Here is a 61,170-nt window from a genome sequence, read left to right on the forward strand (position 1 = left end):
TCAGGCCTCCGGCAGGCAGCCACCCTCTGTGGTGCCAGCAGATGGCAGGCTGGTGCCCCCCAGCTCCCTGGCACTGGGACCATATTCCCAGCCGCCCACTCAGAGTGCCAGGAAGGGTCACATTGGAGCAGCGCCTGGATGGCAGGCACAGGTTTGCTGCAGGAACTCTGAGCTTCCTTCCAGGTCTCTCTTTGCACTGCCCTGGGGTGGCCCAGAATGTGTGCAACAGAGGCCATGTCCCTTGCTTCCCCACCCACTCCCTGAGAAGACACTGGAGTACTGAATGCCTGTAGCTCCCCCTCTGGGCTGTCCAAGCAAAGCCACCACAGGCCTGTCTCTCCAGGATAGAAACAGGCTTCTAGGGCGCCTGGGTGGCTCAGTCATTAAGTGTCTGCCTTCAGCTCAGGTCATGATCCCGGGGTCCTGGGATTGAGCCCCGCTTTGGGCTTTCTGCTCAGCAGGAAGCCTGCTTCTCCCTCTCCCACTCCCCTGCTGTGTTTCCTCTCTCACTGTCTCTCTGTCAAATGAATAAATAAATTTTTTTTAAAAAAGAAAGAAAGAAACAGGCTTCTGGGAGCCTGTGGAAGCAGCAGCCTTCTAAGGAGTTGAATTGTGTCCCTGTCAACACAGGACCAGCCACAGCCGAAGGGTCCCCTTGTCCAAGTTGGATTCTATGAGTAAACGTGGAGGTCTGAGTGAAAATCCCACACTGTCCATTAGGGCCCCGATCAACCCTCTCAAGGGATAGAAGTGGACAAAGGAGTGACAGCGACCAGCTGACCTAGCCCAGGAAGCATTAGCATCTGCCTTGCCTACAGACTGCACTGAGCCCAGAGAGGCCAAGGGGCTGGCCCAAGGTCACACAGCCAGGAGAACTTTCTCATGCCTGACATGCTGATGGCGAAGGCCAGTCCCCAGGATGGCGGTGGTGGTGAGGCCGCCCCACAACAGTACCAGGTCTCACTGGTGGAGTGTGGTGGGCTGGCAGAGCTAGCAGAAGGCCATAACCTACATGTGATATATCTGAGAGGAGCAATGGCAGACAGAAGCCCAGCTCAGATAGGAGTGACGGGTCTGTGTAGCCTAGAGAGCAGAGCTGTCTATAGTCCTCAGACCATGCCTATTCTTGGTCCCCAGGGCTATGTGTCCAGAAAGCCTAGGGAACTCAGATCACTGGGACCCAAGTGGCCTGTCATCTCTGCACCCCTGCTGGACCTTCCAGGAACTGATCAGTGTAGACTACATTAAAGGGGCAATGTGTGGCCAAGCTCTTCCCACAGGCTCTCTGGCTTCCCCCATGGGGGTTGCCCTCAGGGCTGGCTGCAGCCCCTGTCAGCCCTCCCTGCTGACTCCTCACCAACTGTCATGTGCCCTCTCTCTCTTGCCTTTGGGCCCTGGGTGATAATGGCTTCCCCACCTGCTCTCCTGGGAAATGTGCACTGTACCTCCTGCTGTCCCACACCTGCCCACGTCCTGATAATTGTGCCTCACCAAACCTTTCCCACATCTCCAGCCTGAGGAGTGAGCCTTATCTTGCTGGAGGCTGAATGACTGCCACCCAGCCCTGCTCAGCAACCTCTCTACCTGCCTTCAGCCCCCTCAGGACTGGCCATCACCTACCCACCCCAACAAACATCTGCAGCCAACACCCAGGAGTCATCCCACAGGTCCGGTTGACCACAAGGAAGGTGCTGGCCAAGGTACTGACTGGGAGCCCAGGAAACCTGTCCTATGCCCCACGGGGTGGGCTCTCACTGCACAGACCTGTGGGCAGGTGGGAGGCCCAGGTGTCAGCTCAAAGCAGCCAGAAACATCAGGGCTTGGCAGCTGGAGAGGCTCCTGGTGCCAGAATCCTCCATACGGCAACACTGGCTCCCCGTTCCCTCCTATGTGCACTTGTGCCCCAGAATGACTGTCCCCAACTGCCCTCAGGAGGGGACTTTGAAATTACAGGAAAATGGGGTCACAACCTTCAGCAGCGGTGGGCCAGCCTGGGGTCCTGGATCATTATAGCTACCAAGGAGCCTGAGATTCTGGTCCACACTAGCTCAGACCTCAGACCGATGGCCAGGGCCACATGACTCTTCATTTGGTCTAAGGTGGCTTTATGGAGAGAACTTTCCCTGATCTGCGAGCTGCTGCATGCAAGGACCCCAGAGGAAGGGTGCTAGCACAGGGACAAGTCTCAGCCCCTGGCTGGCTGTGTGAGTTTGGCCTCAGCTTCCCCACTTGTTCAATGGGGGACACACCTCCCGTGTGGCTGTGGCAAGGATTCACTGGTGGCAATCAGTACCCAGCACCCCCTGGAGAGGCGACTGTGGGTACATAGCTGGGGGCTGGAGCAATTGCACAGATACTGGAGTGGTCTGAGCTCCACCTCACCACCTGTTGTGTCTGGGAATTAAAGATACTCCACAATGACCTGGTAAACCAAGGCAGGGATGAGAGCAGCAGGGACAGAGCAGGCGAAGGTGTGGACTGGGCTGCAGTGTACCCTCAGGGATCTGGGCAGGGCAGCCTCTACTGGAGGCCAGCCCAGCATGGGCACCCCCATTGGTCTCCACCCCATGAGGTTGCCTGCAAGTCCATGCTCAGATGGGAGCACTGGGCTCAGGGTGTTATCTGCTTTCCCTTGGTGAGGCTGGCAGGCCACCAACCCAGCACTCTGCCGACTTCTCCTAATGCCACCTCTGTGGTCAGGAGGCTTGGTCTGGTGGGGAGGCAGAGTGCACTAGGATTTCTAGTGACCAGGTCTCTCGGATTCATGTCACCAGGTGACACTGGCTAGGACTTCCGGCAGGACCACCAAGTCCTTGGCCACCATGATACATTCACCAGGAAGGGTCCAGAGCCTGCCCTGGACACAGGGTCCTACGGATTGGAACCAACTTTGCCAGCCAGTCTCTTATCCACCTGGCTCAGAGAGGCCCAGGCCAGGCTGATCAGCTCCCAGCACTCCCGGCCTGGTAGCTGGCTGAAGGCTCCAGATGCACCCAGGAGCTTATCTGTGAGGCCAGATAGATCCCCTGAGGACAGGGACAGAGGGAAATCTGTGCAGGAGTGTGTGCAGAAGGGGCAGGGTCAGTGGTTTCTCTGGCCCTTGAGAGTGGGCTGGCTTTGTGGAGGGTGAGGGTACAAAGCAGGTGGACTGGACGGGAATCTCCTGGACTTCCCCACTCCAAAGAAGGGAACAGTTGGTGTGCACCTGTGGGTAAGGTCAGGACTGTGACTGCGTCCTCTCCTTGGGTTGGTGCAGAGAGGGCTACAAAGACGTCTGTTGGGAGCTTCAGAAGTCTGTTGAGCTTAGAGTCTCAGTTTTCTATCTGAAAAATGGAGCAATCCTACTCCAGCAAAAGGTTGTTCTGCCGTTGGGCGGGGAGGCTCCAGGATTTAGTGAAGCGAGGAAGCGAGTGCGCCAGGCAGAGGCGTGCCCCGGTCCCTAAGCCTCCGGACAAAGTCATTACCAGTGGCTGGACTTATCGGGGATCCCCACACGGGCCGCCACGCCCTCGGGCCCACGCCCTCGGGCCAGCGCCCCCAGCCGGCTACCGCTGGCGCCGCCATCCCGGCGGCCGCCTGCAGGGGCCGCCGCCTCTTCAGAAATGCGCCGCCTTTGTCTGGGGCCGCGCGGCGCGGGTGCACCGGGCGGGCTGAACCCCTCCTGCGGCCCGGCCCGCGCGCCTCGGGACCCCGCGCCGCCCACGCTCCCTCCCCGGTCCCCCGCCCCGCACCCCTTAACGCACCCCGCCCGGCCCGCGCCCAGGTGAGCGCCCCGCCCGCCTCGAGGCCCCGCCCCGCCCCGCCCCCGCCCCGCCCCGGCCCGGCCGGCGGGGGGACCGGGCGGATTCCTCGCGCGTCAAACCACATGATCCCATAAAACATTCATCCGCTCCCGGCCCGCGCCGCGAGCGCCCCGCCAGTCCGCGCCGCCGCCCTCGCCCTCCGCGCCCGCGGCCCCGCCAGCCCAGCCGACCCGGGGAGCGGAGCGCGCCCAGCCTCGTCCCGCGGCCGGGCCGGGGCCGGGCCGGAGCGGCGGCGCCTGGATGCGGACCCGGCCGCGGGGAGACGGGCGCCGGCCCCGAAGCGACTTTCGGTCCCCGTCGCGCCCCGCCCGACCCCTAAGATGAAGAGGGCGTCCGCCGGAGGTGAGTGCCGTTCCGCACCCGAGCCGGGCCGGCGGGGTGGGGACGGTGGGGACGGCCCCTCCCAGAGCCGCAGGGCCAGGCCGGGGCTGCCGAGGCAGGCAGAAGGGTCACCGGGCGGCCGTGAGGGCCACCGCAGTGCCGCGCCGGGCTGGGGCCGCGGGCGTCCCGGCCCCGGGAGGGCGGAGCCCGCGGCAGCAGGAAAAGTTGCCGCTTCCCGGGAAAGTTGGCCGCGGCGGCGGGGCCGTGTGGCCCCGGACTCCCGACCGGGGCAGGGGTGGGGTCTGCCGGCTGGAAGGGCGGGGTCCAGCGTCGGAGCGTCCCGGCCTCGAAAGGGTTAATGAGCAGGGTTGCAGAAACGTGGGTACCAAGCAGGGGTGGGGGTATCGGGTCGCTTCCATCCTTGCCCGGAGGACTCCGCTCAGGACCTCTGGTTTCTCTGGGGTCAGGCCGCAGCGGGATGAGTGGGGGCGTTGGCTACCGTAGAGGGCGTGGGGGGCGGAGCTGACCCAGAGCTGCCCCCCCAGGGGGCTGGCGAGGTGGAGAAGAGGCCGCCTTAGCAGCCTCCACCCGCAGCCTGAGGACCCTGGGGGTGGGGGGTCACAGATAAGAGGCTCCAGAAGTGATGGGGCTTGCAGCGTCCCCTCCCTGGCAGCCCTCTTGGGACGCCTTCCACTCCCTGCTGCGAAGCCCTGAAACAGGGGTCTGGGCGAGGGGGGCGGAGGGGGCACCTCCTGGGAGGGAACTTGGGCATGCCCTGCCTGGAGGGTGCTCCTTTGGTGCCCACCCAGACCGCCCTGCTGATGTCCACCGTGCCGCAGGCGGCACACACGTTTCCTTGCACGTGCACGTGTCTACAAGGGCTGCACACTTGTACACCGCGTGTGCACATGCATGCCAGGCTGCCCCAGTGTGCACACACACACACATGCGCGTGCGCGTGCTGTGGACGCACATCCATGTCCTCGCCCCCGCCTGCACGCCCACAGCCACACATGCGTGCACATAGCATGCCTGCTGTGGTCCCCACACTTGGCACATGCTGGGGCCCCTTAGCGGGACCCGCTCCCTTGCCTACATGCACATGTGTTGAGGGGGAGGCTCTGGGCAGCCAAAGCTCACAGATGGAGGGGCGAGAATCCGGCTACGGGAGCATGGCCCCCTCTGTCTGCCTTCTGCCCGTGTCCTGGGAGTCTCCCCTCCACAGCCCCTTGGGTCTTTGTGTGTGTGTGTGTGTGTGTGTGTGTGTGTATGTGTGTGACTTTATGCTTCTGCACGTGTGTGTCTCTGCACGCATGCCCGTATGTGCCTGTGGTCACATCCGTGTGTGGGTCTTTGCCTCCAGTGTGGGTGCCCTCGTAGACCCAGACAGACTGTGAGCAGGTTTTACCCAAATCCTTAGCAGCGGCACTAAGGGTGTGTGCCAGGGAGATAATTCAGGGCACCCAGCCTAAGTTGTGAGGCCAAAGGGCTCCCAGCCCCTCTTCCCCTGCCCCCTGGGCTGGAGCAATGGAGGCTGATGGGGGCAGGGACTCACCTGGGCAGGGAAGGCCCATTTCAAACCTGGAGGTCAACACAGTAACAAAGAGGCCAGACCCTTCCTCCATGCTCTGTAGTCACTGCCACTAAGCCCAAGGGGAGCAGGTGTGTGTCCACCCTGAGGTTGACCCAGGGTGACCTCAGGAAGGCCCTGCCCTCTGGCCTCAGTCTCTCCATGGTAGGAGCCTTATCAGTAAGGGGTTCTGTGTTAGGTCACCTGCCTCAGGTGTTGTATGGGGCTCAGGTGCTGTGTGGGGTACTGAGTAAGGGTGTGGGTGACCCACTCTCACTGCAGTGAGGAGGACATTGGGCCAGGGTCTTAGAGAGGTGGGGCCATCCTGACTGGTCCCCATCTGTGTCCTTGTCTAGAGAATGGAGACAAGTGGGTCATCCTTCTAGAATGTGTGGGGGTGAAACAGAGTGGGGGGCCGGAGGTTGGGCCCCATGGCCAGGTAAGCTAAGGGGCTGGCCGCTCCTCTCTTCTAAGCCAAACAAGGTGAGGGAGAAGCAAGCTCCAGGGGACAGACTGAGCCAGGTGGTGGTCAGCACACAACCACCTGGCAGAGGGCAGGGATCACAGAACTTCCTGGATTTGGGTCCTGGCACAGCCACCCGTTGGTAGTATGACCTTGGGTATGACAGTTCACCTCTGTGTGCCTCAGCCTTCTCACCCGTGACACAGGCCAGGAATCAGGTCCCCACAGGGTTCTGATGCCAGTGTTTTTGCCTTCAAAATACCCAAAATGTCACCACCACCACCCCACACCACCCAGGCAGTGGTTCCCACAAATGGAAGTCCTCCCAGAACTCTTGCACTGCCGACCAGACCTCTTTTCCACCTCTTTGCAGATGGGGAAACAAAGGCACATAGAGGTCACAGGGGAGTTGAAAGGTGTGATGGGCAGTTGGGGGGCAGGAAGTGAGAGCACTGCAAAAGGTGGGGGGTGGCCAGCCGCGTGCTTCCCAAGCGGCTCTGCCCCTCACCAGCAGGAAGCCTGCAGAACATCTGAGCCTCAGTTTCTCTATGTGAGGATTAACAGCCAGCTGCGTGTCCTGCAGTTGGGACTGGCCCTCTCCCTGTAGTCGCAGATGAAAGGTAGGGGAGAGGGCCCAGTGTGTCTCAGGAAGCAAGAGGGCTTATGGGGGTATCTGTAGAAGGGCCCCCACCCCAGGATATGCTAGGGCTCTGGAAGGCAGAAGAGGGAGTCTTGCTGTCTGAGGAACCCGAGGGCTGGCCCGAGACCCAGGTTTGTTTGCCGTTACTCATTGTGAGTGACAGACCACTGGGGGCCAGCCGTGTGCGGCCCTGGTTCCCCCATGCTCTCTGGACTCCAAGCTCCCCCTCCATCTGCTGCTTCCAGGCCAGGGGCCTCGGGCTCACTGTGCTCCCGGTGGCCAGTGTTGCCTCTTGGCTCCAGCCCCTCCTTGCTCCCTGCCCCAGGCCCAAATCCACCGCTTTGTGGCACGGACGCCCATGGCAGCTGGTGCAGCACCAGGAGGGTCCCGGCTGGTGGAGGCAGAAGGAACCCATCCCCCCGGGCTGCATTTCCTGCTCTCCTGGGCCTGTGGCCAGAGAGTCTCCACAGAGCCTCAGTCTGTGCAGCCGGAAAGGGGTTAGGAGAACAGGAGCACCAGGAAAGGAGTTCCACAGTGAATAAGTGAATGGCTTTGAATGAGTGAATGGGAGTGTGAGGGGAGTGTGTATGAGTGTGACACTCCTGCCCCTGGGCCCTGCTGTGGGGCTCCTCCAAGGGCTCTTGGCTGTGCCTGCCTAACGAGTTCCTGCCACCCCGCCCTCAGCCTGGTGGACCCTGACCTCTGACCCCCCGGGGAGGGCTGCCTGTCCCTTGGTGGCCACCCAGGGCTTGGGCCTCAAGGTCCATAGGAGCCGGCCTGGCTGCCCATACCCCCCTACCCCATCCCTTCAGCCGTACTGGAGCACTGGCCCCTCAGCCCTCCACTTACCCTCTCAAGATAACCCCTTGAAAACACCCCTTGGTTTCCCCCAACCCTGTGACCCAGCTGCCCCATTCCAGACGTCTAGACATCCGTTCATTTACTCGTTCATTTGTCCCCAGCCTATCAGACCCTATTTGGAGCCAGGCAAATAAAGGGATGTGATCCTTGCCCTCCTGAGTTTATAGGATCAAATGCTTTAAAGGACAGGTGGTCCCAGAGCCAAAAACAGAAGCCCAGCCAGAGGGTGGGCACGCCGTCCACACACCCTGCCTCTCCGCGAACCATCACCGGAGCGTGTGGGCCCGGCCGGGTGTTGTGTGCTGCAGTTTCTTCTTTTGTCGCTGTATTTTAAACACTTTGCACATCGGGAACTATTCTTGTGCAATCATGGGTTTACTGGTGTATGTGGAATCCCTTCCTGAGGATTCGCCATAATTTATTTATCCGAACTTGCCTCGGCTTCTCGCGTTGTCCATCGTCCAGTAGCCAGCCCCCCGGGGAGGGGCTCTCAGCCCATGCCCCCGGTGTCCTCACTGCAGGCCTGGCCACAGGCACCCTGTCCCCACTGCAAAGGCGGCAGGCCCTGATCCCCACCCCCTCCCAACATTTTATGGGTGGGCTCTGCAAGTCATAGAATCTGCTTCTGGGCTTTGATCAGGATTCTGACTCTGGGGATGGCCTTTGTGCATCTGGATTTCTGGCTGCCTCTCTTCTGCCCCCTTCACACACCTCTGCCTTCACCCTGCAGCGTCCTGACAGTCCTGTCTCCATGTGGGCCCGCTGCCTTGCTCTGCTCAGAGGGTGGAGGATGGGCCATGCGGCACCATCCTACAGCCTTGACCACTCCCTCCCCCAAGGACTGGGCAGCCAGGCCCAGGAGGTACAGCTGAAAGGCCGGACTATGGGCAGACCTCTTGGAGGAGCCATGGAAGGTGCTGTCTGGGCAAAGGCCAGGGGCTTGGGTTGGCTCAGGTGGGCTGGGCAGACTACGAGCCTTGTCGGGGCCCAGGCACATAGAGCTGGGCCAGCAGTGATGTGGGGAGCCTGAGTGGAGAGTCTGGGTTGTCAGGAGCTGACCCAGCTTTGTTCAAGCAGCCCACCCAGCTCCCTGGGTGTGCTCCTCTGCTCTCGGGTGCGCACCTAGGCGTTCCTAACCGACCAGCACAGGTCACACTTCGCATAATTGAAGTTCTACAGAATGTTGGTGGTGACTGAGCAAGGGTTTCGTGGTCAAGCAAATTTGGGACTGGCTGGGTTAAGTGGCACGGGTAGATCTCCTTTACCGCAGGGTGTCTGGGGGCCTCGGGTTTGCAAACAGATTGGGTAGGGCCTCTGAAAGACACCCCTGTGCGACACACTTTGGGGACTGGTGTGCCCAGAAACTGTTTTGGGTAACAGTGGCTGAGATTTCTCAGAGGGCCTGGGAGGGAGACCTCCGGGCCCCCAGTAAGGGCTCCAGGGATGGGCGGGCCATCCTACACAAACCCTGCAGCCACAGCACCTGGTGGGTGGAGGGACCACACTTCTCCTGGCAGTGTGAGGCAATGTGCAAATTTAACCTTTGGGTTTATGACTCTATTTCTTTGCAGCAAATGTCACGGGAAATGTCAGACTGAGGCTGAAGCTAGTGAAGGGCCCATCGAGGAAGGGGGTGGAGTGCCGAGGGGCTCAGGCCAAGGCAGGGTTCTGGGCCCCTCACCTCCTCCAGGGAGCCTTCTCGGATTGCCCCTCTCTTGCGTCAGCACAGCGCCGTGTCCTCCATCTGTCCCAACTATTGTGACCTTGTTGAGATGTTGCCTTTATTCACCTCCTGCCAGGGCCCAGATGGGGCGGGCTCAGAGACCTACCAGAAGTCTCCCCATCCCAAGTCTGGGCAGGCATTGCATTAGCCCGTGCAGTGCCGGTTCGCTGTGTGACCTTGGGCAGCACCCGCCCTTTCCTGGTCGCCAGAGGCTTCATCCGTAATCCACCACGGCTGTTGACCAGAGGTGGTGCTTCTGGCTCAGTGCCTTCGTGGGTGGGAAAACGCTTGAGCCTGAGGTGTGTAGGGTGCTGGACTCTGGGGGAGAGAGATGGGGGCTAGGTGGCTGGCTCCTGGTATCGTGTCACAGCCCCAAGCACACAGTAGGTACTGTGTAAAGAGCAAGGGACAGTGAGTCAACATGGAAGGTGAGGTGGTGATGGGGGGCACAAGACCAGCCGGGAATCCAGAGCAAAATCCCCCAGACTCTCTTGCCTCCTCGTCCACCCACCAAGGCCAGTTCTGAGGCCCCGTTTGGCCTGTCGCTGAGTTCTGCTGTGGCCCTCAGGTCCCAGTGATTGCTTAGCAAGCATTTACTGCCTCCCTGCTGTATGCCAGGCCCATGAAGCTGAGCAGGGGTCTCAGGCCCCTAGGCTGTCCCCCACCCAGCAGTTCCACATATATTTTCCCTGCATGTGTAGCTGTGCTCCAGTGGAGTCATAGGTCCCCCAGATCCAGTCTGTCTGGTGCTGATCACCCCTGTACCCCCTGCCCCTCCAGCCCCAATATCTACCCTCCAAGGCCCAGGGTCCTGGCTGCCTCCCATCTCCAAAGGCCTGTCCAGGATCAGGTTGTGTTCCAGGGAAATCCATCCCCTCATATGCCTCAGTGACGGCTTGCTGCGGGCCAGTCCCCTCCCAGGTCCATGGTCACAGACGCCCACAGCTGCCTGCCTGCCATCTTGTCCTCCCTTCATGCTCTGAGATGCTTTCCTAAAACATGTTGCCTGCCAGCCAGGCCCCCTCCTGCTTAAACTCTCCCATGTCTTACCCCTGGAGGAGCCCCCATTGTTTTCAGGGCCTGGGCCAAGGAGTCTCCTTTGGGAACCTCCTCTTCCACCCCTACGAGAGGAAGCCTCCAGCTCCCTGGTCTCAGCACCTGCCATGCACACCTGTGCCTGCCTTCCCGTCTCCACAGCCCTGAGGCCTGGCACTGGGACACAGGGAGTGAGCTCCCAGGAGACGCAGGAGCTGGCAGTCCTGGCCCCCGGGGACAGCTGCCGGTCATCAGGGGCAGGCCAGCTGTCCCAGGTGGCTGCAAGAAAGTGGCCCCTCTCCAGGACTCAGATGACCAAAGGCACAGCTCTAGAGAGAGACAGAAATGCCATCCTATGGGGGAAGCGCTCCAGGCAAAGCCTGAGCAGTCAGTGTCTGGCCTTGGGACCCTCCTGGCTTTAGCCTAGAGCCAGCTGAGCACCTGGGTATGTCAGTCACCTTCTGAGTCTTTCTGTCACACAGGAGACTCTGAAGGGGGAGTCAGTGTTGAATGCAGCCCACAAGGCCCAGCCCCTTATGGGAGCTTAATGGTCCCATTCAGATGGGACCCGCTGCCCTAGGCTGGAACTTCCTATGGAGACGGAGGTTGGTGATGGGACATCCAGGGTCCTCAGTGGGTCATGGGGTCCCCACCTTCCAGGGGCCCCCTTGGGTTATCAAGTCTTACAGCTGCCCTGCCCTGAGGGGGGTAGTCTCTGGTGGAACTTGGTCAGCAGGGTAAAGAAGCGTGTGTGGGCCACTGTGATTCCTGGAGCAGAAGACTTAGTTGAGCCATGGGAGCACAGAGGAGGAACCCCTTTCTGGGCCTGCCACTCCCCCATCAGTCCTCCTGCCATGAGGGTCTTTGCTGCCTGTCCCAAGGGGAGTCTGTGACGTATCCATTCATGCCATGGGGAGCCAAGTGAGGAGTGGGGTTGGGACGCCATGGTGGGCTGGGGATAGGATGTGCAAAAGTCCAGGCAGGGCCAGTGGCAGGGGAGTCCGGAGGGGCGTCTGGGACCCCCAGAAGGTGAGGAGTCTCCAAGTCCCACCCTGGGGCAGGTGGGCACTGGTCCTGGTCACCCCATACCGACCCAGAAGGAAATTCAAGGTCCCTTTGCCTTCACAATGTGGAGACTTCTGCCCCCACAGTTCACCTTGCAGCAGCTTCATTTTATGATGGAAAGGGCGCCCTGTGGTCTTTGGGCGGGATGGGGGCCCCTAGGTTTGGCTACCAGCCTGAAAGCACCTTCCATCCCCAGCAATGTAGCTGGAAGCAGAATTACAGAGAAAGGCTAGTCCTGGCCAGCCACCAGAATGGGCTGGGCACCACATCTTCGCAGTCTTGTGGGGGCCGTGGGCCCCACAGGATGCTCACACCCAGCTCTCCCACCTGCTTCCACAGGCCTTCACCTGCCACCACAGCACACCCCAGCCAGGAACTGGGAGTGGGCCCTGATGCTCTGCCCTGCCCTCACCCTTCCCAGAGCCCTGCCACATGCTTCCTACAGCTCTCTACTGTCCACTTCCCTCAGCCACCCTGCTCGAAGCCTCCATGGTCTCCCAGGACACACTCAGCCCCCTCCTTGTCCTTAGAGAGCACAGTGCTGCCTAGTCACACCCCTGCCCAGCCCTCACCTCCAGGATCCATGGGGCCTCCCAAGGAATGAGGCTGTGTGACGCAGTGGCCTATGAGCCTGGTGGGAATTGGGCTCTTAGGTTTCCTTGGGGGCTGAGGCCAAGACCCCCAGGGCCATCTGAGGAAGATGCAGGACTGTCACTCTCTCCCTGGCAGTGAGCACTCCTTAGCCCATGGCATGGGTGACAGGGAGGATGGAGGAGCTGAGGGGGACCCTGAGGTGTGGTTCTAGAGTATGGCCTGGCAGCTGGTCCCCCAGCATCCCCTGGGCAGAGCCCTCCCCACCCTCCAGGGGATTAGCCAGGTACCAAAATATACCCTAGGGGTGGGGGCTGGTCCTGGGCAGGTCCCAGAGGGTCACTTGTCTTTCCATTCTCTTGGTGAAGTGTTTTCTAGCCTTTAGTTTCAGGCCAGCCCTGTGTTAGGCAGCAGGGACCCCTAGATTCTTGTGATGCATTCTGCCCCCCAAGGCCCCTCAGGTCCCAGGGAGATACCACAAAGTCCATGAGGGTCGCAGGAGAACGAAGTGCTAGTGGGGATGCAGTGAGGACTCTGAAGGCTAGGCCTCCGCCCTGAGGTCACACTGGCCCTGGGTCTTAAAGAGACCTTAGAGCTATTGGTCTAGGTCGGGGGAGCTCCTAGGGGGAGCAGAAGACAGGAAACTCTGGGACAGCGGACTCCGGGCCGGGTGGCTGGGACTGCTGAGCTGGGCCTAGACTGTTTGGCAGGGGGAGGAGGAGATGGGAGTTAGGTAAGGAGCTTGCGGGGGCCAAGAGGGGAGCCGAGGGGGGATTTTGGGGGAGCTAAGGCTGGAAAGACAGGGTGGAGTGGGCAGTGGCCTGCCCCCCACCCGCCCAGCCCCAGTGGGAGGCCAGCCCCCGCTCTGTGTGCTCCCGGCCGTATGACACGTGGCCACTGCACACCGGTCATGTCCAGGCTGTCTTTCATCTCCCTGCCTCAGCCCCAATTTATGTCAGGCAGAGGCTGACACGGGGACAGGTGTGACAAGTGTCTGGCTTCCTGTTCGAAAATTGGCAAAAGAAAAACTCTCCCCATAAAGATATTCCATCTACATACCTCCTGGATGTCACCGAGAGGACCCATCACGGCTGAGACAGATGGTGGCCCTAATGGACTCCATTCTTTACCTGCTGCTGGAGCCACGGCCCAGTCCCCAGGGTGGCCCAGGGTGGGTGGTGGCAGTGTGTGTGTGTGTGTGTGTGTGTGTGTGTGTGTGTACATGCACGTCAGGGCCCCCATAGAGCCCTCCCTAGTGCCATGGCTGACTCTTTCTCCACTCCAGATCACAGGAAGCCTGAGAGAGGCATGACCCTCCTCATCAGAGATAAGGGGACCCCGGGGGATGGAGGGTTGCAGTATGCTCCTAGAGCAGGTGGTGGCAATTAGGGAGTAAGGGGGCTGAAGACCTTCCCCCTCAGGCCCGGCCAGGTGGCCAACACCAGCACCACTAAGTGCACTATCCCCACATTTCCTCGAGGCCCAGGAGGGGTCAAGACCAGCTTGGCATGTCACTCACTCAAGAACCCTCAGGCCTAGCTGATGCTTTCCCCCCGCCATGTACCCCTTAGTGAGAGCCCACGAGCTGTGACCCTGGCCAGGCTCCAGGGCTCACTCTGCTTATTCACCTGCTCCCTTCAGCGGTCCCATCGAAGCTGAGTCCAGCATTGGGGACAGGACTGAATGTGATTGTGGTGCTGGAGGAGAACATGTTGGGAAGGCCTCCAAGGGCTGGCATGGTGGGACTCTGAGAAGAGCCCTTCTAGGGGAATGTGTTGGGAATAGGGCAGGCATTCTGGAAAGGGGAACTGTCTGAGCAAAGGCACGACCGAGAGTGCCCTTTCTAGCTGTGACTTGGTCCCTTCTGTCAGGTGGGGACGGTGGCTCCCTGCCGGGGGTGACATGCAGCACTCCTGAAATGATCCCACAGGTAAGCCAGGCATTTCCAGTGTACCCGCTGTGCACCAGCCCTGTGTGGGCTGTGTGGTCTCTCCGTTCCCTGTGAGGTTATCCCCATTCTCCAGGTGATGGAACAGAGCCCAAGAGGTTGGAAGACCTACCTGAGTCCCCAGGGAGGGAGAGTGGGCACCAAAGCCCTGGCCTTCTCCAGCCATCCCACAGGGCCAGCTGTGGTTGGCAGGGACCCCATGGCATGGGGAGGTCTTGGAAGGGGGTCCCCCTGACAGAGGACTTCCTTACTCACCCTTCTCAGGGCAGGGCTGCCCCATCCAGCATTGGCACAGGAGACCAAACAAACCAAACTGAAAATGTTCTGATTTTACTGGTTCGTGTGTGTTGAAAAAAATCTGGGAAGATATATCAGAGATGTAAGAAAGAAGTTGTATTAGTCAGCTCAGGCTGTCATAACAAAATACCGCAGACTGGGTGGCTTAAACAACAGAAATTTATTTGCTCACAGTTCTGGAGGTGGGCAGTCTGAGATCGGGGAGCCAGCATAGTCCAGTTCTGGTGAGAGCTTTCATCCTGGCTTGCAGATGGCCACCTTCTCGCTATGTCCCCATGCGGAGACAGTGAAAACAAGCCCTCCACTATCTCTTCTTGTAAGGGCCCTCATTCTATCATGGGGGCCCCACCCACATGATCTCATCGGGGTTCCCTTCTCTCAAGGCCCCTCTTCCAAATGCCATCACACTGGGGGTTTGGGCTTCAACATAGGAATCTGGGGGAGACCAAAACTTTCCTTGTAATACAGGTGAAATTGGCATTGGCTTCCGGGTGCTACTGCCCTGCCCCCATGGGGATGTGGGTACCCCGTAGACTCTCCTGGGGACTCTCCAAACACATCCTTGGGGAACGCTGTCCCCACAGCCTCACAGAGTCTGTGACTTTCCTGTCTGTAGTGGTGGACATTTCTTACACTCCTGTGTGACAAACATTTATGGTGTGTGCTGGTCACCAGCTGTGGCTCCTGTCCCACAGCCCAGGCCACAGCTCGTTGAGGGGCTCAACGGAAGGAAGCAAGCACCTGCTAAGTTGACCAGCGAGGTGCGTGGTGAAGTGGGTGCGCCCCGGCAGTGGATGGAGGTGGGTGGGGGGTATCAGGGACCCTGGCTCCACCAAATGCCCCTAGCCCTGGGGATTTGTCAGGTTCTCAGACCCAAGCTCTCCAATTCACAGCTGACCAAGCCAGACCTGAGAGTCAAGATCCCTGGTGGTGTCTGGGCTGAGCTGGGCAACATGGCGGAGCTAGGAGGTGCCCCAGCCTCTCAGACCTGTAACTGCTGCACTGGGGGGGCAGGGAGGCAGCTGGGGAGAAACAGGAGCAGGGAGAGGTGGGCACAGCCTGGTTTCCTGCAGCCTGGCCTGGGAGGGAGCGTTGAGCCGGGGGAGGAGGGAGTGAGGATGGGGGCAGGGCTTGAGCTTTCAGGGGCTCCTCCCCCAGCCTGACCCTTCCTTGGTGTCAGGTGGGGTAGGCTGGGCCTCTTGGGAGCCTCAGGCAGGTGTTGGAGGTGGGGAGAAGCCCTGCTGGAACACCTGCCCGGACCCCTCCCAGGTCTCTGGGGCAGGTGCTGGGGAATAAGGCCGCCCTCCCTAGCCCCCGCCCCCAAGGCAGCCAACCCCCTTCCACACGCCAGCTCCTGGCGCATCAGCCTCAGGAAGTAGCCGAAATACACTGACCTGCTTTTCCAGGAGGCGGCGGCGCCTGGTCCTCCCACCCTCACTGGTGAGAAGCCGCCAACAATTTCCATCCCAAATTGATTTCAAATAAGGAAGAGTTATCACACACAATCATATAGGAATAATTTATCACTCGTTAATAAAAGAGCAATTACTTATTCACGTCGCCCCTGCCTGTGTGCCGGGGGTTCGGTGGCAGAAATGCAACTGGGGCTCTTGAAGCCGAGGAAAGCCTGTTTGCGCTCAGCCAAGGTCAGGGCAAGCCCTCCCCGGGGCCACAGACTCCCACTCCTGAGGCTCCATGTGCACACAGCCCCCTGCCAGGTTTATCTGCTGGGCTCCCTGCTCTTGGGGGGCCCTCAGTCTGAGGTAGGGGGGGTCTCATGTCTGTGAATTGGGCAGAGATGAGAAGGAGATGGGGTGGGCCTTTGTCCAGATGTGGGAGGCCTGAGCACTCAGCTGAATTTTCAGGCCAGAAGCTGTCCCATCAAGTGTACTTAAGAGATGGGGGATACACTTTATTTTCTCTTTTTTATTTCTATTTCTGAGATTTCAGCACCAAATACGCAGTCATTTTGAAAAGATAAAATGGTCAACCATATCTTGCTCAAAGTTAAAACCTGCACCCAGTCCTTTAGGGCTAGTCTGAGAATTGGCTTGCTCTGCCCTGGCCCCCGTTCCTCCTTGAAGGCAGCCACTGTTGCTCTGTTCCCTGTTTTTCCAAGTGGTTGCCTTCATAGTTCCATGGCTCCTACCCCAGCTCCCTCTTCCCTAGCATATTTCCCAGTGTGGTTGTCTCACCACCATCAGTCACAGTGTTTTCCAAACGAAGTCACATAAATGCGCTTCACACAGGTTGGAGGAGCAGGGGGTACTTTGGTGACCGTTCTGCTTCTTGTATGGCCTTTGGTTTCCCTGGAGTTTACAGATGACTTTGTCTTTTCTCCCTTGTCCCATCTACTACCCTCTTGTGCCTTCTCTTTCCACCTCAGGTGTTCTACTGGGTGTCTCATTTAACCCCAGGGAGTTCTGACCCCAGGCCTTTGTCTTGCTGTCCCCACATGGACCAGGCATGCTATGGTTTACTCATAACTGCCCAGGACTTCCATTATCACCCAACGTTTCCTGGGCCCCACATTTTCCTCTTTCTGGTTTATATCCTAGTTCTAGCTGAAGCACATCCCCAACTAACTCTCTAAGGAATTCACAGTGAAGAATCATTCTGTGAGTCCTCATATATTAGCAAACCTATTCCATGTTGAAAATAATGTCCCAGGGTACCTGGGTGGTTCAGTCGTTAAGCATCTGCCTTCGGCTCAGGTCATGATCCCAGGGTCCTAGGATCAAGTCCCACACTAGGTTCCCTGCTTGGCAGGAAGCCTGCTTCTCACTTTCCTTCTGCTTGTGTTCCTTCTCTCACTGTGTCTTTCTCTGTCAAATAAATAAATAAAATCTTTAAAAAAAAAAAAAAGAAAGAAAAAAGAAAAGAAAGTCCCTCAGAATTTTGAAACCATTGCCATTTTGTTATCTTCTTGGCATCCAGTGTTCTGTAGAGAGGTCTTATGCCACATTGCTTTTCCCTTGGGGGCTTCAGACCTCTTTTGACCCCCGGGGGACTGAAATCACACTGGGAATGTCATCTGTTATGCTAGACACTTGCCCAGTGGAGGGCTGGGTCTTCAGCTCTGGGAGATTTTCTGGTATTATTTCTTTGATAACTTTTTTCTCCTCTATTTTCTCTGTTTTCTCAGATATTTGACCTATATTTGTCTTCTGAATCTCATCAATTTTTTTTTTCCTTTCTTTCTCTTTCTGTTTTTCTTTCTGGAAGACTTCCTTGACCTTGTTTTCTAACCCTTCTATTGATTTTTTTTTTTTTTTAGTAATTTTAGTAATTCTATTTTTAACTTCCAGTTACTCTTCTTGTTTTCTGATGGCTCCTTTTTCATAGCACCCTGTTCTTGTTTTAAATCTCCTTCTATCCCTGAGAGGACATTGATTAGATTTTTCCTCTGATTTTTATCTATTCCCTGTACTGTCTCTGCTTCCTCTACAGTTGTTTTCCCTCTTGTCTGCCTTCAAGTCTTTTCCAGGTGCCTGATTTTCTGGTCATGTGTTCTCGGGAAGCACTGCCAAGAGCAGGGCTTATAAACTGGCAGGTTTGGGGTGATCGGGCAGGGGCTACCCTGAGCGCCCCCAGAAGCCCACAGTGGAGACCCTTTCTCTGGATGTTTCTCCAGGGGAGCAGCCCCATTTCCCTGGTCCTTGCCCTTCTTCACACATACTTCTTCATCATCATCTCGGCTCTTGAGGAGGGGGGATGACCACTTGTCTGTAACACAGGTGGTGGGTGGGCAAGGAGGAAAACCACCAAGGAAAACCACCAAGGAGGAAAATCTCAAGGAACCACCAGTGTTCCTTGAGAAGCAGCAAGAACTTGAGGCCACGCTGAGCAAGGCAGGGTTCTCTCATGACTCAAGTTGGGCTGCACAGGCCTGTCTGAGAGCCTCCTCACTCTACTGAAGCTGAGCCTGATGCTGGGGATGGGATGGTGGCTCTAGGCAAGCTTACAATGTGCAGCCTGGCTGCTGGGCCCACCACCCATACTCTTACTTGGATGCCACCTCTCCTGGACAAAGCAGGACCATCTGGCCAGGCTACCAATCAGGATGTCTCTGGGATGCCACCTCTGAACTATAGGCCTCATCACCATGGGTTCCTCACCTGAGATGGGACTTGACCGAAAGTCCTCTGGGGAGGCAGGACATCAGCCACAGAGCTGGAGGCATCTCAGGGTACCGGAAAGGCTGGTGCTAGCCTGTTGTCATCCCCAGATCTCACGGTGTTGAGACAGACCCAGAGCTGGCCAGCTGCTTCCCCAGCCACTGCACAAAGGGGTACAGAGTCCTCATTCTGAGCCTGGGACTACCAGACCCCAGGGCTCACTAGCTCAGGGAACAGCAGGCTTGGGGCTGAGGATGAGGTGTGTGGGGGCCAAGTTGCTCAGAGCGTGGGGGTGTGCTCAGCAGCTGGCCTGCCGTGGGGGGAAGAGCTGCCCCTCCGCTATTTGGGTCTCTAGGGCTCAGGGCCTGCTCTGGTCACCTGGGGCAGTGGCAGGGGTTCTAAGATCCTGTCCCCTGGCCTCAGCTGGTACACATGATCACCTCACCTCACTAGGCTTCAGTGCCCTTGTCTGGAAGTGGGGTCAATGGTCATCCCCTTTCTGTGCTGTGGGATGTCATGAGACCTCAGGGAGTCTATGCCTTGAGCAGTGTCAGGGAGACAGGGAAGCCAAGGGCTCTATCTCTCCCCTCTCCCTCCCTGTCACCTGGTACAGGCCCTGTGTGGACTGACTTGGCCAAGGCACTGATGCTGGAATGGGCATCCTTGGGCCACAACCCTCCTCAGGGGTGTCTGGTGTCCACCCCACACTGGCCCGCTGCTCACCCACTTCTGGGGCTCCCCACCCTGGTGCGAGGCTGGCTGCACTCCAGCCTGGCCTCAGGTTGGTCCCAGGCTGCTTCTGAACTGCCTGCGATCTGAGGGACATGCCCATGATTGGTGTGGTGACGATGATAGTGTTATTGGTGACAAGGATCATGGGCCTCCGGGCACCTGGGTGGCTCAGTTGGTTAGGTGACTGCCTTCGGCTCAGGTCATGATCCTGGAGTCCCAGGATCAAGTCCTGCATCCAGCTCCCTGCTCAGTGGGGAGTCTGCTTCTCCTCTGACCCTCTCCCTTCTTTCACACTCGCTCTCTCTCTCATTCTCTCTGAAATAAATAAAATCTTTAAAAAAAAAAAAAAAAAAGATCATGGACCTCCATGACCGACTTTCCATTCATGATTCTGGCCAGAGGTCCACAGAATGGTCTAGGGAAACCTGCTTGCAAGAAGGCCCCTACATTCTGTGCCTCTCTCCTTTTCTTGACAGAGTCATCCCACCTGTACTTTTTCTTTGTTCTCAGATGGGAAGATTCTGTCAGCTGAGGCCTGGACCTTGTCATCCTGGGAAGTGCCTCAAACCTGACCTGCCATGTCCCCTCCTCCCAGCCCAAGTGGACAGGCTGATGGTAGTGGGCCAGCGGGCTGCCCTCCATGTGACCTGGCCACAGAGCCCCTAGAGGAGGGCACAGGGATTGGCATGGAGGGGGTTGTAGCCCAGAGACTCCAAGACCATCTCCCAAGATTGTCATCCTGCAGTACAAGCAGGTGCCATGTGGATCAGTGCCTCCTCCCCACACCACCCCAGACCCTGAGGACATCCTCCTCTACAGCCAGCTTTGTCCGACAGTGTTGTAAGCATCCTCTTTAATTCGTGTTTGATCACCAGCCCCTCAACGGCCTCTTTAGCAAAATCATTGTGTTTCTTTTGACCTACACACCATTTGGGGGTCACCTTCCCTCCAGCCCCGTGAGAGGCCACTAGGCTCTGTCCATCCCAGCAGTGTGGTCTCAGCAAAACAGTGGCCTTCTCTGACCCTTGGTTTACTTTTCGTTAGGTGGGCAGTGGGGCAGGGTTTCAAGTGACCTCTGTAGGACCACCGTGAGGGTGAGAGTGGCAGTACCCACAGGTAGCAGGTACTCTGCGTACTCCAATCACAAGCCAGGTTGGCAGACTGTCTCTCTAAAGGGCCAGATCCCGAACAGTGTCATCTCTGTGGGCCACACCACGTGTGGGGACTACTCCACTAAGCTGTGGGGACGCTAGAGCAGCACAGTAAGCACCCAGGTGTGGCCATATGCTGATAACCTGTTATTTACAAAGACAGGTGGTGGCTGGTGGGCTGGTTTGCCAGATGCCGATGGAAGAGGAGGCATGAGGACCCATTGGCTCAGACAGGGGCTTCACTCTGGTCACCTGGACACAGTGCCCTGGCTGGTGGTGACCCAAATGGGAGCATCTCGTCATTGCTTCTGGAAACACTTGTCCGCTGGAAAGGGCCAGATCCTGTGGCCCTTCCCACTTGTCTCTGTCCAGAGGTCCTCGCCAGCCCCCACTGGGCCTCTCCATGGCCTCAGCAGGTGCTGCCCCCCACCTCACCACCCCAGTTTAGTTACAGAGCCCCTAAGCACCCTTGATTCTTTACCTCCCTTCCGAGGACTGACTGCCCTGGTCAGAGTGTTTGCAAGACCTCAGCTGTCCTGGGACATTTCAGGTAGGCAGCAATCCAGCTCCCCCGACCCCGGGACTAGGGCTGATCAGAGACAGACAGCCAAGGGGCGGGACTGGCGGATCCCAGGGGGCAAGGGGCTGCACGCCTCCCGAGATCTGCACTTGTCGCCTCATGGAAGAATGAACCCCAGTCATACAGAGGCCACCGGCCTGCCTTGCCCGTGATGTTTGACAAATGCCGAGGGCTCCTGAGCAGGTGGGGATGCACCCTCTGGTCTAGTCCCACTCTGGCCTCATCACAGCAGCCCTCTGCTATATGGCCAACTCACCCACTGTGCCCTGACCCACCCAGACCCTGGCAGCCAAAGGCCCAGAAGTGTACACCTGTTGTGTGTTCCTATAGTGTGCACCCCGAATGTGTGTTCCCGTAGCGTGTGCCCTCAGTGGGTGTTACTCTCGTACGCACCCCAGGTGTGCATTTTGACAAGTGCACCCAAGAGCGCACTCCTGCACCATGTCTGCCTGTTGGAGGCTCTGTCACTCCCCTCTCCCCTCTCTGGGCCTCACAGGGACGGTGAACTTTGGGAAGGTATTGGATAGATGCAGGGTCCTGGGAGGAGGTGGTGTGTATTGGGGTGGGGCTAGGCGCCCAGTTCTGGGTGAGACCTGGCAGGAGGAAGGGGTCAGGGAGGGCAGATGGGCATGGTGGCAGGTACGTGCCAGGGCAGGTCCCAGGCCCCAACACTGGGAGAGCCCCATTCCTGAGCTGCGCCCCCCTGCCGGAGCAGACCAGGGCCATATTGGCCCCCGGCTGATACCTCATTCACATCCTCCGGGACTCAAGCCCACGCTGGCCACCAGATTGAATGAGCTGAGAGCCCAACTGATGAGAGGTTGTGGAAACAGATTCTCCAGGTAATTGGGCAATGGGTGTTTGTTGGTGGTCTCGATGGAGGGGGTAGGGGATGCCCACCTGCGAGGGAGAGGTTGCTGTCTGAATCCCTGCAGTGGGGGGAGGGGGTCCTGCACGCTGGGTGGGTTTTCAGGTGAACAGAGCCTCCAGAGGCTGACATCATCAGCCCCCGGTGTCGGGCTCCCTGGGGCGGGGGCCAAGGGAGGTGGGCATCAGATGGAAACACAGACAGGATGAGCTTCCAGAGCCCTCAGTTCCAGCAGCCCAGCCTTGACCAAGGATGGATTCCTAAAGCGTGATTGCAGAGCCCAGGATCCCACCCATCGGAGGGTCTGCCTGAATGCTCACCTTGGCAGTGGGCTCCGGTGCCCCTCCCTGGTGTCCTCCTGATGTCTGGAGCCAGGGCAGGATTCCATGGTCCCTTAAATCCCATTGTGGCACGTGCCATGCATCAGGGTGACCCCCTATGGTCAGCCTGCTACTTGACCAGAAGCATTATAAACCGGGGACTGGTCTCAAGCTGACAGCGTCCAGTGGGGCCCCTATCGTGGGGGATCCCCTCGGGGACATACCCTTAATGCAAGCTGTGCACCCAGGACCTCAAGCTCTCAGGTGGACCAGCCCCTCCCCTGGCAGCCTTGGTTTCTTGCCTTTGAAAGGGATCCAGGGCCCTCCCAGGTGCTGTGTCAGCTGGAAATTTTAAGGGGGAACGTAGCTTGGGTTTAGGGGTGGGGGTAATGGGAAGGTGGGGATGGGGAGCTTCAATTCCCTACTGCCACGCAAGCCCTTTTAGTGATTAGACACCATGGGGCTGGGAATCCTATTAGTCCCGGTTCTGTGAGCAAGTGCTTTCCCCTACCAAACCTCATTTTCACCCCCCGTAAGATAGGAAAATAAAATAGCCTCCTAGGAGGATTCAGTAGACCTCTGTCAGCCCTCCGTCCACCTGGGCGCTGAGTGCATTCAGGACGCTGCTCCTGCTCGCTTGGCCTATGCTGGGACTCAGTTTCCCCACTGCATGCAGCTTGGCCTGCTGGAACTGCTCAGCCCTGGGTCCAGTGCCCTCCTTCCCTGACAGGTGACCTTGCCTGTTATCGAGCTGGCCTGCCCCTGCAGCTACTGCCCCGAGAAGATCAATAAGGAGTGGGGCCTTGAGGGGCATGACCGGCAGCGGGGGCTGGCAGCCATACCCCCAGGAGAGGTGGACCCTTTCACGGGTGGGCTGCCCCTCTCCTCCCCCCGCCCCCCTGGAGCCAAGGAAGGGGGCAGGGAAACGCCAAGGGCATGCACATGGTCTAGAAGTTGGGAGGTGAATGTGAGCAAGGAGTAAAGACTGAGGAGGGGACCAATGGACGGTGGGGGGTGAGCCCATCACTGGTGGAGGGCTGGCAGGGATGGGGAGCAGGCACAGGACAGGAAAGAGGGAGTACAGTGCTGCTGGAGGGCCCTGACCCTCTACGGTGTGTCAATGCCACCAGCCCCCCACCCCCGCCCAGAGCTATTTCTGGCCTTGGTGTGCTGAGCTGTGGCCTCTTGTTCTGCCCTGTAACTGTGGTCTGTGACGTGACCCTTCTGGGGACGTTCTTGGTGCTCAAGAGGGTCCTGAGCTGACCAGTGTCCTAGTTGTGCCCCAGCTGTGCAACCTCCCCTCTCCCAGCCTACTCACCCCAGTCTTCTGGGAGTGAGGGGGGCGGCAAGCAGCCACTCAGAGCCTCCCCGGAGATGTCCCCTCCCAGCCATAGATGGCCCAGAAGGGAGCTATGTACCCCTGGTGCCTGCCTACGCCCTCGCAGCCTGGGCTCCATTACTGGCTTGGCTGGATGTGGTCCCTTCTTTTTCCCATCCTTCCTCCTCGCCATCTCCAGGTTGGAGCAATCTGGGGCTTAACTGCTCTCTACCTCAGTCTCCTAATCTGTAAAATGGGCTTGTGATATTATAAAGAAAATGGATTCTTAGGCAGCTCTGACTCATGCCTTCTATGCCAACTGGTAGAATCTCATGCTGCCCCCTGGAATAGGGTGTTTCTGCCACCGTATTGCAGTGGGGAGGTCCAAGGGCACTGAGCAAACAAGGTGGCCAGCCCTGTGCTGTATCTATGACCTCATGGGGTGGGGGTGGCAGGCGGCAGCAGAAGGGTCCCCGAGGACCTGGGGGGAGCTGCACACCCCAGCTCAGGCTAGGGGACCCCCGAGAGAAGTAAAGGCCAGGAAGCAGAGACCTCCCCTGCGCCTATAGCCTCTGGCAATCCCCGCTCCCAAGCTGCTGACCTCAGCAGCTGCCTGTCTGCCCGCCCACTGGCTCCTGCGGCTGCTGGTGAGTCCCCAGAAGTCTCCCGCCCCTCCTGGCTCCTCTCCCTACTCCTCCCCTTTCCTCCCCCAACACCCTGCAGTGCCCATGAAGGAGAACCTGGGCCCTTTGCTGCCCCGGGGCAGGGGCAGCAATGCAGGGGCTCTTTGGGACCACACCCAGACCTGATGGGATTTGGGCCGCATGGCCTCATTAGTGGTCATTCCTGCTTTGTCCAGCTGCCCTAGTGGGAGAGGCCCTGAGCAAAAGCCAGTCACTGCCTCCCCCTACAGCCTCCCAGGCAAGAATGGCCAGTCCTTCCCCAGTGGTGGCCTTTGTGCCATCAGCACTGCTCCTGAGGCAGAACTGAGATAAGGGGGGAGTCCCTCCCATGAACCCATGGGCCTCCCCATGGGTAGGGCACTGGAGAAGCTCCCTAACCTGACAGGGCCATTCTGAGGTGAGGACTAAGGAAAAGAGGAGGCCCAAGTCAGCCCCAGGGATGGCAGGAGAAGGACCAGCTCCAGTCTGTGCGAGGCTCAGGGGGCCAGGCGGCCTGTGTGGGAATATGCCTTTGCTGTGAGTGAACCGGGGCTGGGGCAGGGCTGTTTTCTTGTCATGTGCTTGGAGGCAAGCTGGTATTGAATGCTCACTGAGAACAGGAGCCCAGTGAGTCTGGGTACAAGTGGGAGGTGGGACTGAGGGGATGGGTTAGGGGACAGGATGGGGAGACCAGATGGCAGGGGCACTTTTTAGGGTTCGGAGGGGGTTAGATGAGTGACTGGGTCCAGCCCCTGGGGTGGGGTCAGGGATCACCATCCCGCAACCTGGCAGGGCCTCCTGTGTCCCTAGGGCCCCTGCCATGAGTAGGAACACAGGCCGCAAAGTTGGGTTTGATTATCTCATAAAAAGATGCCCCCTCTGCTTGCTCAGCGGAGGGGTTGCCATGGAGACCAGCAGGCAGGCCCCAAGGGGGGCCAGGCTGGAGCCAATTACCGTGGCTGCAGCAAGGAGCAAGCCCACCACTGGCCGCTGCACTGACAGCACAGCCGTGCAGAGGGACCGACCCTCAGAAGTTGGCTTCCGAAAGGCGGTCAGCTCAGCAGGAATGGAGCCATGCCTGACGCCAGATTCCCAGCAGGGCTGAGCCACACTGCTGCTCTGCCACTTATCCCCGTGGCATAGCTCAGCCCTGGAGCCTCGCTCGGGCCATTCCTGGAGTGGATGTACCCCAAGCACGTGGCTTACAGCCTGCTGGGGGCCTGGGCAGGGGAGGGCTGGAGGCTGGAGGAGCAGCTGGTTCTGGGGAAGTCAGCTGAACCTGACACCAGCCCAGCTCCCAGACCATGGCTTCAGGCCTGCCTGGCAGCGGGGAGGACCAGCTCAGATGGTGGCAAACGTGGTTACGACGGGTGGCTGCTCACATAGCCTGCTGGGTGGTGTGGCCCAGTTGTGGCCGGGTGCGGCTGATGACATTGGCATGCCTGTGACATAGCATGGTTGGTGACGTGGCCCATCCGTGGTGGTGAGGTCCAGAGCCTGGCCTGGTGAGTACCCGGAGCCCCCATCCCACCCCATCCCACGTCTTCCTCTTCCGTGAGTCCTCGGGGACAGGAAGTGCTGTTTTCAGAGCGTAGTGACAGGTGAGACGCTGGTTGAGAGCTGGCATAATCAGGCCCAACTTCCCTGAGAAGCCCCATCAGGAGAGAGCCTGCAGAGGATGTCAGCAGTTTAAGTAGCACAGCAGGTTGAGGGGCCCTCACAGCGTCCTGGGCATGGCCAGCCTGGGGAGAGGTGTCCTGGGTATGGGGAGTTCTATACCAGGCTTGCCTCTCTGGACCCCCGCCTCCAATCCTTACCGGGCAGCTAACAAACAGCCCCACCTGGGAGGCTGACGGAACACAAGGGACAGATAAGTCCCAGGATGTGGGTGCCTATCTTGGGGACAAAAGTCCAGGAGGGCAGACTGTTTATGACCACGAAACATGCTGGTCTTGCTACGGCTCTGGGCTTGGGGCATGCATCTGTGCCGGCCCAGGCAGGATCCAGTGTGGCGAGGGCCCCAGCGTGAATGGGGAGCCCCCAAGTTCACAGGTCTGGGTGGGGGAAGCTGGCCCATGGTCCCGTCCTTCCTCCCACCTGGCTCCAGCCCCAGCCCTCAGCTGGCCTCCTGTGTGCGGAATCCTGCTCTTAGCTAACTGCCAAGAAAGGTGTTAGCTGTCAATGCAGGTGTTATCTGTCAACGAAGGTGTTAGCTGATAAGCCATAACCCTCCCAGGGGGATTCACGTTTTAATAGACTTGCTCCTGAAGGAGGAAAGAACCTTCGACATTGGAAGAGGGGGGCTGTAATTGTGGGATGAGAGGCAGTGAGCTTCGTATTTGGCTGTGTGGTCCCAGTGGGGAGACCAGGGTGGATGCAGTGCCCCAAGAGTGTAGGTCTTTGGTGAGGCCCTGTGTGGGTCTGGCCTCGAGATGGTGGTGGGGCAGGGAGGGGGGATGGATAGGAGGAATTGTGCAGGCATCGATTGGTTGGGAAGGAGTAAGCTCCTCACCCAGGGAGGAGATCAAGCAGAGAATGAGGCCGAAGGGAGGAGGCTGCAGGAGGAGTTCCATGCCAAGTCAGGATGTGTGGAGGAGGGAGCAGCCTGCCTGGAGGGGGCTTATGGGGCGGGCAGGGCTGCACCTGCCTGGCTCCCTTGCCCCTGCCCTTGGGCGTCCAGGCTCCTGATCCTGTAAGAGCAGAGTTGCTCTGGAGCCCATGGTGCCTGTAAGTTTCGTGTCCTGTGTTGGTGGGACCCAGATCCCTTACAGGAGGGCTGCTAGGGGTTGTGGCTCGTGGCTCTGAGGCCCTTGCGGTTTCTTCATTAAAGCACAGCTTTGTGCCGTGGTGAGGCCTCCTCAGAATCCGGGCAGCCCTTGGGCCTTAGGGGCTCTGGGAGCCTGGGCAGGGGGCCTGCACAGGGCACAGAGTCTAAGCCCCAATGCACCCCCCCCCCCCACCTTCCTGCAGCCTGGGAGGGCCCTCAGGAGGAGCTGCTGCAGAAGCAGCTGAAAGCCCGGCAGCTGGCTGCCTGGCAGACCTGGGAGTGAGCCTTAGCCCTGTGTGAGCTCAGCCGTCCTGGTCCTTGGTGTTTACCAAGGGCTTCTCTCCCAGCCTGGCTGATGGGCTGGTGGGGCAGGGCTGACAGGGATGGTGGGCAGGCCCGCGGCGCTCCCTGGTGTACTGAGAAAGTGTCTGCAGGCTTGAGTGTCCATCTCAGGAGGGCTTCCAATGGGCCTTGGTGGTGATCCAGCCAACCTCAAGTGGCTGGTGTGAGCATGTCAGCTTGTATGTTTGGGCTCTGGGCAGGGCAGCATGGGGCATCTGCAGGTGAGGATGCCCAGTGCAGAGTGTGGAACCCCCTGGTAGGTTTCAGCGGAGTCGATTCCATGTGGCAGGCGGAGCAAGGATCCCAGCCCCTGAGTCTTCAGGGCTGACAGCATGTCCTGGGCCCTGCTCAAGACTGTCCCAAGGACTGATCCCAGGGGCCAGCCTGGCTCCAGCATGCCCACCAGCCTCACGGAGCCCTCAGCCCATTAACCACCGTCTCCTCTGCCCACAGGGAGCCAGCTGCTGGCCTGGGTGCTGTGGCTGCAGGCGTGGCGGGTGGCAGCCCCGTGCCCGGGGGCCTGTGTATGCTACAATGAGCCCAAGGTGACGACAAGCTGTCCGCAGCAAGGCCTCCTGGCCGTGCCTGCCGACATCCCGGCCGCCAGCCAGCGCGTCTTCCTGCATGGCAACCGCATCGCTCACGTGCCCGCCGCCAGCTTCCGTGCGTGCCGCAACCTCACCATCCTGTGGCTGCATTCAAACGCGCTGGCCCGCATTGACGCAGCTGCCTTCAGCGGCCTGGCCCTCCTCGAGCAGCTGGACCTCAGCGACAATGCGCAGCTGCGTGCCGTGGACCCCGCCACGTTCCGCGGCCTGAGCCGCCTGCACACCCTGCACCTGGACCGCTGCGGCTTGCAGGAGCTCGGCCCCGGGCTGTTCCGAGGCCTGGCTGCCCTGCAGTACCTCTACCTGCAGGACAACGGGCTGCAGGCACTGCCGGATGACGCCTTCCGCGACCTGGGCAACCTCACACACCTCTTCCTGCACGGCAACCGCATCCCCAGCGTGCCCGAGCGCGCCTTCCGTGGCCTGCACAGCCTCGACCGCCTCCTTCTGCATCAGAACCGCGTGGCCCGCGTGCACCCGCATGCCTTCCGTGACCTCGGCCGCCTCATGACGCTCTACCTGTTTGCTAACAACCTGTCGGCACTGCCAGCCGAGGCCCTGGCACCCCTGCGCGGCCTGCAGTACCTGCGGCTCAATGACAACCCCTGGGTGTGTGACTGCCGGGCACGCCCGCTCTGGGCCTGGCTGCAGCAGTTCCGCGGCTCCTCGTCTGAGCTGCTCTGCAGCCTGCCCCTGCGCCTGGCCGGCCGTGACCTCAAACGCCTGGCCGCCACTGACCTGGAGGGCTGCGCCATGGTGGCCCGGCCCTCGCGTCCCGTCTGGACTGGCAGGCCTGCCGACGAAGAGCTTCTGGGGCTGCCCAAGTGCTGCCAGCCCGATGCCGCAGACAAGGCCTTGGTGTTCGAGGCTGGGAGCCCGGCCTCTGCCGGCAACGCACTCAAGGGACGGGTGCCGTCCGGGGACAGCCCGCCGGGCAACGGCTCTGGCCCGCGGCACATCAACGACTCCCCCTTCGGGACCCTGCCCGGCTCGGCCGAGCCCCCACTGAGCGGGATGCGGCCTGAGGGCTGGGAGCCCCCAGGGCCCCCCACCACGGGCCCTCGCCGGAAGCCAGGCTGTTCCCGCAAGAACCGCACCCGCAGCCAGTGCCGCCTGGGCCAGGCAGGCAGCGGGGGCGGTGGGGCTGGGGACGCAGAGGGCTCGGGCGCCCTGCCCAGCCTCGCCCACAGCCTGGCTCCGCTGGGCCTCGCGCTGGTGCTGTGGACGGTGCTCGGGCCCTGCTGACCAGCCACCGAGCGGGAGGCCCTTCTCAGCAGTCAGGTGTGTGTACATACGGGGTCCCCTCGGCGCCACCAGCCAGCACCAGGCAGCAGGCCCTCCCTGATGGACGCGTCCCACCCGCCCACCCCATCTGCACCCCGTCATGTTTACAGGGTAGGGCGGAGCGTTTGTTCCAGAACGCCACCTCCCACCCGGATCGCGGTATATAGAGATATGCATTTTATTTTACTTGTGTAAAAATATCGGACGACGTGGAATAAAGAGATCTTTTCTTAAGCCGTGGCCTCTCAGGCTGGGGTGCGGTGGGCAGGGAGAGGCAGGTGGACCCTGGAGAGGTAGCCCTGCCCCAGTCACAGGCCCATGGAGGCCCGAAAGGGAAGGGAGCTGCCTGCTGCTTCATCCTGCCATTTCAACCCAGTAGCACCCGTGGTGGTCACCAAGGATGCGTCACACCCCTACCCACCTCCCCACCCCCCGCACCCCAGCCCTGAAGATTAACCGTCCGTTAGTCCATCAGGCAACTTAGCCACCTTCCCTTCGAGCTGGGTTGATAGCTGCATCTGTCTAGGGAGAGGTGTGCATCTGGCTGGACCACACACCAGGTGTAGCCAGTGCCCCCCCAGCTCCCCCACCTGCAGCTCCATGTGGGTTGGGGGGCGGGGTCCCAGGAGGACATTGTGCGGGCAGACAGGGTGGCCCTGAAAGAGAGCTGAGTGGGTGAGGCCAGACCCCTCCTGTCCGAGATCTGGCAGGGTCATGTGTACTCTTACACCACGGCTCATGGTCTCATTCCAGACCCGCGGCCAGGCCTGCCTAGGCTCGTGCCCGGGTACATACGTGTGCACTCACACCATGCCAACCCCAGACACGGCCCTGCATGGGTCTGCGTGACCCCGCACACCCATGCACACCCACGGCAAGCACACGGGCAGGGCAAGGACCATGTGCGTGCTCACACAGGCACGCACACGTGTGCTTGCAGACACAGCACCCACAGCGCAGGCAAAAATATGCACACGCACGTTTTCTCAAGGCCTGGGCCCGTGAGGACGCAGACACAAAAGGGAAAGAGGCCACGTGGCCCATGGCTGAAGTTCCCCCATCCCCCTGGGGCAGGGGCCTCGGGGAGCAGGGTGAGGGAGGAAGCACAGTGAGTTGGGGGAGGGAGTAGGGGGAGCGTTGCTGGTGGAACCAGATGGCGGTGGGGGCGGCCAGGGCTCCAGAAGCCCAAGGGAGGGAGGAGGAGGGGGACTCGCTCAGCAACCAGGCTCCTGGCTCCCCTACCCAGCTCCTCAGTGCCCACAGTGTGGGCTCAGACCCTCCCCCCCTGGGGATGAGGACAGAGCCAAGGGTCTTTTCTTGATCCTAGGTGCACCAGCACTGCCTGCACCACCACCCCACTCACCCACTGGTATGGGCCCTTGCTGTTTGTCCTTCTGCACAAAGGATGTCAGCATATTTGAGCTCAAAGACCTGACTGCTTTGAGACTCCCCAGGCTCAGAGCGGGCAGCTCAAGCAGGCCCGCACAGGGGTAGGGACACTGGTTGTGCAAAGCTCCTTTTCCAGCCCCTCTGGACCTGGAGACCCTATTACTGTCCCTTGATCACCTTTGCAGCGGTAGCTCTGTGGAGTCTGGTGTGGAGGTGTTGGATAGCCTCAGCCCCGTGCCTCAAGGCCCGCCATCAGTGCTCCCCGGTTTCTGGTCCCTGGGCATCAGTGGGCAGAGCTAGGATGAGGGTTTTTTAAATCCAGCTTTCCCCGGAGCAGACCCTGCCACGCCCAAGCAGATGCAGCCAAACTGCTAGGTCTGGGGAAGGGCTCCAAGCTGAGGCTGAGGGGTTTGCATAGCATGGTGGTCCCTGTGCTCCCACCACCTTCTTGGCCGTCAGGAAATGGTAGATGCCCCTTTGCAAAGAGCAGCTGCCCACCTGAGCTCCTCAGCTTGCATACCTCTCAGGACAGGGCACTCACTCACTAAGTTGAGCCTGCTCCTCACTGAGAGATACCTCAAGGCACTTTGAAGGCTGACTGTGTCTGTCATCACCAGCTGGCCCTCACATGGGGGCTGGAAGCCCACTGGCAGCTTGGAAGAGCCTGGGGCCCCATCCTGAGCCACGCCTTGCCTGACCGCCCCTCGCCCCAAGTCCTTGCTGGGCCCTGCCTCCATAGCACACGTTCCTAGGGGTGCCACCAGAGCTCATAGCCCCGACTTTGGGACTCGGCTCCCTCCTTCCCCCTGGGAGGGAGAAACCAAGGCCATGGCAAGGAGCAGGGACAAGAGGCCAACTAGGTTTTCAGAGGATGAAGCAGGTGGTGGGAGCCCAGGTGGAACTGGAGGGGCTAGAGGATCATATCCCACAGGTCTTGAGGCTTTGTCCTGAGATGGGCAAAGGCAGGATCTGATTTCCAGAGAAGGTCCGTTTGGCTGCTGTGTGCCCAACAGGGGCTTGTGCAGTGGGGAGGGGGACCGGGGCCCAAGCAGGGTGTGGTAAGGGGATCAGGAGGGACATGGCTGCATTTCGATTTGGATCTGGCAGAAGGCAGAGATGGTGGGCAGGGCTCCCGGCGTCTGCCCTGAGCAGCCGGCATGGGGTGCCCCTCCCTGAGATGGGGGTGCAGGAGGAGCGGCCACCGTTGTCGAGGCCCAGGAGACATCTGGGCGGGGGTGTCGCGTGGGCTGTGCGGGCTGAGCTCAGGAGAGGGGCCTGGGCTGGAGGACAATTTGGGAGTCGTGAGCGTTTGGGTGATATTTACAGCCCAGGAAGTGATGAGATCACCGGCCGGTGCTGGTGAGGGGCAGGGAGGGGTGGGAGTGCTGAGCCCAGGGCTTCGGGCTCAGCTCCTGCCTGCCCCCACCCGATCCCCAACCCTCAAGCTGCTCCCTGCAGATTCCCTGAGGTGGGGCCCCTGCCCACCCCCGGTGGGCGGGCGGCTGAGGTCCAGCCTGTCTCTCGAACCCTGAGATCTGTGCAGGAAGCTAATTAAACCCATGAGAAGTGGTGGTGGGTGTCAGCACCCCTCACCCCAACAGTGGCTGCCAGTTTACAGCGAGTGCTCCTGGCCTCCATCCAAAGATGCCAGGCCACCCACAGGGCAACCTGCGGACAGAGCACCCTTCACAGCTCACAGGTCAACACCGTCAAGAGCAAGCAGGGGAGGGTGACCCCTGGTGCCGGGATTTGCTGGGGTCCATGGGGTGGGGGAGCAGCCCTCTTGGGGTGCCCCCAAGGGTCACTTCTCTGCCAGCCCCGATTCTGGGGCCCTAGGAAGATAGTGAGGTGCCCCCGCAGGCCCTCTGGAAGCCAAGGGGTCCCTGAGGCCCCCGTGTGTTGCCATCCACCCAGGGCCTGCAGGGTTGGTTCAGGTCCTGGGATAGAAGCTTCTGCCCCTATTTATCTGGCTGCCAGGGCTTTGCCCAGTAATCAAAAGAATTACTTTTTAATGCTTAAATTAGTTCTGAAATAACAGAAGCAGCAGAATGTTCAGCAGTTGATGGTCGACTGATGTCCAGCGAGACCAAGAACATGCCGGAAACATGCTTATGGAGAAGTGTTTATTTGTTGGCCAAGCTGGGGCCTGGGGCAGCAGGGGGGGGTCTCACAGCCAGGGCACCTGCCCTGCTCACGGCCCTGCCCCAGCGGGGACAGCTCACACGCATCGCCTCATTTCAGGTCCTCACAGGAAGAGGCTGCTGACACCTCCAGTGTGCAGACGAGGACACTGAGGCCGTGGGGCAGGCAAGGAGGCACCTGGGCAGCACTGGACCTACCCGAGGCCAGCACGCTTGTGCAGACGCACCTGCTGCCCACACGGCTCAGCCCCGAGCGCTGTGGCCAGCACGTGGCTTCCTCACCGCCTCAGCAGTCTCGCCCCAATGCCAGGACAGCACACAAACCGAGCAGCATTCTCTCTGCCTTATGCCAGTCAGTCTCAGGGTGTCCACCCAGGGCTGTCCCTCGGCCTGAGGGCAGCCCTCAGCCCCGTAGGCAGATACACTCCGAGCTGTGGTAGACATGGGACTACAAAGACGCAACTCGTCCCCCTCCCACCCAGCCTCTCCGGCAGCCTTGCTCTTGGTCCGCCTTGTTCCACAACCCATCTCTCTTCTCCCACCCTGGATGACAGGAGCCCTGGATGACAAGACCGGTCACCACATGCAGCACAGCCTGGCAAGGCTCCCCATGAAAGACACGGGCAGCCCCCGGGGGACAACAGCATTCTGGTTGTGGCTGCTCCCACCATGTGGCCAAGCTGGAACCCCTGAGGGAATCCCGGGGTCCGGCTTCATCTCCCACTTCTTATGCCCACCCCAGCTCCCAGTGCTGGAATGCCTCAGAATCCTCTTCCCAATAACCTCCCCTTTGCTTCAACTCTTCGCTCCGATTCAACCCTCTCCTCCAGGACGTCCTCCATGATCTCTCAGGCCCAGTCAGGTGGTTATGGAATAGATCCATATCACCCAGACCTTGCACAGCCAGAGCTCAGGGAGGTCCAGAATTGGGTTCTGGCCCAGGGCAGGTCACCACACCTCACTGGCTCTCAGTTTTCCAGCCAGTCATGAGGAGTGAGTAAATCCTCACGGCAGGGGTCCCCACAGCCCACAAAGCTGCTGTGAGAGGAGCCCAGTTCAGATGGACCACGGAGAGGCTCGAAGGCTGCCAGGATGGCTGAGGTGCCAACCGGTGAGGCTGGTTGAGGTGTTCCTGCTACGCCATCCCGAGGCAGTCCCATCCTCCAGCCGACCCACACACTGCAGGCTTGTCACTTGTCCCTCGGATCTCTGTGCAGAACACACCCTTGGACTCTCAGGCCCAGGCAAGCCAGGGGAGTCTCCTGAAGCCATGCAGCCGGGGGCGTGGCCAGGCCCGGCCACCTGAGCCCCACTCACCCCAGTGGGACTGCTGGAGCTGGCCTCAGGGACCCCTCACCATGACGTCATCTGGGTGCCCAGTCTGCCGCTATCCTGAGCATTGCACACGCAGCACTTCCTTCCTCCCTGCAGCCGACAGGGGGGCAGGGAGGCAGGCGAGGACCTGCCGACAACGGGAGGACAGCAGGACTCAAAGCTAGCTGTTGGGGTGACCTGGCCTCCTTGCTGGGGTGAGGTCTCCTCCAGCACATGGCTGGGTTGGGCTCAGTACAGGGGATCTTTACGCTCTGGTCCAGGTTGGGGAAGGGCAGGGCCCTTCCATCCAGAAACCTCCCAGTTCACCATGCATTTATTGGGTACCTACTGTGTGCGGAGTGGAACTAATGGGACCCCTTCCTAGAGACCAGCACAGGTCCTGCTGGGGCCTCTACTGTCCAGCTCCAGGCCACCTGGGCAGGAAGGGTAGGCCTGGGACTGGGTGAGGAGAAGCCAGTTACACGGGTCCGGCGTGTTGAATCCACACAGACGGAGGCATGAGGGGGGAGGCTTCTGTTGTCCCTGCACGTGCCCCAGCCTCGGTTGCCCTAGACAAAGCACAGGGACAGTGAAAGTCTCCTTCCCTGGCCCAAGCCCAGCCTGCTCTTCTGCGGGGAGGGCTAATTAAACCCGCCGCCGACAAACACCAGGGAACTGGAGGCCTCCGATCTGTCTTCACAAAGGGCTGTGCCGAGATTTATGGGCAATAAAGGAACATCCATCTCGGGGCAGTCAGAGGAGCGGCAGCAGGGCAGGAGGGGTGGAGAGGGGAGGCAGCCCCCTCCCAAGGAGCACGCCAGCCGCATTTTGATGCCAGCAAAGGAGGGGTGGGGGCCAAGGTTTCAAGGGATGCTCACCAAGGAGAGAGAGAAACTAATGTGAACAATTAAGGAATGATGAAGACCTTACAGAGAAAACACCTTGACACACACATCGTGGCCTGGAAGGGTCTCAGGGAGGCAGAGCCAGCAACGAGGTTGGGGGGGGGCAGCCTGACAGGGAGCAGCTCAGTGACAGCCTGATGCCACACAATTATTTTTGAAAAATGATGGAACAGAGAGAGAGAGAGCAGAATCGGGGGGTGGGGGTGGGGGGGCTGCTGTGGCCTCCAGAGTTTCAGGGGCCTCTGGGAGGGAGTTGCTCTGTTGAGGGGGGCGGAGCTCAGAACCACCAGGGCCTCTGAGAAAGGAGCAGGTCCCTTGGCCACCAGGAACAGCCACAGCCACACCCATGTACCTGGAGGTTCTCACCTACCAGCACTCTCTGGCTCTCTGCCCACCTAACCTCCACCCCAGGACCCCTCTCCTGTGGCTGGCTAGGATCCAGTCAGGATTGGACCCTCCCTGCGTGTCAATTGCCCCGTTCATGCATCCCATCCTCTTGCCTGTCTTTCCACCCACCACTCAGCCCATCGATAACACCATCCCTGCTCTTCTCAATAGGTCCCACTCTGTCCGTCACGTGCTGGTTGGGGGACCGTGGTTTTCCCATCCCCAAGGTCAATATCATCCAGGACATGCTCTCCCGCTCCAACCACAGAAACCCCCCGCCCCTCCACCGAGAAGTGCAGAGGGACAAACTGGTCACAAGTTCACATCCTGGGCCAAACGGACCCAGAGTGACCACCCATGCTGTCCCAGTGGGGCTATTGCCCCCATTTCTGCCTTACTGAAGGAAGGCTGTTGGCCACCCTTCTCCCCACCCCCACCAACTGCTGAGTCTGGTCTGTTCAAGGGCCTGGGCTTGGAGGATGTGGATGACTTCAGCCCTGACATGGCCAAGGGGCAAAATGCCCCCCAAACCCGCAGGTTAACTGGAACACAAAGACTTGCAGATTTTCCCACCCCTTTAGGCTCATTCTGTAAAAACCAACCCCAATTAACACACCAAATAGAAGCACCCAGCACCAGCGCCGCATTCTAGAAATAGGACATGTGCTGGGGTGAGAACGGTGGTGGGGGCGAAGTGAGGGGGCGCCCGGCATCCACCGTCTCCACGGTAGCATCTCAGGAAAGTCTCAGTGTCCTCACCGCTGACGTGGGCATTCCAGACAGCAAGCATAGCGTCTGGCACCCAGTATTCCCCACCCAGTGATGCCCCACTACAGATGCTCTAAGACCAGGCTCTGAGGCCACCTCCTCCTGGAAGCCAGCTCTGACAGCACTCACTCAGCCCTGGAGTCTGAGCCCTCACCCAGCGCTACACCCACTGCTGACAAAGCCCCGATTGTGTTAGGTATTGACTCAAATTCTCCAAATGTAACCCAGGGTGACCCTGTCTGCTCCCTGGGATGGGCAAGGGTCAGGCATGCCCTGGATGCTTCTGGAAAGGATTCCTTAGTCTGGAAAAGGAATGAGAACAAAGGTGACACCTAGAACAGCATCCAGCTTCCTGGAACTGCAGGACCAGCCTGAGCCAGAACCAGGCACTGAGGACAGTTGGCACCGCTAAGGGGGGACCCTGGTACCCACTTAGGAGGAGTCTGTTCCTCCTCCTGCTGGCTGAGACCCAGCCGCCTACCATGCAATCAGTCATCTATCTCAGTCAGGGTCTCTCTCCTGTAGCCCTCGGGGGCTGGGGCCCACCATCACCAGTAGGGAGAGGGGACTTGGAAGGACAAAGGAGGAAAAGTTGGGGCGGGCATTGGGGCCTGTGCAGCTTGGATGGGAGACAGCTCTCGTCCGGGGACCCTGCACCAGCAGCCCCTCATCTCTCACCCAAAGAACTGCTAAAAGCCAGTGGGGAGCTAAGGAGCAGATGACCCTCCACATGTGGGGGTCCCAGCCCTGCCAGAGAAACTAAAAACCATTTCTCTTGGCCCTGTGGAGACCCAGCCTGTGGTCACTGGCATCCTCTCCTATGTGTGTCACAGCTGCTCGTCCCTGAAGGCCCCATGGAAGGAGGGACTCACTCCTCCCCACCCCCACCTGGCCAAGCACCAGGAAGGCCATCCTGGCAAAAGGAACAGCCTGTGCGTGGCCTGACACAGGACAGCAAGAGGCCAATGGCTTACCCTGAGCTTGGGGAGCCTCCGTGGGGGATGGGACAGGGCAGGGACCTGAGCCAGGTGTGCATGGGCTCACCTGACTCCCTTACCAGCAGCCTATGTAGGGTGGGGGCAGAGTGTCCCCAGGAAATCCAGTAAAGGGTGCTGAGCAGGGCCAGGGTGAAGCTGAGAAAAGAGAGAGGTGACCCTGGACCCCAGTAGAAGGATGAAGCTGTAAGGTTTGTCTCACTTGCCTCTGGGGTCCCCAGGCCCCTTTGATGGGTGACTGCTGTTGCCTGACACAAAGACTTCCTTGCTCCCAGCTGGCCTCTAGCTTGGCTGGCTGCCTATCAAGCTGGAGATCCGAGCAGGCGCTCAATAATGCAGGATTTGACTTGCAAAATTGGCGAAGCAGCGCTAATAAGAGGACGCACTCATATGGGAGTGGGGGTAGGGACCTGAAATCCAGGCTTTGAGGGCAGAACACCCCTGGCTTCAGGGGACCCTGAGCCTGCCACCCTAGTCCCTGCCTGCTCAGGGCCCAAGGGCATAGAGTGTTGTGAGCAGACAGACAGCCCATACTGGGGGAACAGTGCACCCCACCTGCTCATCCCACGGCCTTAAGTAGGCAAAGCCACTGGGGCCAGGGGTGGGGGCCTGCAGGCCACAGCATGTGGCAACTTTTCCTTCCCTATGCCCTCGTGAGGAAGGCCTGGGGGCACAGGGTATGTCTTACCTGACTCTCCCTCATGCCATCTCTGTTCTGGGGGCCTCACACATCCCTCCTGTCCCAGCCAGGACCACCACTGCTGTGGCTCTGAGTGCGGGTCACCTTCAGTCTTTACAACAGCAACCCATCCCCTCTGCCTGGCCCCCCATGGGGACTCAGGGTCTGGCCGGGTGAGCCAGGCAAAGTCAGGGACCTGAGTACCCTCAGCAGGGGCTGAGCTCAGCACATGGATGGGGTGACCTACAGGTGACATGTGGGGAAAGATGCTGTGTCTGGGTGAGTGTCCCCATGGGACAGGCCAAAGGCACATGGCTGGGGTCAAAGGTTGAGGTCCCCTCCCTGGGCCATGTGCAGGCTGAGACAGGCCTTGTTTGAGTTGGAGGGCCACAGACCACGAGGAGCTCCTTCATGGACACCCTACAGCATGTGGGGCCTATGGGAGGGGGACAGAGGGAGGAGAGTGAGGGGCTGGCCAGGGACCCCACGGAGCCCCAAGGTCTCAGCAACACATTCTCCTTCCCCTTCTCAACGTGTCCCCATCACAGCGCCGGCCACACCGAGTTGTGGGCCAGCAGAGGAGGACACAGTCCAGGCTGCATATTGTGGCCAGCTGTTCATTTAACCAGGAAATTCCCCAATTACGGCTCTGTCACTGAGGCCGGCTGGTGTGCTGGCTGCGTGTGGCCATGGCCCAGAAACAGAGCTGATCTGGAACATCAGAGAGTGCAAGCAAGAGGCACAGGGCACCCAACAAAGCTTTGCCACCACGTGGCATTTTCCCAGCAACGGCTGAGTGGATGTGAGGGGTGCCTCGTCCCCAGCCCCCACTGTCCCCAGCAGGTCCTTGTCCTCCTGTGTCCTGCCCAAGGACTCTGTGCCCGCCCTCCACCTCCCCTCTGCACCTGGCTGGAGTCTGTACCCAGAGGACTCCCAGCACATCGGCTGAGGGGGCCAGCAGGTGTGGCAGCAAGGGGGTCCCCTAGGAGAAAGGCTCTCTCCCTGGTACCCAGCATCATCACCACTGCGCTGTTCAGTCTGCCTGCTGCCACTGGTGCGCAGAGGCTATGTATGGTTGCCCCAGGGCAGGCTGGGCCCAAGGGCGCCCCTGCACTCTGCCTGGCCTGCAGCACGCCCCCACACTTCCCCTTTTAATTGGGCCTTCTCCCTGACAGAGTGCCATGCCAGCCTGTTCTGTCAATGTCGGCACAATCTTTGCTCACTGAAGCCTGGCGGAGTGGAGAGGCCGGTGCCACAGAAATAGCTCCAGGCCCCTGGGATACGCGCAGCCGGAGCAGGGAGGGCATAGACCCCAGGTGTGTTGGCAACAGGCCTTCCTCAAGCCATGGCTTGGTCCAGGCTCCAGACACCTCCAAGGGACGCAGGGAGGTTCCACACCCAGCTCGGCCACATGGGCACTGGGCCAAGATAATGTGCATGGTTAGCATCTGGTGGGGCACCCAGCCTGAACAGCAGGATCCAAGAAGTCCCAGGATGAACTGCCATCATTCCTCCTCCTCGAGGGCGGGTGTGGGGCCCACGTGGGACTTAAGTCTTCTCCCTCCACCAGCCACCCTCTCCCTACCTGCCTAACACAGAATCCACTGGTCCTTTTTACAAATGTGGGTCCAGTCTGCTCACAGGAGGGTGGGTTGGCAAGTCTGGGGACCTGAAATGGATCAAGTATGCTCGGTGACTCCTATGACCAGGCACATCTGGGACATGGACCCCAAAATGCTGTCCTCCAAATGGAGAGATTTAACTAGGAAGAACCAAGGATACACACTGTGATTTTGTAACCGGGGAAACTACAGATGAAGACACCAAGAGGAGCGTGGAGGAATCCTAGGATGAGACAGAGCAGGGCCATCGGGCTAACCCTCTATTGGCCTCCTGCTGCTGGAAGGTGGTCGTTTGTCCTCCTCAGGCCTCAGTTTCCTGGTCTGTGAAATGGAGTAACAATGAGACTCACAGCAATGCCTTCAGAGAATCATCCAAAGGCCCTGGGCCAGCTTGTCTCCACAGCCCAACCATGGACACTCCCTGAGAAAACTGGGCACTGTGGGCTACACCCAGGGAAGGCCAACCACAGATGCACAAACCACATGCACACACAGACTCTCATGCATGTATGTGCACAGTACACAGAGGGAGACCCCAACACCACACCAACACATCCCCTAGCCGATCAGTGCTCAGGCTGGGATTTCAGTGGATTCATTCTCTTCTGGGGTTCCGCATCTGTGGCTCCCCTCCTCCAGCCTGTGTCCCCTTCGTCTAAGGCCTCCGCCTATCACCACACAGCCCCCAGTGGCAGTCAGCAGCAGACGCTTTGTCAGCCCAGGGAATCTTGCCAGGATGCTAGGGGTCTCCTCACAGGTCCCCCTGAGGAGACTCCAGCTCAGGACTTGAGCTCCTGCCCCAGGCTGCCCCAGGGTGGATTTCTCTTGACCAGCCAGCCCTGGAAAGCATCATTCGTATCCACACTGGGTGTGCTATCACCTCCAGACACTCACTGGTGTTCAGTGCTGGGACACAGAGGTGGACAAGAGGGCCCCCCCTTTTTTTTCTTTTTAAGATTCTATTTATTTATTTGGTAGAGAGAGAGAGAGAGAGCATAAGTAGGGTATCAGCAGGCAGAAGGAGAAGCTGGCTCCCCACTGAGCAGGGAGCCCAGCACGGGACTTGATCCTTGGACTCTGGGATCATGACCTGAGCTAAAGGAAGACACTCAACTGACTGAAGGAGGTCCCCATCTTTTAGCCTTCCCATCTGTGGGCTGATCCCAAGCAGGAAACTGTGCTCAACCTACAGAGTTGACCTCCTCCCCAGGGCATCACCCACCTTGATTGTGGAGTCCCTGGGCCCAGTTCAGGCAGGGAAGGTGGCCTGGAAGGACTTGTTCCCAGAAGGCTCCAAAAGCAAGGCCCCTGAAGTCCCAGCCCCGTTCTATGTGTTCACACACTCTTCATTGTTGCATGGTGTGTTGTTCACAACTCTCTCAACATTAAAATCAGAAGCTACTGCTGAAACTCCAGCATATTCTGACCCCAAGGGCAGTTGCTTCAATGAGCAGTGGAACGTGGTAGGAGCAGCTGGCTTGACCTGAAGTAGGTGCCTAGCCATAAGGATCCACACCAGAGCAAGTGCTAGCCAGGAGCCTCCTGAGAGCTCAGGGGCCTCTCCAGAGATGAGCGTGGAAGGCAGCTGCATGGACCACTCTGGCTCCCTGCTAAGTAAAGGAGAGATCAGGGATGAAGCCCTTGACCCAGCCGTAGACCTTGTCAGAGGGCTGTGGCCCCTTTGGGATTGTGGCACCCAGACACTGCCAGGTCCTTCCTGGGTCCTGGGGGCCATCCTGTGATGTGGTCATGCAGTCCAAGGCCCAACTCAGGTGCCTGGCAGGGACACTCATAGAGGACACTGCTATGCTCTTTCTGGCCCCTTGTGGGGCAGCATACTCATGTGCCATCACACAGGGAGGACATAGGTCAGGCTGAGTTGCTGAGAGCTGACCCCAGAGCTGTGGCTGCCCCATCCAGACTCGCTTCCACATCCTCCCCTCAGGTGGCTCCCCGCCCACACCTCTGGCTTCTCTCTGGCCAAAAGCTGGGCCACAAGAAATACCCAAGAATACTGGTCCACTTGTCCCAGAGTCCACACTCATCTCCCCTCCCGGAACCTTTCTTTTCAAGACCCCAAGGTCAGGCCTGGACTTTGAGGGGCCCTAGTAACATGGAGGGAGCAGCTGGCTTCTCAGCCACTGTGGACTTAGACCAGGGAGTCCCCATGGTGAGCCTCAGACCAGAGTCTCCACCTCTCCCAGGCCTTCTGGCCACACAGTGCTAGGGTCCCTGACCCCCACCTACTGTCCCTCCAGAAGCCTTGTGGGCTCCTCAGTCCCTGCCAGAATCACCCTGTGTGTCTCCTGTCTGCTCAGGAGCTGCCTCCCCAGCCTCCCCACCCTACTCTCACAGGGTGGGAATAGGACCGAGACAGGAGTAACAGGCAAGTGGAGGGGACTTGGAACCGTAGAGACATCCCCAGGCAGTGAGGCCCTACTCCTTGTCCTTGTGGCATGGGTGTGGCCTCTGGGCCATTGCACACTGGGCTCACCCAGACAGCAGCCCCAGGCTCCAGGCAGGCAGCCAGAGACCCTGAGTGTACACAGTCCTACACCTCCGAGGACCCTGTTCCAGACTGTCATTTTTAATATTCAGCAACTGGGGTGCCTGGGGGGCTCAGTTGTTAAGTGTCTGCCTTCTGCTTAGGTCAGGATCCCAGGGTCCTGGGATTGAGCCCTACATCAGGCTCCCTGCTCGACGGGAAGCCCGCTTCTCCCTTTCCCACTCCCCCTGCTTGTGTTCCTTCTCTCATTGTCTCTCTTTCTCTGTCAAATAAATAAATAGATCTTTTAAAAAAAATTAGTTCATTCATTCATTAATTGATTGATTGATTAAAATTCAGCAAGTAGTTATGAGCACCTACTGCATGTGCACACAGTTGAGGGAGACACTATGTGACCTTCGTGACAGGCACAGGTCTGCCGAGTGGAAGGAGTTTATGGGTGTCACAGGAGGCTACCCCTGGGCCTTTGCACCTCCCGGTTCACCAGCCCCACTCCCTCTCTGTGCACTCTCTCCAGGCACACCTCTACTGCTGCTCTGGGCCTGTGCTTCCAGCCCACCTTCCCAGCAGGGCCTCCCGGACAGCCCAACTGCACCCCATGCCCTTCCCCTCTGTGGTCATCCCTGACCCCCTCAAATGCCCCATGTGCGCCCAGGATCAGCCCCATAGAGTGCTGCTCTAGTATGACCACCGCACTCCTCCAGGCCAGTGTCCAGAGACCTCAGTGACTACCCTTGATAACTGCCAAGGGGATGTGGACCCGGGAGTCAGAAACATCTTGGGGTCATGGAAGTGGCTGGGAAGGCCATGGCCCAGCCCTCAGTGTCATCCTCTGCCCATTCTGACCCTCAACCTGGCATGGCCATCCCCTATACGGGAAGCCAATGGGAAGCTGAAGCCCAGTAGACTCAGCACCCCAGGGAGGGGCTCAGATGGGCTGAGTATCAGCAGCTGTTAGTTTCTTGGAGAGCAAAATAAATTGTTTTAATGGCACAGCAGTTATTCTCCACTGTGCAGCTTGGGACTAATGGCCTTGGAAGTTTTGTGTCCTGTTAGTCTGCCTCCACCATGGACAGCCTAGTCAATCTTGGAAGCTTGGGTAACCCTACCCAGTGAGTGACAGACCCTGCCCAGAAGTGGACTGGGTCCCTGAGACCCTCACAGGAGCCCAAGCCAGGCCTGAAGTCTTCTTCCCTACCTTCCACCCAGAAGCCTACAGTTCTCATTCCCTCCTTCCCATCTTCACCCCACCCCACTGCTGCTATACCAGGGAGTCTGGGAACCTGGGACGCTTGCAGGGACCTGGGAATGCCCAGCCTCAGGGACCACACTACAGAGTCCCATGTCCCACAGCTCCTGCCAGGGGAAGCCTTCTAGCAGCTCCCGAAACACTGGAGGGTGAGGGTGAGGGCCTCGGAGATGGGCAGCAGCTGCCCTTGGGTTTTGGGGAGGGTAAGCCAGGCACAGCTACTCGGGACCAATTATCACCATAGCAGCTGGCCCTGCCTGCCCAGGGCCCCCGCTCCTGCACCGCAGGCCTGATGGCGAATTCTGAGTGAGCATCTATGCGCATGCTGGCTGCAGGGAGTGGGGCAGGGGCACATGTGCTTCTAGATACACGTGTCTGTGTGCGTGTGTCTACATGAGTGGGCACACGTGTGTGCCAGTGTGTCTGCCTGGGAGGTCCTAGCATCTGCCCTCTTGTGCTTGTACACCTACCTCTGTCTCTACCTGGTATCTTCCCCTTCACCATCCCACGGGTCCCCCAGCCAACGCCCTTGCCCCCAGCTCCCCACCCAGAGCAATGGGGGAGGAGATCAAGACCCAGAGCGTGCACTTCTCCCAGGGCCCGGCTTTGTGATCCTGAGGGACCGATGGCCCCTTTCTGGACCCATTGCTATCATACTGTCCCCTGCACAAGGTCAAATGTATGCAGGGCTCAGAGATTTTGTCCCAAATCTTAAACTTCAGCTTCATCTTTGTCCCAAATCTTAACTTCAGCTCTAGAAAGGGTCCCAGGGTGGTACCCTGGGGAATGGGCAGAGGGTCCTAGCTGGGGAGAGGTTTGGCTTGATAGCTGCCTGCACCACAGGGCACGGTCCAGTACCCATGCCAGGCGAAGAGCCCCTAAGCCACAGGCAGGAGGAGACGCCAGAGTTCTGGGCAGCTCAGGCCCACTTGGCCCTCCCCAACAACAACAGAAAAACATCCCCAGGCCAGCGTCCGCTCGGCAACAGCACCGGCCGCGCGGCAGCCTCGGTGAAGACAGGAAATCCATACTGAGCTGAGCAATATTTCCAGTGAGGTCAGACCTGTTGGCGAGGCGAAGGCTGATAGCAGGGGGCTTAAGCCAGCCTGCCTACCCTCACCCGCTCACAGGCTGAAAGCCGGCCAAGGTGTCCGGGCCAGCTCTCCACATGCCTCTCCCCAGCCAGGCCATCCCGGGGCCAGGTCCTGCCTGGGGCCATCTTCCCTTGGGAGGCATCCAGCATAAGAACCCTGGGCCCGGTCCCCTCTTACATGCAGCAGGGTCACAGGCACCGAGCCACTGCCTGCCCTAGCACGGGGGGTGGGGAGCCAAAACAGGGCTAGCCTTGCCAACTCAGATGGAGCCCATGCAGCCTTCTCCCAGCAGCCCCTTTCTCTCTCCCCTACCTGTTCCAGGGGCTGGCAGAGCTTCAAAGGCACCTGCTGGGACCCCTCCACCGCTGCCTGAGGGCACAGCTAATTTCCATAGGGAGCTGTAGTCTTGGACCACCTGTGTCCCAAGCTCCACTGGCAGTGACACTCTGAGATGCTCCTCTGGCCCCCTAGACCCTTTGGCCGGGTGGGATGACTGACGGGGATCAGGGTCCTCAGAGTTCCAGGGAGATCTACCCACCCACCAAGGTGAGCCCAAGTTGCCTGGCCCCAGGTGCGGGTGGAGTGATGCCTCTGGGATGTTTGTGAATGAACAATGAATGAATGAGTGAATGAATGAATGAAACAAGAATGAATGCCTCAGGCCTCCCTGGGGTTGGCCCCAGGTGATGACAGGAGCCAAGAGCTCCAGGATCCCATGGGCGGGTGGGTGGAGCTCCGTTTAGGGCCCTGGACCCAGCTTTGTTTGAGGTCCCTGTCAGTCCTTGTTGGCCACCGCAGAATGGCCAGGGCCTCTTGGCACCGATCCCCGCTGCACACAGTGGGCAGGGTACTCTGTGCAGCCCATGGGGGAAGTGGAGGCTGGGGTGGGAACTCCTGTCACTGCTCCCCAAGTGTTTCCCATGGTCACCTTCTGGCCGCAGGACCCCACCTGTTTGCACCTGGGGGCGTGGCTGGCTCTTGCCAATGGACTGTGGGCAGGAGCGGGGTAGGACATGTCCAGCTATTTAGAGACCTACAGATTCTCCCTCTCTCTGGGCCAAAGCCAGTGAAATGGCCCATCAGCCTGGGTCAGCCAGTGACTGAGAACTGGGTCCCTCCACCAAGTGATAGGGCATTGAGTGTAAACAGGAAATCCTCCTCTGTTGCTTTAAGATTTGGGACTATTTGTTTTGCCAGCATAACTTGACCAGCCTGACTGATAGAAAAGACAGTCACTGGGTGGGCTCCTCACCAGATACAGAAACAGGGCAAGGTACCCCCAAGTGTGAAGGGTAGAACCCTCCCTCCCAGGCAGATGTCCGAGACGGTGGGCCAGCCGATATCTACAGACTTGAGGCCTAGAAAAGTGGGCCCAAGAGAGGGGACTTGACTGGGGCAGGCCCACAGGGACAGGTAGGCAGCCACTGTCCCCTGGGCCTTGCCAGGATGAGTGGCGAGCACTCTGTAAGACAGGGAAGAGCCTTGAGCTGTGTCCCCGGTGTGGTTGGTCTCGGGAGCTACGGCCTGTTGGCTCAGCCGGGCTAACTCACCAGTGTGTCCACCCAGCTGTCCCCTGGCCTGAATCATCTCATCAGGATGACCCTACCAGCCTTCATCCCTGTTTCTTTTCCCTCTGCCACCCAGCCAACCCTGCTCCCTACTGTCTCCTCCTTCCCCCACGTCAGACTCCACCCTCCTCCCCGGACCTGAACATAGAAGCCAGGGATGCATGTGGACTGGCCCCCAGTAGCGACCAGCCCCTGCTGCTCACTCCTGCAGGCTGGTCTGTGTCCTCTGTCCCCTGCTGGGTCCCACGTCCTACTGCAGCCTTTGCCTGACATACACTGAACAGCTATGGTCACCCCATTTTATACAGGGGACACCGAAGCTCAGAGCCACCGGCCCCCGCCCCACAGGGTCTGCCACACAGTTGCCCATCGCTGCAGGCACCCAACTCCCTACCCTCAGGCCAGACTTGTCAAGATCCCCGAGACCTTCATGGGGGGACTGCTGTACCGCCTGCAAAGGCATGTTTTCATTAGCAAGAGATGAATAATTAATGCCGCTGCGCCTTTAAAACTGTTTTGGTTTTATTTTAAACCTTTTTTTCTATGTATAGAAACAGCACTTCCGTTAGGCACCAAATTTATATTTTAATAAACACGGCTTTATTTATTCAGTCCCTAGTGCTCTCAGGGGCCCGGGGCGTCAAGGACCTGCTGGGCACCGCCATTGGCTCCCCCGTCGCACCAGCGCAGCCCCCAAAGCTCACAGTGAGGACAGAGGGCAGAGGACAGAGGTCATGGGCAAGAGCACAGATCCCAAATGCCCCTCCTGGTTCCTCTCATCTCCTCCATCGCAGGCCTGGGATGGGGACATGGGTGATGAGGTTGGGAGGGGGTGTTGTGCCAGCTCTGAGATGAGCTGGGATAGAGCCCAGGGTAGGATGGATCCCAGGCAGAGTTCAGGTGGAGGCTGGGAGCTCCCCTGGCAGGGAGAGCATGTGATGGGGGACAGGTCACCTGTCCTAGGTGAGGTCACTAGCCCCAAGTCAGCACCTGCTTCCCACCATCCAGGAGACCCTCCTTCATTCCGGAACAGAGCCTGGGACCCAAGCTTGGGGTCTGGATAATTCAGCTCTGTGATTCGCTGGGCCTCAAGGCCATAAAGCTTGATTCCTTAGCTCTTTAAATGGTGCTTTCTCAGAGAGTAAGTCAGAAACACTTATTTTTAAATTACAAGCCAAGGAGAGTGCGGGCAGCAGCAGAAAAACAATATGCTAACACTCTCCAAATGCACCTTCCCAGGCTCAAGGCTCTGAGCCCCAGGAACCCAGAAACTCTCCCACCCATCCACGGCCAAGGTCATAGAGGGGGCGGCCCGACCCCACTCTCTTGTCCTGCTGCCCACCCTCATTTCCTTGGCAAAACCATGATGCTGAACAAAAGAATCAGATGTAGACATTTTTTGTCTTGCAAGAAGTCCTCATTAATTTTTTAAAGTGTGCAATATTGTCCTCAATGAAACATGTGAAAAATGAGTTGTCTGTTCCTAATAAATATTTTCTAGATTAAGTATTTGTAATGCTATCAATTATTTATCTCCATATATGGAGAATGCATAATTTGTAATAAAGTGCAGAAAGGGTTTTAATTTTTCTGCACAATATATGAAATTGAGTTTTTGACTAATACACAAATAAATTGACTCTAATCCCATCCTGTCATGGTGTACAGTATTGTTTTAGGTATAAATCTCTTATTTTATAGATGTTTTCAAAAAATTAATCTCCAATATTTAAGGATCGGAGTAAATCTCCCTAACGGGGTATTTCAGCAGTTCCCATTTACAAGACTTGTCATTTCCACATGCCCCCCTCTATCCCTAAATCATTGACTGCATGTGCCAAAATCTCACGGGGCCTCCATAAACACTTACAAATGTTCATAATTTACAAAATAGAGGCTGCATCACCCATAATGAGACTCCAGACCCCTCAACAGCAGGATGTTTGGAGCCTGGACCATCCTGCAGGCGAGGTCCATGCGGTTCAGGGTGCCCGGCCTGGTCGCTGATGAGACCAGGCCCATCCCATACATGGGCAGGTCCCAGGGGAAAAATTATGTCTGGGCCCTGCTTGTGTGGCCTGGACTCTAGGGGTGGGAGGCAGAAAGGGGTCAGTCAATGTGCCAGGAAATCAGTGGGGACCCGGGAGAGTCAGCACGTGTCTGGGTGAAAGGCAAAGAGCGGCAGGGGAGAGAGCCCAGCCACAGCTCTTAAGCCATAATCATGAACTCCACAGACATCCTGGGCAGGGGGGTAGGCCAACAGAACCCAGGAATTGTGCAGCAAGCACTTATCCTATTCTGGACACTGGAGACATCTACAGAGTGTGACCACCCCAGGCCCTGCTGGGCCAAGCCAGGAAGGCTTCCTGGAAGAGATGGTATAGTATAGTAGAGGGACTCTCAGTCACACTGTGACTTGACACAGCTTTCTGTGTGACTCCAGTGAGTCTGCTGTTGACCTGGAGCTCACTTTCTCCACCTGGAATCAGAGAGCCCAGGTTTGAGTCCCCACAAGGCTGCAGGTTCAGGCTGTCCCCTCCAAGTGAGGCCAACAGCTCAGTAGGGTACATTGCTGTCGAGATGGCTGATACCCCAGGCATCAGGGTGGGCCCAAGGCCCAGGCAGGGATAATCCCAGTACCTCCTCCTACTAGCCATTGCAGTGATTGCATGGAGGGCGAGTTACATGACTCGAGCCTAACTAACTAAGATGCCTCCTTTTTCAAATGGAAGCAGAAGGGGATCCCCTTTCTCCCTGGAAGGAGGGTACTGGTGGAAGTCTGGCACTATGAGGGCCACAAGTCCAGCTTGGGGATCAGCCAGCCAGGAAGGCTGACCATAGAGGGAAGTGGTAACGGGAGCTGGGAGGGGCCTCCCAGGCACTCTGCGTCCTGAGCTCCTGTGTCCCAGAACTAGCTCATCCTCACGGTCCTGAGGCCATCCTGGGAGCCACTGCCCTGAAACACGTCCCTGGGTTCTGGGGTGGGGGCGGGGGTGTCCCATCAGAGCATCGGTGCTTTGGGACCCCTAAGAGCACCGATTCAGGGAGCCAGTGCTAATGTCCTCCTAACTCAGGGGACAGGCAGGAGGGGCACAGAACCCAGGGGTCCGCATGTTAGGAAGTGACAACTATTGTTTCAACACGAGCCCCTGATCATTGCAGAGCCAGAGGGTCAAGTGTATTTTTGAAAACCGGGACTCAAGCCCAGAGAATCAAGAACAGGACGTCTATCCAGCTTACCACCCATTGCGGCGGAACACAGAAAGCCAGAATGCCAGGCAGCAAAAGGGTATAAAGCAGAGGGGTGAAACAGGCCAGCCACAAAAGGACACCTACGGTAGGACTCCACTTCCGGGAGGTCCCTGAAGCCACCAGATTCATAGAGACAGAAAGCTGATAGGGGTTGCCGGGGCTGGGGGCGGGGACTGGGGAGCTGTGTTTAATGGGGACAGAGCTTCCGTTTAGGAAGATGAAGAGTTCCAGAGGTGGATGGCGGGGATGGCTGCCCAACCACATGAATGTGCTTAACGCCTTGGAACCGGACACTTAAAAATGATTAAAATGGTAAATTTTATGCTACATATATTTAACCACATTAAAGAAAAAAAAAGAGTATTTCCCCTCCAAACCTCCCCTCCCCAACATTATAGGTCTATATGCCACTGAATTTTTTTTTTAATACATAAAAATAGGTCTCTGGTTCATTCTAGATTTACTATGCAGAATCACCTACCGAGGAAATGTCCTGAATATGCAATCTTTAACTGAATAAATGGATCATTTTAGTTAAAAAAAAAAAGGAAGGAGAAGAAAAGAGCATAAAAAGGTGCCCATAAAACTAGACGACTGAAGCAGGACCCAGCACCAGCCATGAAAGATGTCGGTGTTTCCCATCGTCCTTCTGGAAGGCAGATGTCCTCGGACAGGGACAAAGCGATGGAAGGCCATCTGCGCAGCCGCAGCAGAATTGGCGAAGGAGTGCCAGGCAGGTAGTGTCGAGAGGAAGGAAGCAGCAAGACAAGCCAGGACTTAGCTCCTGAGGTACTGGGCTCAAGGCCATCGTGGCTAACGGGGCAGAAGGGGCATTCTCAGGGGACACAGAGAACAGGAAACAGAAAATGCCCATATCGGAGCGGTCCCCTCCAAAACGGAGGGTTCTTCCTTCTCATACTCTTAAATATTCCCCCAAACAACAATTGTAATGAAAGGCCGCAAGAACCACGTGAAGATGGGCTCCCTGGAGGGACCCAGCCTGGGACAGAAGGCCAGTCTTCTTGGGGCTCAGCCACCCCACCCAGGCAGGTCTCTCTGTCCCCTAGTCAGTGATGGGCTTAGATGGCTCAGTGGGGCAGGCATGGGCGGTGGGCCCTGGTGTTCCTCTGCAGACAAGGGGACTTGTTAGACACCCCTTCCCCATGCCCTGGGCCTTCCCAGAACATACACTGTTAGCCATGCCTTTTATTTTCTGTATTCTGGTGCTTTGATCAGGTCCTGGCTGCCCCTGGAGGGACTGCGCCTGCCAGGACTAGCCAGTCTCTAGATAGCAAACAACTCATCTGCGAGCACACATTTCACAGAAAAACCAAACAACCCAGAGTCCACTCCCAGCCACCTCCTCCATGGTTCCCCCACTCTGGGTCACTGCCTACCTGTCCTTGTCACCTAGGGCCGCGTACCAGACAACCAGGGACAGTCCCTAGGCCCCAGAGTGCTGATCACTCGGACTAGCCAGTCTTAAGGCTGCTTCCCCTGCAGGCTTCCCTCAGAAACCACAACAGAGGCTCCTACCCACAGTTTCCCTCTTCCGATCCACCTGCTGACCCACCTTCCCCGGGGGGCTCCCTGGAGCATGGCAGGCCCCCTCCTCTTAGGCTCTGTGAGTAACCCATTATCTTCTCAATGACAATCTTCTCCTGGTCTATTGGCTTTGCCAGAGCTGAATAATCATAAAACCTAGATTTAAAGCAAGCAGCGCATGACAACAGGGACAGAGGAAGGGGGTGTCACAAGCTGAGGGTGGCCAGCTGTAGGGGTGTGCAGGGACACAGTGGGCCTCATCCCTCTGAGCCAGCTCTTCCCTCACCTGGGGGGGCCTCTCGGGGACCACCAACTCCCCAGAATGGCAGATGGCCATGGGCATGCTGAGGTGCTAGGAGGGGACTGAGAGTTCTGCCAGACAGAGGCGTCCGTGTGGGGGTTGGGAGGCTGTGGTGGGACCCTGAGCCAGGGTCCCTGTGACTGCAGCCTAACCCTGAACCCAACTGCCGTCACACTGGGAGGACCCCACAGCCCTGAGCTCTGGCACATCTGTCTGGCAGGCATGGAGGGCGTCTCTGAGGCCAACGGCATGGGAGGCTGAGTAGAGTAGTTACCAGGGAAGCTACACAGCCTCAATTTCCCTAGCAGTCTCCCCATCCTCAGCTTGACAGGCAGGAGAATCTGTCCATGATGGTGATGGGCAGGGTGGGGCAGGAGGGGCCCAGGTGGAGCTGGCAGGTACCAACCAGGAAGCATGTGCCCCCTGTGCCAGCCCATCTCTGCCCTCAGCCTGGACTGCTGGATGGGAGCTCAAGTTTGCCAGCAAAGGATCCTGCCCTGAAGCCCCAGTAGACCGAGATGGAGGATGTGGGAGACTCTGGGGACCCAGGTTTGGGGATAGAGAAGACTATGAGCCCGAGCTGGGTGTGAGCCACAGGTCTGGGGTCTGAGGGGGCAGATCAGGCCAGGGGAGAGCGAGAGCCAACCTGCTATTCCCTGCATGTGGCTCCCCAGCTGCCCCCACCCCCAGGAGCTTCTCAGAGCTGCAGTCAGTCCCCGTGAAGGATCTCAGGGGCAGCAGAAGGGGGTCCTAAACCACGGTCAGCACATGCAGGGAGGCCAGCCAGGAGAGTGGGCCCCAGGCTCCTCTGGCTGTTGGGGGGGGGGGGCCTGCAGAAGTAGGGGCATGTCTACAGGCCCGGTGCACACAGCGGAGGCCCCCACTGACGGGCCCGCTTACTCACAGGTAGACAAGCAGAGGAGCCTGAAATCATGCTGCAACAACTGAAGGCCCTTGGGGACTGACTCGGAACAGCCCTTGAGTCTGCAGCCTGGGGCTCACCGGGGTCAGTAGTATTCAGGGACCTCAACCCCTCGCACTGCTGGGCATGGGTGTGCCCCCCAGGCACAGGCAGGACTCATCCGCAGACCCCGCCGTTCCTGGGCCCGTAGGTCCTCAGCCGGACCATGACCATGGTGCAAGGCCGTGGCCCACAGCCCTGGCCTCAGCATCTCACAGGCTCGAGGCACCCCCTCTGTGTCTCCTGTACCCTAGGTTGGAGACCTCGTGTGCCAGGTGAAAGGACTTACCTGACACCCTTGGCCCTGGGCTGGGATTTAAATCCCCAACTCAGATCCAAATCCTGGCCCTGTTGGCTCCCTGCCTCCAAAGAGAGCCCCCTCTCAGGTACCTGGAGGGGCCAAGGCCCAATCCCAGCCTGCTGGCAGTCCTGACCTCCCTAGACCCTCGCTGGCCAATGTGTCTCATCTGGCCTGTATGTGTGTGCGTGCGCACGCACACACACATGCAAACTCGTGCACTAGCGTGTGCTGGTACATATGTGAACATGTGTCCGTATATGCATGTCCATGTATGTGAGCATTTGTGCACATGTATGTAGACATCCAAGCTATGGCACCTGCCCCAGGGACAGGTCTCTGTAGGAGCTCTGTCCCCATGTCCTCGTGTCGTTAGATATGTGGGACATCATGGAAACAGATGCCCAAATGGGCTGAGACCAAAGCAGCCCCCAAACCGGCAAGGCACCCATGCCCAGTGCCAGGCTGCAGGGACATGAAGACCAGGCAGGACCCTTCTCCACCAACACCCAAGTCCAAGTTCAGGGTGTCAAGGTCAGGCAAAGGTAGGTGGGCCCCAGGAAGGCCTCAAGTGATGGAGTCTATTACTTAGGAAAGGACAGGCACTTCCTATGTCTGAAGGAGGGCACTCCCAAGAGAGGGCACCTGCCTTGGAGGACAGCAGCCCTGCCCACCAGTGAAGCAGATCCCGGATCCCCAGTGAACCACTCACCTGCTGGGGACAGAGACATAGGACTGGCAGGCGCTAAGAAGCCTGGAGAGGCTGGAGGAGCCCAGTCTTCTCCCCCACATGGAGATTAGGTGCCATTAGTGGAAATTGAGGCTTGGGGGTTGCAGGCCTTGACCAAGGAGCTAGAAATTTCTATGGGGCCTCAGAGGGTCCCCTAACTCTCAGAACCCCCAACAAAGGCCGGAAACTGTGGTGAGGTCCATGATCAGGGCAAGATCCCTTCCATGGGAAGACAAGGGTGGCTGTAGGTGAGCTTAAAGACAGGAAGCCCAGAAATTGCAAACACATGACCCCACTGGGGTACCAGATCTGGGCCCCAGGAAGAGCAGGTGTCAGGAGGAAACCAAGACTGGGAGGGCAGCATGGGTGCAGATAGTAGGGCTGCCCTTTGCGGGAGGTGGGATTTGTACCCAGCTACCCCTAGACTCCGTTTCAGAGCCCTTGTGGACTATTGGGGAACCCAGGGCCAGCACCATCCTCTTGGGCCTCAGTCCCATGTGTGTGACCCCTCTGCACCCACCCTGCCCTGCGTAAGAACTCCCAGGTGCTGCTGTGAGCACCAAGACGCTCTTGTCTTACAAATCAACAGCACAGATAATGCTCCGTCAGGCCCCCAGCCACACATCTAGGATCTGGGCCCCTGGAACCAGCCAAAGTCGGGCAGTCCTGCTCTCCATCATGCCCTGCAGATAGATGGTGCAGGGCCCAGCTGGACACTCCTCTTCAGGCCAGCCCACAGCCTGTGCCCACCCTGGGCCCTCTATGTCTCAGTTTACCCTCTCCTGCTTGCCTGGAGCCTGTGGAGGCATCCCAGTGGTCCAGCATGGGGCAGGTGGAGGCCAAGTCCAGCAACCCACCCAGCCTCCCCCTGGGCCGGGACCCACTGCCAGCCTTGCCCTTGCCTCCTGCCCCATTCCCTTCGGGGCTGCAGTGCTGGTGATGCCCCCCAGAGCTTCAGGGTCAACAGTGCTCCTTCAGGACTGCTGTGTCTCCGTGCCCCAGCTCCCACTGTGATGCGCCAAACAGCACCCTATTCTTTCAAGGCACACAGCTTTGAGGATGTAAAGCCAAATCTTCCTTCTGTTTCCTAGGAATGCTTATCATTTTGTTGGTAAATCACAGAGTGTGCAGTTTGCCCCTTCCTGTCCTTCTCCCTTCTAAGCCTCAGGGGCAGAGTGGAGTTCACACCGGCTCATGAGACCTTTGGACATCAAGCTCACAGACCTGCTGTGCCCTGGACAGCAGAGATTTCTGAGAAAGCCTTCCAAACAGTCCTTGCTGGACTCCAGCAGTTCCTGGGAGACCAGCCCCAAGCAAGGGCGGTAGGTGACAGAGGACAGTGTGTCCCTCCCACAACCTGGGGGAGGCTTTCCAGAGTGGGCAGGTAACATTTAGCAGCAGAGCAGAGTCAAGTAACGGCAATGACAGCAGAGCCACCTTGAGCCACAGCCAGCCACCTCTGTCCCTCTTTGCGGCAGCCCCAAGACCGGCTACAAGGGTCAGGATCTGAGCCTGGGCCACAAGGCTGGCGGGAGAAATGCCAGGATTCCAACCCACCCAGGCTGATGCCTGCTCCACCGGGGCTGTCACCCACCCCACAGGACGGGTGTCCCGCAGGCAAAGCTCCTGCCCAGAACCACCACTGGATCTCTAAGCATGTGGCTGCCAACAGGGCCTAAGGCCCCCAGCAGCTGTGCCTATCCCCGAAGACCCTTCCTCTGGCTCTTGCGTACCCATGTGGTCCCCGTCACTCTGGGCCACCCCAGGCTAGAGCCGGCTCCCTGAGTGACAGCAATTAGGGCCGTGGCTGGCAGAGCGGCCTGCTCCCCCCGAAGCACCTGACGCGGCAGCAGCTCCCCGGGGGCCGCCGCACTCTGCTGCTGCTGAGGCGCTTGGAATCGCTGCTTTCTGCTGTAAAAATGGAAACATCCCCTACGTGAGACACAAGCTGGCAAGGAGGACGCCACTGTGAAATCTCGCACCCCGAGGCGGGCAGCGGCGGCGGCCAGGGGCCCGCCAGGCAAGAAAGGCTGCGCGGTGGTGGTGGGGGGGAGCCAAGAACTGGGGGGGGCGCAGGGGCGAGGCGCAGACCCCCCAGCCAGACAACCCTGCTTGGGAACATGGGCTAGGCCCTCCCTGCCTAGAGCGGCCGTTTTCCAAAAACGCCAACGGAGCCAGCCGCACCCGGCTTCCAGCCCCCGCCCGGAACCGGAAGAGCCGTGAGTGAGGTGGGCGAGCGGGCACGGTCAGGGGGGACATCAGAATGAGAGCTGGAGTGACTTCCTGGGGCCCAGATAGGCAGGGCTGGCCCAGAGTCTACAGCTCTGCTGCCAGGAAGGATCTGGGGTCAGCGATGGGGGTCTGGGCCACAAGGAGGGTCCCTGAGCCACGCCTGGCTGTCCTAGCCAGGGCTTCAGAATGAAACACACAAGCTTAGCGCACACAGGATCTTAGCCCGTGTCTCCCGGACACAGTCAGGCCAGCATGGGGGACCCCGATGACCCCATCAGACAGCATTTTCCTGGCTGGGACCCTTCTTCCCAGCACCCCTGGGCACTGCTCAGCTGCAGGCTTGGCAGCTCAGGACTGAAATGTTCTTCGTGCTAACTAAACTAGCGCCTGCAAACACCCAGTAGTGCCAAGAGCCTGCGTTGTGCCTGTGAGCCCTCCCCCACCTGGCAGGGCTGTTCTCACCCCCAGATTCACGGAGAACAGTGCACGATGCCCGTTTGTTCTACTGCCGGTGGCCACTGGCCAGCGCAGGCCCTGGGCTGTGAGCCCCAGGTGGCCTGGTGGGGAGCGGAGCCTCCCTTCACCCACTGGGGACAAGGGTTTAAGGCGACACCCGCTGCGAGGTGTGGTCGAGTGTCCCCTGGCAGGCTGGCACTGGGAGCACTTTCCTTGGGAGTTGCTGGTTGTCCTGAGGAAAAGAGGAGGGCCAGGGCTTGTCCTCTAGCCCTAGGGCCCAGGCCCAGCTCCCAGGCTGGTCATGACCTCCCCTGTCCACATCCTCTGGCCAAGGACTCCACTCTGAGCGCCCTGGTCTCCTGGGCATGCCACCAGGCACTCCTGCTTAGGACTGCCCCAGAGCTTGGCCAGACTTTTGGGCCCCCCAACTGTCAAAAGTAATTCCCTGAAGGGGCGCCTGGGTGGCTCAGTGGGTTAAAGCCTCTGCCTTCAGCTCAGGTCATGATCCTGGGGTTCTGGAATCGAGCCCCGCATCTGGCTTTCTGCTCAGCGGGGAGCCTGCTTCCTCCTCTCTCTCTGCCTGCCTCTCTGCCTGCTTGTGATCTCTGTCTGTCAAATAAATAAATAAAATCTTAAAAAAAAAAAAAAGTAATTCCCTGGAAACCGAAGTGAGCGTAAAGCCTGGACCACCCATGTACTCACACCCGTGTGCACCCTCACCAACCTTTGTTAATACCTACTGACTCACGCATGCACCCACGCACTCATCAGAAACATGCGCGCTCACACCTGTGCACAGTTGCTGTGCATTTGTACTGACAGGCATGCACGCTTATCACACACGTGCACACCCACACGCACGCATACACCACACAGGCACGCTTGCATGCTTGCTTGCTCACGTCCTCGTATACCCGAAACTCGCACCCGCACATGAGGACGCCAGCCTGCTCTCGCACGTGCAGCCTTGCACACGCACATTCTCGTGCTCACAATTCACATGCACACGCACAAGCAGGTCCTGGCTTTTCGTCCTCACTCAGGCCCCTTGTGCAGGCCCCTCTCCGACCTTGAAGGGCAGGCGCCCCCTGCAACTGCCGCCAAGCACCCTCTCCCATGTGTCAGGCAAGCAGCCAAGGGCTGTCAGCTACGCCAGACCTTCCTCGGCACCCCAGAGACTCCGGGTGTGCCCTCGTCACCTAGGCAGGCCCTGGGCTGAGTGGTAAGCAGGTGAGCAGGGAGCGACTTCAGACGGCTGGTGGCTGGCCAGCCTATCTGCTCAGTTGCCCATCTGCTCAGTGGTTGTGGAGACCGGGTACCCCGGGGCTGGGTGCTCTGGAGCCCTCCCTGGAATGGGCCCCCAGGAGGGTACGCAGTGAGGTATGGGGCAGGCAAGGACTGGAAGGACAGAAATAAGGCAGTAAAGATGAGAGCAAGGCCCCTCCCCACATAACACTCATCCCTGAGTTTTGCTTTTTTTTTTTTAACCAAAGACCTGGAAGTCATGTGATCTGTAGGAGAACTCCCAGCAAGTGGCTTTGCTGGCCTCTGGCAGCACGGGCCAGGAGGATCCTGGGTCAAGGTCCTGTGCCAAGACAGGGCAAGGGTCCAGGTGGATCCCTGGAGCCCAGGTGTTGGGAACCATACCGAGGGGTGTAATCAGGTGCAAAGCATGGGCTCAAAGTTGCATGCAAACGCCACTGCCTGGGGTGGGACCACAGGTCATAGTGTGGCGCTGGGGCTCCCCTGCTAGGGGGAGAGGTGACACCCACCCTCTTACAAGGCCCAGCCAGGAGGGTTTCCTCCTCAGCCAGGGGTAGCCCTGCCCCTCCAAGCACTGGGCGGGAGCATGGGGCTGCTCTGTAAACAGGGTTGGTAAGGTGAGGCAGGACCAAGATGGGAAGGGAGGCTGGGGGACTTACCGGGGGTTACCTGTCTTAGCGCAGCTGTGCACGGAGGCTCCGTGGGGAGAGTGAGGGAAGCTACACAGGGGAAGCGAAGCCAAGACGAGGGTAACCTGACCTCACGGAAGCACTGGGCACAAGCAGCATCCAGCATATTCTGACTCTGGGCAGAGGTCAGCTCTTGTACCCCACATGGGTCAGACACCACAAGCTGCCCTGACGGCACCCCACACCCAGGGCTGAGCCTGACCATCCTCCTGCCTGTCCAGCTCCTGTCCATACCTGAGCAGCCCCTGGGCACTTGGTACTGAGCAAAGAAGCTTGTTAATCAACTTTGCGCTAGGTTTGCTCAGTGTTCAAGGGCCTCCCACCAAAGGCTATCTACAGCTTCAGGCCCTTCCCTGTGCCCTGGGCCCCACCTGGCATGGCCCAGATTCCACACTCCAAGCTGCAGGGCCTGGTTCCAAGGTGGCTGTCCATGGGGGCTTCCCCCACCCCCAGGCAGAAGGCCAGTCTCCTTCACACAGTGGGCTCTGGATGGGACCATCCACCACCAAGAAGTTCCAGCTCTCAAGAAAGAGGAGTTGCGGGTGCCTGGGTGACTCAGTTGGTTAAGCAACTGCCTTCAGCTCAGGTCATGATCCTGGAGTCCTGGGATCAAGTCCCACATTGGGCTCCCTGCTCGACAGGGAGTCTGCTTCTCCTGCTGACCTTTCTCTTCTCATGTGCTTTCTCTCTCTCATTCTCTCTCTCTCAAATAAATAAATAAAATCTTTAAAAAAAAAAAAAAAAAGATGAGTTGGGGTCCTAGGACAGCACCCAGGACCACCATGCCTATGCTCACAGAGCAGCGGTGAGGAGAAGCCGCCCAGCTCTTGAGGGCTGGCTGGGGCAGGTGGAGTTTCCAGTCAGCATGGCAAGCTGTCCTCATCACCTGGGGGAACCCAGAACCCCCCCAACAAGAGTAGACCGAGGCAGCGAGTTGAGGGACATGGTGCTTGCCACAGTGGACAGAGACATGTGGTGCTTCAGGAACAGAAGGAAGCCAAGCTGAAGGGGTGACTCAGCTAGCGGTCGCCCCCACAGTCTGGGGGTCTCTGCTTGCTCTCACTTTCTGACTGTCACATGACTCCCAGGCCTATCCAGCTTTGAGGAGGGATTGGCCTGGGGACAGGGCCTGGGCAGAGGTGGTCAGGGCTGGGGATGGATCTACCCTCTTCCCTCCCCATTGCCTGTCATGTCTCAAACATCCAGAGCTCAAAGGCCAGAGGCTCCAGGGATGGAGGCCTTAGGTGTGAAGAGGTGGCCAGCACTTGGTCTCCATCTGCCCTGGACACTGGCCCGACCAGGTGGTAGGATGCTTTGCTCAGGTTCCCATCCTTGTAGCTCCTGAGGGTCGCCCAGGGAGGCTGGCCCTCGCATGCCCTTTGGTCTCCCAGCTCAGGGTTTCTCCTACGGTCCATACAGCCACTAGGAAAGGGCAGGCCCACGGTCAAATTGGGAGGGACCGTCAGAGACCACTGGACAGGGGGTGCACAGGGGCCTTGTCTCACCCTGGGCCAAGGTCCGCAGCCTGGGTGTGTGCAATCAGGGGCTGGGTATGCTGCTTTAAGGCCTCAAAGCATTTGCTGGGCAGGTCACCAAATGCAGGGGGAAATTAAGGCTCAGACACACATTTTGACAAGTGCCAGGATCCCCAGCCAGATCCTCAAAGTGGGGGGAAACACAGAACTTCTGGTGGGGGGAGACCAGTCTGGGCCTGGAAACCCCAGTGATTACCCAGCCTGGCTGTCACTTAAGTCACCACGGTTTTATTTGTGCCCCTTTTTGGGGAGGGGCACCGTGTGCTGGGAGATGTCCAGTGAGGAATTTAACAAGGCCAATCATGCTGCCACTATCCAGCAGCCCCCAGATCACAGGGCGTAGAGTGCCTCTCTCCTGGGATCTAAGAGAGGCAGTCCCTTCTAGGCCCCCTTGGAAAGGGCTGAGCAACTGCCTTGGGCCTCCTGGGCCCCTCACGGTCTCCCTGAGTCAGGCTGGGGTGGGCCTACAGCACCAGCACCAGGCTGGGCACTGACTAACCTGCCCTTCCTCAGCCACTGCCTGCCACATCAGCGGCCATGGCTGCCAGACTCAAGGTAGAGCACGGTGGAGACCACACTCCTGCCTCTCAGGGGCCTGTCCACGGCCCAGAGCCACCTGAAGTGCCCACGGGGTCACTGGCCATAGTCCTAGGCTCCTGCTGCCAGAACAAGTAAGTGCCCATCTTTCTTCTAACTCAGCCCGCACCTGGCTCCGCAGCAGAAGGCAGACGGGAGGGCAGGGCGGGCACTGCAGACCAGGGGCCCCAGCCAAACTCCAGCAGGCTGATAGGAGTGTGCATCGGTGAGGCTCTACACACCGGCCAGGCCTGTCTCCGTTGCCACTGTACGTCCTGCCTGAGGCTTATCATGCTCTCTTCACCACAGGGCTTGACAAATGCATGAATGATCGAGCAAGAGGTGAGTCACGGGCTCCTCCGGGCTCACACTAAGGCCATCAGGATGCAGAGGGGACAGGACTGGCCAGTTCACACAACCGATAGGGGAGGGAGTCAGGCTCTCATCCCTTGCCCTGTCAGAGAAGGGGCTTGACACAAGACCCCCCCAGAGACTGGGCTGAAGCATGACCCCACCTCTGTCCCCAGGGCCACCCCCTCACTCTCACCTCTGTCCCAAGGGCCGCCCCTGCTCAGGAACTGATCACCTGATTGAGAGCAGCATTTAAGGGCCCAGGGAGAAAAATCAATTCTCCTGGTTCTACTCTAATCCATCAGTTCCATTTCTGATCAATTTCCTGGTGCCCAGGGTCAGCACGGGGCTATAGTGCCCAGTGCAGATTAGCTCCTGGGTCAGGACAGCTGAGGTGGCAGGGGCTGTCCCGGGGCCTCAGCTCTTCCCCATGGCAAGACCACCCCAATGCCAAGGCCCTACCTGTCAGGGGCCACCCCAGCCGCTCACTCTCTCTAAGGCAAAAGTGACAACCTCAGCCTCTCCTGGGAAGGTAGGAGGCATTGCACAGGTGGGCCTAGAGAACCAGAGCCTGAGAAAGGAGTGGATGTGCTTTCCTCTGCTTGGAGGTTTCAGGCTGCCACTCAGGGAGGCCTACAGAGCACTGAGCCAGAGGGCCATTGAACCAGGAAATGGCTGTCCCTCCTGAGTTTGGCTGACCAGGAACCAGACTCCAGGCCCTCTGTGGACGCCACCATGCAGTGACCCACAGGCACAAGGCATGACAGAGGCCCAGTGCCCCTGAACCCTCCCCTTCTTGGCCCCTCCTTGGCCTCCTCCCAGCCTCCCTAGACCTTGAAACCACACGGAAGGTGCAGGGGTCTTGAGCAAAGCATGTGAGGGGGCAGAGTCAAGGTCCCAGATAAAGTATAGGGAAGCCCCATGTCAGACAGGGGCTAGCCCAAGGTGGGGCAGGAAGAGGTTGGAGGGCACACTATGTGCCCAGGATATCTGAGCCTGTCATGCTGCTAAGGAAAGGACCTTCACAAGGAGGGACTTTGTCCCACCGCCCCCCCCCCCCTTACAGCCACCAGGCCCAGTAAGGTCCCCCACATAAGCCCAGACTCAGGGCAGGCTTGGCTCACCCAGCTCCCCAACCTGGGGGGCTAGGCTGAGTCTCTAGCCGCTCCCCACCATGACCCCTGGCCCACAAAGCCTGGTAGACCCTCAGCCGGCCTAAGCCCCCAATTTACCCCTCAGGCAGAGTTCATGGTCATCAGTGGCCTCCCTGTGCACAGAGGTCAGACCCCAGCCCTGG

General features: G+C 58.9%; 1 protein-coding gene across 1 annotated transcript; it reads left to right on the forward strand.

The window, feature by feature from the left end:
• Positions 1–3,899: 3,899 nt before the first annotated feature.
• Positions 3,900–29,301, forward strand: RTN4R (reticulon 4 receptor). Its single transcript, XM_047697805.1, has 2 exons — positions 3,900–4,145; positions 27,629–29,301. Exons 1-2 carry the CDS (start codon positions 4,124–4,126, stop codon positions 29,026–29,028), a joined length of 1,422 nt encoding a protein of 473 aa, XP_047553761.1. The 5' UTR covers positions 3,900–4,123; the 3' UTR covers positions 29,029–29,301.
• Positions 29,302–61,170: the final 31,869 nt, after the last annotated feature.

Source organism: Lutra lutra, chromosome 12, assembly GCF_902655055.1.
Source record: "Lutra lutra chromosome 12, mLutLut1.2, whole genome shotgun sequence".
In the NCBI taxonomy this organism is placed as follows: Eukaryota; Metazoa; Chordata; class Mammalia; order Carnivora; family Mustelidae; genus Lutra; species Lutra lutra.

What these genes read in the sequence shown, in the direction of transcription:
- RTN4R (XM_047697805.1), top strand. Translation starts at nt 4,124, where the DNA reads ATGAAGAGGGCGTCCGCCGGAG. An exon ending in GAAGAGGGCGTCCGCCGGAG is followed by an intron (nt 4,146 to 27,628) that starts GTGAGTGCCGTT and finishes CTCTGCCCACAG; the next exon opens with GGAGCCAGCTGCTGGCCTGG.